This window comes from Nannobrachium achirus (assembly GCF_963921795.1).
Source record: "Nannobrachium achirus genome assembly, chromosome: 3".
NCBI classification, from domain to species: Eukaryota; Metazoa; Chordata; class Actinopteri; order Myctophiformes; family Myctophidae; genus Nannobrachium; species Nannobrachium achirus.
This window is the reverse complement of record NC_137812.1, coordinates 76,524,129-76,596,217: the sequence shown is the minus strand read 5'-3', so window position 1 is coordinate 76,596,217 and position 72,089 is coordinate 76,524,129. Positions and strand designations below refer to the sequence as shown.

The 72,089-nt window shown below is 41.5% G+C and overlaps 3 protein-coding genes across 5 annotated transcripts in view; 1 reads left to right on the top strand and 2 right to left on the bottom strand.

Annotated features, from left to right (window-relative positions):
- Positions 1–217, top strand: part of LOC308281804 (equilibrative nucleoside transporter 1-like) — a 57,736-nt gene extending 57,519 nt beyond the window's left edge. For both annotated transcript variants that reach the window (XM_080722116.1, XM_080722115.1), the window contains exon 13: positions 1–217. This exon is cut by the window's left edge and continues 433 nt beyond it. The gene's annotated coding sequence lies outside the window, so the exon portion shown is untranslated.
- Positions 218–13,957: 13,740 nt separating this feature from the next.
- LOC308282463 (chemerin-like receptor 1) lies at positions 13,958–24,865 on the bottom strand (the record flags this gene model as incomplete). The annotated part of the gene is made up of 5 exons (XM_080722809.1): positions 13,958–14,215; positions 15,060–15,284; positions 18,309–18,451; positions 20,155–20,390; positions 24,663–24,865. The coding sequence occupies 5 exons, from the start codon at positions 24,863–24,865 to the stop codon at positions 13,958–13,960; spliced, it is 1,065 nt and encodes a 354-aa protein (XP_080578935.1).
- Positions 24,866–41,649: 16,784 nt separating this feature from the next.
- LOC308280970 (N-acetylgalactosamine kinase-like) lies at positions 41,650–67,064 on the bottom strand. Of its 2 annotated transcripts, none has more exons than XM_080721007.1 (11): positions 66,844–67,064; positions 64,520–64,575; positions 61,031–61,119; positions 60,507–60,630; positions 56,706–56,796; positions 53,404–53,550; positions 52,958–53,056; positions 49,886–50,038; positions 47,952–48,162; positions 44,371–44,572; positions 41,650–42,777 (listed from the first exon to the last, which is right to left on the bottom strand). In XM_080721007.1, the coding sequence occupies exons 2-11, from the start codon at positions 64,570–64,572 to the stop codon at positions 42,573–42,575; spliced, it is 1,374 nt and encodes a 457-aa protein (XP_080577133.1). In that variant the 5' UTR covers positions 64,573–64,575; positions 66,844–67,064; the 3' UTR covers positions 41,650–42,572. The 2 variants fall into 2 exon arrangements, with proteins under 2 accessions (XP_080577133.1, XP_080577134.1); XM_080721008.1 differs by lacking the exon at positions 66,844–67,064 and adding an exon at positions 66,753–66,833.
- Between the last annotated feature and the right edge of the window lie 5,025 nt (positions 67,065–72,089).

The following is a 72,089-nucleotide window of genomic DNA, read 5'->3' as shown; positions in this document are numbered from 1 at the left end:
TCACATTGCACACATTTATCATCATATAAATAAAAATCATATAAGCATGTTTAGCTTGCTGCTTAGCAGAAATGACATTTTAAAATATATTTTCTTGAGCGGTAATGCCCGTTTCCATTACTCGCCGTTAGGGAGCTGCTGTTCCAGACTCTATATAGCATTCAGAGATTGTGGAATAGTTGTCTGGCTACGCGAGCCTAGAGGACTGGTCTGAAGAACTTCCTGTTCAGAGGACTGGTCTGAAGAACTTCCTGTTCAGATTGTCTCGCGTAGCCAGACAACTATTCCACAATCTCTGAATGCTATATAGAGTCTGGAACACCAGCTCCCGAACGGCGAGTATTGGAAACGGGCATTACCGTTCAAGAAAATATATTTTAAAATGTCATTTCTGCTAAGCAGCAAGCTAAACATGCTTATATGATTTTTATTTATATAATGATAAATATGTGTGATGTGAGACTGAAACGGAAGTGACGTGGGGGCTTCACTTCCGCTTCATCTCGCACTCATCATTTCTTCCCCGGTTTGCCAGACTGGATGCCGGGAGCATTTGACCAAATCGCGGAGGCAACCGTCTGGCCACGCGAGACTATGTTCAGAGGACTGGTCTGAAGAACTTCCTGTTTAGAGGACTGGTCTGAAGAACTTCCTGTTTAGAGGACTGGTCTGAAGAACTTCCTGTTCAGAGGACTGGTCTGAAGAACTTCCTGTTTAGAGGACTGGTCTGAAGAACTTCCTGTTTCCTGTTTAGAGGACTGGTCTGAAGAACTTCCTGTTTCCTGAAGAACTTCCTGTTTCCTGTTTAGAGGACTGGTCTGAAGAACTTCCTGTTTCCTGTTTAGAGGACTGGTCTGAAGAACTTCCTGTTCCTGTTTAGAGGACTGGTCTGAAGAATCAAAAAGGGAATCAAACCTGGGACCAGGCGGCCATTGTTTATGGGTATATTAGATATTCGTTTATATATAACAAATAAGGCCCAAAGCAAGAAGGAAACAAAGAAGACCATTCCTATGACTTTTAATTTACATTTTAATTATGATGTATTCAGTTGTTTTGAAATTACATGTTTGATATTAATGTGTTAATTGAGGTGAAACTGACAGATGTTGATCTGGTATTGACTGTGTGTTATTTATTATAAAACACACATGAACTGCATCAGTGTTATTCATCAATGTAATCAGTATTAATATCTTAATTAATCAGTATTAATACTTATAGCACTTACACATTTAAAGTATTATTTAGGGCACTATGGACTAACTTCACATAATTAGTTAAAGGAACACTTCACCCATTTTCAGCCTTTATCTTAAATGGTCTTCACTAATGCTCATTAATAATACGGCACTCGGTCTGTGGACAGTTCAGAAACCCGCCTACCAATGACATCATCGGTAGGCAGGGGCGGCCTTAAGAATTGGGAGGCCCGTTTCAAGATCTAATTTGGAGCGGGATGAAGGATGCATGTTTTTGTTTTTGTTATTTTAAACTGCCGGTCAGCGTGACATGGCACGATTAAAATCTACCAGACATCTAATAAAAAGACCTTTCATAGATATCTGTATGCATTAATGACAACCAGGTCCGTATAAAAGCAGCCTAACACAACCATAAGCATTATGTTTTGGATTGAACTGTTTGAACATAATGCATAGGCTATCCACAATTGTAGGGCCAACTTGCACAAATACTGTACATTAGTTACTGTACCCACATTACCATTTGCGCATTGGCGTGACATGTTAAGTAATAAATTAGGATACTCACAAGTTATATTGTGGATACAAGCAGTGGATGCTGTCCCAGCGTCTGGTTTAATAGGACAGGACAGCCTTTTGGGGAAGTTGACAACATAATTGCTCCTCAGATATATATTCCATTCAAGGTAACGTTTTAACGTGTCCAGCTGTCCACATGACATGATTAACACCGTGTTTCATCTGACTGGATACGACCATAGGATGCGACAGACAGACCAGTGTTACGTCCATGTTTGTTGTTGCCATCTTAAAATGAGCGTGCATTGTTGTTAATTAGTGGTTGAACAATCTTGCCAACTTTACTCACAAGTGCCCTCTCGTTTGAAAGGCTCTGTGATGTATTCTAACTAATAACAACTTGTTTTGATAGTCCATCCAACAACTAAACCGCGCGCCTAGCTCGTATTACAAAGTCAAGCCGATCGGTGTGCACTGCAGCGTCACAGGCACAGCGACAGCGTGATAGAAGGGGCCCATTGAGGGGGGCTTCCGATGGAGGGTCATTCGCATTGAGCGTCATTTATTTGGACTGAGATTTACCGGCAGTCGGAGTCCCCCCTGGCAACAGGACATAGGCAGAACTAGCACGTTAAAGGGGGCCCAAATGTGAGAGGGGGTTTTCGATGGACGATCATTTGCATTGACCATCATTTGGACTTAGACTGACGGGCAGTCGGAGGCCCCCCTGACGGCCGAGGCCTGTTTCAATTGAAACCAATGAAACATAGTTAAGGCCGCCAATGTCGGTAGGTAGGCGTGGTCATTTTCTCATTTAATAAAAACACATAAAAACTAAAATCAATACAAGAACAATGGCTTCCATTATAGCATTTCTAACTTCACAGGAATAGTTCCATATTATTGTTATCCATATATGGGAATATACCATCTTGTCAAGATGGGGAGAATACAAGTGTGGAGAATATAATTATAATAGCTTGTTAAAGTGACCATTTTATTACATTTTGCATTTGTAGTTATTTTAGCGTAATTTAACAACATAATACCCAGAACTGATAGACAAAGAGTCATTCATGGATTTATATTTAAAAGTAACTTTTATTTTACCCCCTGGACCCAAGGTATGGCAGCTGCATACCCCTGCCATACCCAATTGACCCCCTGTATAGGTAGACCAAGCACTTTTTTTTAATAAAAAATGTTATTAAAAGATCTAAAATCCATGTATGGTCAATACAACAAACATTAGTGAGGAGCAGTTATATGAAGATGAAAATGGGTGACATCATAGTTTTATCTTTCTTTCGGTGTCAGAATACATTTATAACAACCTTTTTTTATCAGCAATTAATTGAAAAAGCCAAAAAGTGTTTTATGGAGAACATGAATGTGTAGTTTACTGCCATGTACAACCTTGTTTTATTGTCATTATGAAGTTTTACACTAGACTTTTATAATCGTTTTATAATCATCGTAATTTTACATTCAATGTCATCTGTTTTTATTGTCCATTCTAAAGAGAGCAGACAGGGAAATACACAGTGGAAATCTAACTCTGTGAGGGTCCATTTGGTTCCATTTGTACACTCTCAGAGTCAGGGGCGTCACAAGGGGGGGGGGGGGGGGGGGGGGGGTGGGACTGAGTTACCAGGGCCCAAGGTGGAAGGGCCTTAATTATTTTATTGCTATTTAGCTATTGAAAACAGGGGCCCCACAGTGAATCCTTACCCAGGGCCCAGAATTTGGTGCGACACCCTTGCTCAGAGTTACAGAGCTTTAAGGGTCCATGTGGTGCTGAAGGAAAGCAACGCTACCTCTTCCATTAAACATGTCTTTGTACCGTAAACAGCTAGAGGGGTGGGACCTAAATCCTTATTATCATGTCTTTGTACCGTAAACGGCTAGAGGGGTGGGACCTAAATCCTCATTAAACATGTCTTTGTACCGTAAACGGCTAGAGGGGTGGGACCTAAATCCTTATTATCATGTCTTTGTACCGTAAACGGCTAGAGGGGTGGGACCTAAATCCTTATTATCATGTCTTTGTACCGTAAACGGCTAGAGGGGTGGGACCTAAATCCTTATTATCATGTCTTTGTAGCGTAAACGGCTAGAGGGGTGGGACCTAAATCCTTATTATCACCATAAAAATACACTCACACAATAATCGTATCGTGGAGATTTAATGAAATTAACCTCCGTCAGCTTTTATTAGCCGAGGTGCATCCGGTGACATTTAAACCCTGTTGGTAAAACAGACTTCATTTAAACCCTCTAGAATTGGTGAAACAGACCTGGAAATAAACTACTTGATATAGTCTTTTTTTTCCTTCACTCTACCGAATCTCTTTGCCAAAAAAATAGTTTGTGAGCTTGTAGATCTGCTATTTTTTTGGCAAACATTCCGCCCCAGGATATTTTGATTATTGTGATAATATTGTAAATGTAAATCCCAATGTCTGTTGGTCATAATAATGTTGGTTGATATGGTCCCAACCCTATAGGCTTACTGCCATGTTTACTTCACTGCTGGTCAATCCTTCCATTGAAAGCTCTGATCCTTTTGACTTGTTGTTTTAAAAGGTTTAAATGTTAAACTGCTGCGTGATCACTGATTCCACCAACCTCAGAGGATAGGCCCGCCTCCCCTGTGTCTTGATTGGCTCCTTGGCAGGCATAGTTTTACTGAGGTTAGGGTTAAGGTTAGGTTTAGGCATAGTTTTACTGAGGTTAGGGTTAAGGTTAGGTTTAGGCATAGTTTTACTGAGGTTAAGGTTAGGGTTAAGGTTAGGTTAGGTTTAGGCATAGTTTTACTGAGGTTAGGGTTAAGGTTAGGTTTAGGCATAGTTTTACTGAGGTGAAGGTTAGGGTTAAGGTTAGGTTTAGGCATAGTTTTATTGAGGTTAAGGTTAGGGTTAGGTTTAGGCATAGTTTTATTGAGGTTAAGGTTAGGGTTAGGTTTAGGCATAGTTTTATTGAGGTTAGGGTTAAGGTTAGGTTTAGCCATATTTACAACGAGAACTGTCAACCAAAGCAACTTCTGGCCAATCACAGCGGGTTTACCTAGAACTGCGGTGGGATCCATAATGACGCGTCATTACTGTATTCAACGAGTCAACTCACTTCTAATTAAAATGAAGAAACAAAACAGACAAAAAAGAATGTTGTATCTGTGTGACGTGTCATTTATGACAAGCCATTCGATGTGAGAGCGTGGGACTATTATAGTCCAGTGGTTCTCAGAGCGTGGACTATTATAGTCCAGTGGTTCTCAAAACTTCATATCCCATGATGCAAGTTGGCCGCCATCATCAGGAAGTGTGTAATCTCCATAGACTCCTCCCTATTCATCATCAGGAAGTGTGTAATCTCCATAGACTCCTCCCTATTCATTGCTGCTGCAAATAAACTGCTTTATCTCAGAATCTTCCAGAAGCGCTTCGATGGCAGCGACACTGGGCACGCAGCGACACTGGGCCACGCAGCGACACTGGGCCACGCAGCGACACTGGGCCACGACGGTCACTCGGCTGTTGTTAGAAATGTTCATATCCGTGTGAAAGTAAACATACTGATCGCCATTACAACATGGTGTATGTCCACAACACCATTACAACATGGTGTATGTCCACAACACCATTACAACATGGTGTATGTCCACAACACCATTACAACATGGTGTATGTCCACAACACCATTACAACATGGTGTATGTCCACAACACCATTACAACATGGTGTATGTCCACAACACCATTACAACATGGTGTATGTCCACAACACCATTACAACATGGTGTATGTCCACAACACCCATTACAACATGGTGTATGTCCACAACACCATTACAACATGGTGTATGTCCACAACACCATTACAACATGGTGTATGTCCACAACACCATTACAACATGGTGTATGTCCACAACACCATTACAACATGGTGTATGTCCACAACACCATTACAACATGGTGTATGTCCACAACACCATTACAACATGGTGTATGTCCACAACATGGACAGAAATTATTTTGGGGGTCCCCAGATGATTAGCTTAACTGTCCTACTGCCAGATTATTTATTTATTTATTGGGTCTGGTGCCATCAAAAAGCGGCTTACCTTTGCGACGTTATAGTAGATAGATAGAATTTTTTTTTTTTTTTTTATTGTGCAATAGTGCACTTTGGTCTGCCAGGCAGCAGAGGGCGGCGTCATGCGAGAATGAATGTGAATTTGCCTGTTATGTGTTGCCGTACATTCAGACCAGTCACTGGCTACAGAGCCTCCCGGCCAGAGGAAATCAACAAGGAAGTGAAATGGTCTCCGTTGATGTTAACGCATAATGGATTTTTTACACCATCACCGCGGAAAATGTGTTTACAGTACACGGCCGCGCGACCCCTCATCAGCTTACAGTCATCAGACGAACGAACGAACGAGCGCCGTATTGGCATCGAGGTTCTGTAAAAAATGGGGCGAACGTTAACGTTCAAAGCGTGGGGAGAGTTAATGTGAAACATTTTCTCACTCAACAGTAAACAAACCAACATACAGTATAAGTGTAGAGGGTATCTGCACATTTCTAAAGTGACAATTTAAGAACTTTTAATGCCTCTAAAATAAAAAATAAAAATGCCATATTGTCAAATATTAGAGGCAGAAATTGTGAAAATAGCAGGTGTTGTGAGCATGTAGATCTGCTATTTTCACAATAGAACCATGTTAAGTATGATAGAACAAAGAATCAATGTGGAGGATGTACGACATTAGTTAGAGATAATATAGCATATAAACGAGTTAATTAATCAGACAAATATGAATGCATAGTAATATAAGTCTGCAGTCATAGAGGTGATGTTAAAGTTAATCATTTCTACAACCCATGCAGTAATCTGTCTTTACAAATGTTTAATGAGATGGGAGGAAGTGTCTTCAACAGGGGTCCGGGACCCCTAGGGGGTCCTCAGAGTTACTACAGGGGGTCCTCCAAATCTTTGTGTGATAGAAACTTTTTTCCCCTGAGAACTTTAGCCAAAAATAGCAGAACCCCAAATGAAATGTGGGGCTCAAGCTCACAACAAGCTTAGTACAAGCTAAGTACAAGCTCACACACTAGTGTTACATTTTATAGATGATAAGTACAAGCTCACACACTAGTGTTACATTTTATAGATGATAAGTACAAGCTCACACACTAGTGTTACATTTTATAGATGATAAGTACAAGCTCACACACTAGTGTTACATTTTATAGATGATAAATACAAGCTCACACACTAGTGTTACATTTTATAGATGATAAATACAAGCTCACACACTAGTGTTACATTTTATAGATGATAAATACAAGCTCACACACTAGTGTTACATTTTATAGATGATAAGTACAAGCTCACACACTAGTGTTACATTTTATAGATGATAAGTACAAGCTCACACACTAGTGTTACATTTTATAGATGATAAGTACAAGCTCACACACTAGTGTTACATTTTATAGATGATAAATACAAGCTCACACACTAGTGTTACATTTTATAGATGATAAATACAAGCTCACACACTAGTGTTACATTTTATAGATGATAAGTACAAGCTCACACACTAGTGTTACATTTTATAGATGATAAGTACAAGCTCACACACTAGTGTTACATTTTATAGATGATAAGTACAAGCTCACACACTAGTGTTACATTTTATAGATGATAAATACAAGCTCACACACTAGTGTTACATTTTATAGATGATAAATACAAGCTCACACACTAGTGTTACATTTTATAGATGATAAATACAAGCTCACACACTAGTGTTACATTTTATAGATGATAAATACAAGCTCACACACTAGTGTTACATTTTATAGATGATAAATACAAGCTCACACACTAGTGTTACATTTTATAGATGATAAATACAAGCTCACACACACGTGTTACATTTTATAGATGATAAATACAAGCTCACACACTAGTGTTACATTTTATAGATGATAAATACAAGCTCACACACTAGTGTTACATTTTATAGATGATAAATACAAGCTCACACACACGTGTTACATTTTATAGATGATAAATACAAGCTCACACACACGTGTTACATTTTATAGATGATAAATACAAGCTCACACACTAGTGTTACATTTTATAGATGATAAATACAAGCTCACACACTAGTGTTACATTTTATAGATGATAAATACAAGCTCACACACTAGTGTTACATTTTTATAGATGATAAATACAAGCTCACACACTAGTGTTACATTTTATAGATGATAAATACAAGCTCACACACTAGTGTTACATTTTATAGATGATTAAATACAAGCTCACACACTAGTGTTACATTTTATAGATGATAAATACAAGCTCACACACGTGTTACATTTTATAGATGATAAATACAAGCTCACACACTAGTGTTACATTTTATAGATGATAAATACAAGCTCACACACGTGTTACATTTTATAGATGATAAATACAAGCTCACACACTAGTGTTACATTTTATAGATGATAAATACAAGCTCACACACGTGTTACATTTTATAGATGATAAATACAAGCTCACACACTAGTGTTACATTTTATAGATGATAAATACAAGCTCACACACGTGTTACATTTTATAGATGATAAATACAAAGCCAACGGTTTTGGACATACATGCGCTGCGAGGCGTTGACGCCCCTGTGAGTGAGATGTTATCCTTACATAACAAACAGCGAGGCGTTGACGCCCCTGTGAGTGAGATGTTATCCCTTACATAACAAACATACATGCGCTGCGAGGCGTTGACGCCCCTGTGAGTGAGATGTTATCCTTACATAACAAACAAGAGGCGTTGACGCCCCTGTGAGTGAGATGTTATCCTTACATAACAAACAAGAGGCGTTGACGCCCCTGTGAGTGAGATGTTATCCTTACATAACAAACAGGCGTTGACGCCCCTGTGAGTGAGATGTTATCCTTACATAACAAACAAGAGGCGTTGACGCCCCTGTGAGTGAGATGTTATCCTTACATAACAAACAAGGCGTTGACGCCCCTGTGAGTGAGATGTTATCCCTTACATAACAAACAAGAGGCGTTGACGCCCCTGTGAGTGAGATGTTATCCCTTACATAACAAACATACATGCGCTGCGAGGCGTTGACGCCCCTGTGAGTGAGATGTTATCCTTACATAACAAACAAGAGGCGTTGACGCCCCTGTGAGTGAGATGTTATCCTTACATAACAAACAAGAGGCGTTGACGCCCCTGTGAGTGAGATGTTATCCTTACATAACAAACAAGAGGCGTTGACGCCCCTGTGAGTGAGATGTTATCCTTACATAACAAACAGCGAGGCGTTGACGCCCCTGTGAGTGAGATGTTATCCTTACATAACAAACAAGAGGCGTTGACGCCCCTGTGAGTGAGATGTTATCCTTACATAACAAACAGCGAGGCGTTGACGCCCCTGTGAGTGAGATGTTATCCTTACATAACAAACAGCGAGGCGTTGACGCCCCTGTGAGTGAGATGTTATCCTTACATAACAAACAAGAGGCGTTGACGCCCCTGTGAGTGAGATGTTATCCCTTACATAACAAACAAGAGGCGTTGACGCCCCTGTGAGTGAGATGTTATCCTTACATAACAAACAAGAGGCGTTGACGCCCCTGTGAGTGAGATGTTATCCTTACATAACAAACAAGAGGCGTTGACGCCCCTGTGAGTGAGATGTTATCCTTACATAACAAACAAGAGGCGTTGACGCCCCTGTGAGTGAGATGTTATCCTTACATAACAAACAGCGAGGCGTTGACGCCCCTGTGAGTGAGATGTTATCCCTTACATAACAAACAAGAGGCGTTGACGCCCCTGTGAGTGAGATGTTATCCTTACATAACAAACAAGAGGCGTTGACGCCCCTGTGAGTGAGATGTTATCCTTACATAACAAACAGGTGTTGACGCCCCTGTGAGTGAGATGTTATCCTTACATAACAAACAGGCGTTGACGCCCCTGTGAGTGAGATGTTATCCTTACATAACAAACAGCGAGGCGTTGACGCCCCTGTGAGTGAGATGTTATCCCTTACATAACAAACAAGAGGCGTTGACGCCCCTGTGAGTGAGATGTTATCCTTACATAACAAACAAGAGGCGTTGACGCCCCTGTGAGTGAGATGTTATCCTTACATAACAAACAAGGAGAAAGCTGATCTTTTGGGCTGCACAGCAGGGATGTGCAGAGAATGTTAGAGAGGCAGGGGCTGACATTTATAAAAAGGCCTCATGGCGACAATATCGAAAATAGCAGACTTCCAAGCTCGCTGCGACGTGTTGTGAGCTTGGAGGTCTGCTATTTTCGGTGCTTGATACCACACTGAACTAAACATAATCAAGTGAATACTGGAGATGTGGCGTAACGGCATGGATTTCTACTAGAGGTGTAACGATACATTTAAACAGCGATACGATACGCATCACGATACATGGTTGACAATTTTGCTGCCATTTTAAACATAGCTGTAGTAAGCAGCTGCCAAATTGTCCTTACCTTTTAAGGTGGGCACGCGCACGCATCGTGCACAATCTGTGCGCGACTCATCTAGTAGACGTGTAGACTCGGTGACAGCTTTCGAATAAAAAAAACCCATTGAAAAAGACATATCCGTTGCCACGCTGTATCCCTGCTTATCCGCCAGTGTTTACATGAAAAAACATTGAAAAAAGCCAACTGTGCGCTATGGTAACACGTGGACCAGCTTGCGCACAAAACGCACGATATGTGCGGGGATCATAATCCAGGCGTGTAGAGACTGGATCAAAGTTTCCAAATGCAAAAATCGGATTGAAAAACGAGCTTTCCATCGCCGAGTAGCTTCCTCTTTTGTTACAATGTAAACCAATGGAGGCGGGACTATGGCCCAGGCTCAGACCGGATACGGAAAGCTAGATCCGGTCCATACCGGAAATACGACCGGATACAGTTAAGGGGCGGGCCTAAAGAGCCAGAATCAGCGAAAATCAGCGATAATACTTTTAATCCTTTCATAATGATTAAAGCTAATTAAACTTCCGAGATCTACGGGCATGGCAACGTGGTACAGCGGGAAATCTCCAGTTTCGACGGGGATCGCAGAGTATGAGTTAATGATACGATACATGGACGATATTGGTTCATTCATGGCGATACGATACGATTTGATTCAATGATTTAAAATCCATATAGTAACTATTTAGCAAAGAGATGAAATATGTGTAAAACATAAAAAATCTATTATTATGGAAGTCAACGCTGTGATTCTCTAGCAAATACATGGACATTATATTACAACATTATGGACAAACCTGCACCTTGACATGAACACAGAGATTACACACATTTATCCATAGACCAAGAGTAGCTTTATGGAATGGAAAGGTAATTAGACCCCTCTTTTTACATTTTAACTCTTAAAATTGGCAAAAGTACTATTATTAAAAATACTATTATTTGCATTGCAAAACGATTTTATACCGATTACTGCAGTTTACAACGATACGATACAAAGCCAAAACGGCACAATGTTTTGCTTTTTCAAATGATAGAGTAGATCATTGCAAATTAAAATCCATGTTTCGATTCAGTTACTATATCGTTACACCCCTCATTTCTACACAGAGAGGGCAATTCTTTCTACATAAGATGCTGTCTTCAGGTATGGCATGGAAAGAGGGGGCATTTGCATTTCTTTCACCATAAGAAAGACGGATAAAAGGGCAGGGGCTCAAGCCCCCCTTTGATATCTATGTGTGCATGTGGCTGACAGAGACCCAGTGGCCTCCAGGGCGGGTCAGTCAGTAAACAGGATGAGGAGGAGGAAGTGAGGATTCCTCTATAAGTTCTGCTTCTCATCCTTTCTCACACCAAGTTCCCTCATTTACTCAGTCTAGTCCATACATGGGCAACTGGCGGCCCGGGGGCCACATGCGGCCCCCACCTTCACTTAATGTGGCCCACAGGTTAATACCAGAATACTGATATATTATTGATTTCAGCTGTTACAATTCCAAACATGACCTGCTTTAATTCCGTCAGTTTATATTCGTAGCTTAATGACTAGTATAGTAGTGTTAAAAAAATAATTCCAATGTATGTGTATTTAGGTTCATAAAGTTAACCTGAGTATATAACTAAATGCCTTCCAATTCCAATTCAAAAGAAGCAAAATTAGCAGATCTACAAGCTCAAAACGCATCGCAGTTTGTATGAGATACTAAAATGACAAAGTAGGACATAGCAATATGCATTGTGGCCCTCTGGAGTGAAGGTGGAAATATAGTGGCCCTCGCCATCATCAAAGTTGCCCACCCCTGGTCTAGAGTTAAGAGGGCGCAACATGTCATGGACCATGACTTGACAACTGAATTTAAAAGGGTTTGTACATTTAGGGGTCTAATAACAGAAATGGTGAAGAATAGGCTGCACAGAATCACATAAGCACCGTTTAATGAGATCTAGAGCCTCCCAGACCCAAACCGTGAAGATTCCTCTAAGCCAGTGGTTCTGTGTTTCTTTGTACTTACTAGTAATACTTTGGTAAAAATAAAACCTTCTACGATCTTTATTCCATCTCCAACTCTGACCAGGCTGAACGGTGACACAGAGAAGAAAGATGCCAAACAATGTTAAAGATAAAGAGCTTTTATTTGGTTTACACAAGGCTGGGCTGACATACCAGAGACTGACTGGGACCCTCAAGGCTGGGCTGACAGACCAGAGACTGACTGGGACCCCCCCCCCCCCCCCCCCCCCCCCCCCCACCCCACCAACCAAGGTTCCAAGAAAGGAAGGTTCTTTGCTGGTGGAAAAGGTCCCTAATTGTACGTAACCTGTCTGAGCGCCTTAACTCTTTAAGAGCTGGAATGATTGCAACTACTTTAACCATTACTTTATGCATAAGCTATTACAAAGAAAAGGAGATATATCTGATATATTTTTTTTTTTATCATTTAGCATCAATTGGGTATGGCAGGGGTGCGCAGCTGCCTGCCATACCCTGGGTCCAGGGGGGAAAATAAAAGTTACCTTTAAATATAAATCCACGAATGTCTCTTTGTCTATCTGTATTGTGTTGTTAAATTACAGTGAAATAACTACAAAATGTAACAAAATGGTCACTTTAACAAGGTATTGTGGCACGTTTAACATGCCAAGTTTAGCTGCACTTGAACAACCATTCCAGGCTGCCATATCCAGCCCAAGAAACTGTAGAAACGGGGAGAAATAGAATGTACTTCTTAAGGTATGGCAACATGACTGGTGTCTTGCAGGCGCGCGTGCAAGACACCAGTCATGTTGCCATACCTTAGCTTTTTCTGAACTGACGCCACTGATTTGGAGGCTATATAGTTGTGAAAAAAGGCGATTCTCAGCGATCCCAGTGTTTTTTGGAGATAAAGCTGTTTTTTTTTGCAACACAATGAAAGGGATTCTATGGAGGATTTTCACTCCGCGATGACGTCATGGCCCAATAATAACAGATGGGTGAGTCTATTTTCACCAGCGGCTCCGTAATGTTATATAATATATAATATATAATATCAAGCGATATATGGTATAAATCCCAAACTTCTTCGGGACGAGCACACTACCGCCCGCTTCTGAAATCCCTAATTAGTTAGGCACTTAACGCAGGGGTCTTCAACAGGGGGTCCGGGACTCCTAGGGGGTCCTCAGAGTTACTACAGGGGGTCCTCCAAATCTTTGTGCGATAGAAACTTTTTTTCTCCGTTTTTATATTAACCACTTGAACCCTAACATCCATATTCTGAGAACTTTAGCCAAAATAGTGCGAGGCGTTGTGAGCTTGTAGATCTGCTATTTTTGGCAAAGAGGTTTGGTGTAGAGGGGGAAAAGAGCAGACTAAGTACAGAGTGAAAGGTCAAGTTTAGTATTGACGGTTCAAGTGGTTCAATATCTGAAAACACAAACTGACATGAATCCAAAATACACTGATGATTGTGCTGTCAAACAATGAAACTATATGGAATCTATGAACAGGTTGTGGGGGTCCCTGCTTCATCTCTCTCTCAACTAAGGGGTCCCTGCTTCATCTCTCTCTCAGCTAAGGGGTCCCTGCTTCATCTCTCTCTCAACTAAGGGGTCTCTGCTTCATCTCTCTCTCAGCTAAGGGGTCCTTGGCCTGAAAACGTTGAAGACCCCTGACTTAACGGGTATTAACGGGTCAAGCGGGGGAGGACATCTCGAGCTCGTCCCCCGTGGTGGCGGTACTGCCGTACCCTTCCTGGTCGACGTCGGCCTTCCCCTTCCAGAGGCAGAGCAGAGGACAGACCAGGCTGTCCAGGGCGGACAGCGCGGTGCAGGCTGGCAGGCCGTAGGCCAACACGCTGCTGCCTCGCAGGGCGTCTGTGACGGACAGGAGCCAGAGCGTCAGCAGAGGAGCCCACAGCACCAAGTGGCTGACGGTCGCCGGCCACAGGACCTGGGAGGAGGGGTGGGCCATATGGTGATGATTATCCTTGAGACGATACAATGTCTCCACCATATGCCTTTTCAGAGATATCCTATATATCGTGATACAACTGATGAGGGAGCCTTGTAAAAAAAAATCCTGTTGAATTGTTAATACAGAGATTCATTGCAGAATTCTATTTAAAACTGCATTTTGGTCTAAATCAGTCGTTCTCAAACTTTACAATGTCAAGGTCTCCGCTTGACTCTGACAGTGTACAAATGAAACCAAATGGATCCTTATGGGTCCATTTGGTTTCATTTGTATACTGTCAGAGTCACATGCTTGTAAAGTTCAATTTAGACCTCCCAAAAGGAACCCAGAGAGTCCCGTGATAGTGGAGTAGGGGGTGCAGGAAAAAATCGATTCGAATTCGAAACGTGTTTCTAACATGGTAAGATTCAGAATCGATTCTCATTTTCCAAAAATCTATTTTTGTATTATTTATTTATTAGATATTATAATTTTTATTTTATGATTTCTTATTATGATTTTTTTCATTAATATAATGTATTAGATATTATGTACAAGTTAAAAGAATGTGTGCAAGCATGGATAAATCAGACATGTTGTCTTGGATTTACCTTTGCTTGTTTAAATTATTGCAATAAGTTGATAAAACCTTTACAATGTACTCTGCTTTCATGACTGGAGTAGATCCTGATATATGAATTCGAGAATCGACAATCATTTTTAAATTGGAAAATAATAGTTTCTGAATTTGAATCGTTTGGATTTGACAGAATCGTGAATCGTGACCCCAAGAATCGATTCTGAAATGAATCGTGGGATACCCAAAGATTCGCAGCCCTACCTGGGAATCCGTCTCGCCGCCTCGCGGGGTCTGCGTCCTCCTCCCCCTCCTCCCCCGCACGCAGCGGCTCACCCCGATGACCACTAGGGGGAGTAGGAGGCCGAACAGGAAGCGGCAGACCATCACAGCTTTCTTCCTCTCCAGGGCCAACGCAGTCTGGCTCTTCTCCCCTCTGGAGAAGTTGAAGTTCTCAGTGCAGACGGGTCCCTGGGTCCACTCGCTCTCCTGGAGGTCAAGGTTAGGACACTTTTAGGATTTGTTTTAGTTTTGGTTGGTTTTGACATTTTCTGAGCGGTGGCACACTGTCTCCAATGCTTGACTGAGTGTGTAACTACCGTTGTTTTGGGTTGAGATTGGCACATTTCCTGGGGCAATCTGCCCAGATCATGCATGTCACACATGTCTTCTTCTTCTTTTTTAGTTTTTTACTCTCAAAAAAGCGCCTGCAATGCAGTGCATTTGAAACTACATTGCAGTGCACATCATGGGGTGATCACTGCTTGCCTCCTGTGAATTGTTTAATTTTAATTTTTGTTTATTTTATTTTTATTACGTTGCTGAGTGAGGTCAGCAGACAAAGTGACGTGAGTGAGATGAAAAACCCTGAGTGAAACATCGGTATGTACTACGGATGCACCGATATATCGGCTGCACATCGGTATCGGCCGATGTTTGCTGTTATCCGTCAATATCGGTATCGGCAAATAAAGCTGACATTAACCGATGGCAGTAGCCGATATGTATCTGTTGTTGATAATCATACATTTTGTGCTGGCTATGTTGGTGTGTTGGTCATTTGTAGCTTAACCAAGAGAGTAGATTCTGAACAGTTATTTCTTATAATGTTGATTTATTTGTTTCCCTGGCCCCAAAAGGGTAAATAATAACACCAAAAACAAAATAAACTAATATCGGTATCAGTATCGGCTAAATAGTTATTTTAAACATCGGTATCGGCGAAGAATTTCCATATTGGTGCATCCCTAGTATGTACTGTATGCCACACACACACACACACACACACACACACACACACACACACACACACACACACACACACACACACACACACACACACACACACACACACACACACACACACTAGGGCATTCACGAATAGTGATTTTTCGAATTCGAATTATTCGACCTCAAAGTATTCGAATATTCGGAATTCGACGGGTATTTTTGTAATCTAATAAATCATTAAAACGCTCCTTTGCGAGCCTTAAAAACAACCAGCAATTAACGGGTTAACCTCTGTTCGTGAAATAACAGCCATCGATTGGCTGTGAGAGGTTTTCACTGGTGGATGCAGAACTCAAGCAGCAGAGAGAGAACGGACCCTTTGGAACAGACCTACAATGCACAATGCGTCGCGGATAGACGCGTTGTGAGCTTGTACATCTGCTATTTTTGACACGCTGCACTGTCTTACGACTGAACATAGCATAAACATGCTGATGAAACTTGCGACGAAAAGCGAGTTCATTTTACTAGGAAAACTCCGAAAATAACTGTTCAAGCCTATCCTATCTATCTTCAACAACCACATTTATACTGTCCATCCTTGTTCGTTACAAGCAGTGTTGTAGGCTATTGTGAATTGTTTAGCCTCGGGATCCAGGCATTATAGTGATTGTTTGATGGGATGAACGCTATGTTAATGACTTCACACGCATGTCGTTGACACCTCCGCTACTTAGCAGGCCATTAATATGTACCGAGACTCATTCCAATGTTAATGAAGGCTGGTGTGACTCGAGTCTCGACCAGTACAACAGACAAGGCTAAGATGGGTTATGATTACATTACATCACATGCTATAGTATAGAAGTATACAGTATGTAACACAAGCTTTACAAGATCATCAATTCCACTCCAATCCGTGTCGCGAAACTCTCGACCCGTTATCATAAATAAAACGGCGGACGCTTGTACCTTTATGGTTTAAAGAGGAGATACATTTGAATATGAAGCATGACATCAACGTGGTTGCGGTGAAGCGCGGTCCGAAAGAGCTACTGTAAAGAGAAGGGTGTCCTCTAAACTGGATATGGCAAGAGGAACGTAACTCAGCAGCAATAAAGTAAAGTAGCCTAAAGAATTACACACTTTTGTCAGCAACGAGCAGAGCTTGCTTGTTCTGGAGAGCCCCTCGCCCCCTCCCCTCCCCTCCTACACTGAGTGACTGTCATCTATAGTGACGGGCCAGCAGTGTATGTCGGCAGTCGGCACATCAATCACATAAGCTAGCCACTACAGTGTGGTTGGATTTGACAACAATCAAACATGAATGGATTAGGAGAAATACTAACACCAGAGCTCACAGCTGCATGTCTACTGTAGAAATATTGTTTGTCACGAAAAAAAAAAAAACGAAAATAATATTAAAATTAATTTCGGCGATTTTTCGAATAGTGTTTATAGTAATCGAATAGTGTTTTGATATTCGAATATTCGAATATTCGGTGAATGCCCTAACACACACACACACACACAAACACACACACACACACACACACACACACACACACACACACACGCTTGATGAAACAAACTGCTCAAATGCACCGCTCACTTCAAACTGTGTTCTCAAAGTTTCTTCTTCTTCATACTTTGGCTTATTTGTCAGGAGCAGGACTCACAAAAGTAGAATGTAGAATGCAGAGAATGTTAGCGAGGCAGCGGCTGGCATTTCTAAAAGGGCCATTTTGGTGAAAATAGCCAACCTCCAAGCTCACAACGCGTTGTTCGCTCGCGTTGTGAGCTTGGAGGTCGGCTATTTTCAGTGCTTGATACCACACTGAACTAAGCATAATCAAGTGGAGATGTGGCGTAACAGCATGGATTTCTACACAGAGAGGGCAATTCTTTCAACATAAGACGCTGCATTCAAGTTCAGGAGAGTTTGGACAAGGCAATTCTCTTGAACGCTGCCTTCAGGTATGGCATGGAAAGAGGGGGCATTTGCATTTCTTTCACCATAGTGAAAACTGCTTTCATGGTCTGGAGAGGACACTTTTTTACATGACTATGTGGGAGGGGACGGCCATCTTACCTGTAGTTCCATGGACAGTAAGGAGGGGCGTCCATCTTACTTGTAGTTCCAAGGACAGTAAGGAGGGGGCGGCCATCTTACTTGTAGTTCCATGGACAGTAAGGAGGGGCGACCATCTTACTTGTAGTTCCATGGACAGTAGGGAGGCCATCTTACCTGTAGTTCCATGGACAGTAAGGCGGCCATCTTACCTGTAGTTCCATGGACAGTAAGGAGGGGATGGCCAGCACCGCCCCCAGGAACCAGCTGAGCAGGACCGTACTGCCGGGCACCGGGAGCAACCTCTTAGGCACCGGACAGAAAAACAGCTTCACTCTGGAAGAACCGTCGTCACCTTGTGGGGCAGTGGAGGGAGGGAGGACAAGTAGTCACATGTTTTACTTAAGTAAAAGTATCAATGCTGCAATGGATGTATGGCTGGCAGCCTTTTGTGCTCGTCAGATTGTTTTTTTGCAGCCAGCGGATTCTCCCAAAAACCACCGACACGCGTAGCTAAAAACCACCGACACGCGTAGCTAAAAACCACCGACACGCGTAGCTAAAAACCACCGACACGCGTAGCTAAAAACCACCGACACGCGTAGCTACAACCACTTCTTCACCACTGCTTCTTCTGATCTTAGGACGTTCCGCCTTCGACTCATCCGATTGGACAGTTGGGGAAAACAGTGCTTCAAGTATAAACACAAGGTCTGCGCGGCTGAAACCTGCACAAGACCATCAATCCAAACTAAAACCCCATTGAAATGCTTTGGCGGAATCCAGTCTCACTTCTAAATCTTCTAAATCCTTCTTCCCTCTGTGTCCACATCCATAATGAAGTAGCAGACTCATATCCACGCAGTGATGTGAGTCTGGCTACACAAGCCTAGGCCTTATGATCATAGTCCAGGGTGGGGTGATAAGCCATCACCGTGGTGTAGTCTTTCAAAGTCAGAAAACTACAACATTATGCCATTCACCGCGGTGAAGGGCTGTCACCACAGACCTAGACATCTCTCCTCTGTTTTTACCTTCAGACATCTCCCCATCACCCCGTTCACTGATTGGTCGATCTAGACCAATCAGTGTGCCCCCTGGTTTCAGAGGCAGAGAGGCATATTAGTCACAGTGATAGGACTTCACCATGGCATGACTATGATGGCCTCCACTTGTTATCACATTCTTAGGTGATAGCTTATCACTTAAGAATGTGAGGTGAAGCTCTTCACCTTGGACTATGATAAAGCTCTAAAGAGCTCTAAGCTCTAAAACTCTCCACAGCACTAACCTTGGACTATGATAAAGCTCTAAAGAGCTCTAAGCTCTAAAACTCTCCACACCACTGACCTTGGACTATGATAAAGCTCTAAAGAGCTCTAAGCTCTAAAACTCTCCACACCACTGACCTTGGACTATGATAAAGCTCTAAAGAGCTCTAAGCTCTAAAACTCTCCACAGCACTAACCTTGGACTATGATAAAGCTCTAAAGAGCTCTAAGCTCTAAAACTCTCCACACCACTGACCTTGGACTATGATAAAGCTCTAAAGAGCTCTAAGCTCTAAAACTCTCCACACCACTAACCTTGGACTATGATAAAGCTCTAAAGAGCTCTAAGCTCTAAAACTCTCCACACCACTGACCTTGGACTATGATAAAGCTCTAAAGAGCTCTAAGCTCTAAAACTCTCCACAGCACTGACCTTGGACTATGATAAAGCTCTAAAGAGCTCTAAGCTCTAAAACTCTCCACAGCACTGACCTTGGACTATGATAAAGCTCTAAAGAGCTCTAAGCTCTAAAACTCTCCACACCACTAACCTTGGACTATGATAAAGCTCTAAAGAGCTCTAAGCTCTAAAACTCTCCACACCACTGACCTTGGACTATGATAAAGCTCTAAAGAGCTCTAAGCTCTAAAACTCTCCACACCACTAACCTTGGACTATGATAAAGCTCTAAAGAGCTCTAAGCTCTAAAACTCTCCACACCACTAACCTTGGACTATGATAAAGCTCTAAAGAGCTCTAAGCTCTAAAACTCTCCACACCACTGACCTTGCCGGGTGACCTCGGGGACGCACCAGCGCAGGCTCCAGAAGGTGAGCACCAGGGTGGAGGAGAACATGCAGAGCAGGGTGGAGAAGGAGCCCAGCTTGCAGACGGAGCCTCCAAACTCCCAGGAGAAGGAGCGCCAGGCGCTGTGCAGGTACAGCGGCAGGAAGACGCATCGCAGCAGGTGAGCCAACGACAGACCCAGGATCTGAGTCCAGCGACGCAGCTGCTGCTTGTACCTGGAAGGAAGCATATGCACATGTTTACTTAGAAGAGGTGGTGCCATAGTTGCAGTTAACCTCCACCAGCTGTCAGTCTGTCCATCCGTCCATCCGTCACGTCACGTCACACTTTTCCCCCACTCATATCTCCGCCACCGTTGTCCCGATCCATGCCAAACTTTGCACACACACTCCTTGGCTGCCAAACCACAACCTCCACCCCTAATTTCTCACATGGCCCTCTTCTATCGCCACCATGAGGCAGATTCTTGCAAGACACATTTTTGGACACTACTACACATTTTGGCCTAAAATCACACAAAGCGGTAAACAGTATCTCCACAGTCACGTAATCAAAATGCATCTGTCCCATCTAGCACCACCATCTGGCCGACTTTTGAAATACAAATTTTTGGACACTGCTCCTACAGATTTTTGCCTAAAATCACACAAAGCGGTACACAGTATCTCTAAAGTCATGTCATCAACATGGATCTGTCCCATTTCCCATATTCCCTCCTGATTGGCTCCCGTTGCCTTCCAAAGTTTGTGTATGCGACCTGACGGTCGATTATCTCCTCATTTAGGGAGTCTTACTGGTGTTGTACTTTTTCTGTTTTGTATGTGTCTATGGAGTTAACAATACTCTAATAGACCACCAGGTGTGGTTATAATATGTTTTGTATGTGTCTATGGAGTTAACATTACTCTAACAGACCCCCAGGTGTGGTTATAATATGTTGTGTATGTGTCTATGGAGTTAACAATACTCTAATAGACCCCCAGTTGTGGTTATTGCGACCGTAGGTCGCATTTACTACCAAAACCTCCACGGGCTGTCTGTGCGTCAGTCAGTCAGTCACACTTTTTCCCTGCTCATATCTCCGCAACCGTTGACCCGATCCATGCCAGATTTTGCACACACACTCCTTGACTGCCAAACTACAACCTCCAAGGACCCCCGGAGCCCCAGGGACCCCAAGGTCCCTGGGGGACCCCCAGATGTAAAAAATGACCAAATGTGCTCACACGTCACACGTCACACTTTTGCCCTGCTCATATCTCCGCAACCGTTGCCCCGATCCATGCCAAATTTTGCACACACACTCCTTGCCTGCCAAACCACAACCTCCACCCATCAATTCTCACATGACCCTCTTCTAGCGCCACTATGTGGCCGATTCTTGCAAATCACATTTATGGACACAGCTCCTACAATTTTTGCCCTAAAATCACGCAAATCGGTACACAGTATGTCTACACTCATGTCATCAACATGGATCTGTCCCATATAGCGCCACCTTCAGGCCGATTTTTAAAAACACATTTTTGGACACTGCTCCGACAGATTTTGCCCTAAAATCACGCAAATCGCACAGTATCTCTACAGTCATGTAATCAAAACGCATCTGTCCCATCTAACGCCACCATCAGGAAGATTTTGGCAAAACAAATTTTTGCCCTATTTGTGGAGATAAGCGACCAACAGTCGCTTATCTCCCGATTAGAGAGTCTTACTGGTAATATGTTTTGTATGTGTCTATGGAGTTAACATTACTCTAACAGACCACCAGGTGTGGTTATAATATGTTTTGTATGTGTCTATGGAGTTAACATTACTCTAACAGACCACCAGGTGTGGTTATAATATGTTTTGTATGTGTCTATGGAGTTAACATTACTCTAACAGACCCCCAGGTGTGGTTATAATATGTTTTGTATGTGTCTATGGAGTTAACATTACTCTAACAGACCCCCAGGTGTGGTTATAATATGTTTTGTATGTGTCTATGGAGTTAACATTACTCTAACAGACCACCAGGTGTGGTTATAATATGTTTTGTATGTGTCTATGGAGTTAACATTACTCTAACAGACCACCAGGTGTGATTATAATATGTTTTGTATGTGTCTATGGAGTTAACATTACTCTAACAGACCACCAGGTGTGGTTATAATATGTTTTGTATGTGTCTATGGAGTTAACATTACTCTAACAGACCCCCAGGTGTGGTTATAATATGTTTTGTATGTGTCTATGGAGTTAACATTACTCTAACAGACCCCCAGGTGTGGTTATAATAGGTTTTGTATGTGTCTATGGAGTTAACATTACTCTAACAGACCCCCAGGTGTGGTTATAATAGGTTTTGTATGTGTCTATGGAGTTAACATTACTCTAACAGACCACCAGGTGTGGTTATAATATGTTTTGTATGTGTCTATGGAGTTAACATTACTCTAACAGACCACCAGGTGTGATTATAATATGTTTTGTATGTGTCTATGGAGTTAACATTACTCTAACAGACCCCCAGGTGTGGTTATAATATGTTTTGTATGTGTCTATGGAGTTAACATTACTCTAACAGACCCCCAGGTGTGGTTATAATATGTTTTGTATGTGTCTATGGAGTTAACATTACTCTAACAGACCCCCAGGTGTGGTTATAATATGTTTTGTATGTGTCTATGGAGTTAACATTACTCTAACAGACCACCAGGTGTGGTTATAATATGTTTTGTATGTGTCTATGGAGTTAACATTACTCTAACAGACCCCCAGGTGTGGTTATGATATGCAGATTTGCCTTCCCTGTGTATTTTTGGTTTCTTCCTGAAAGCTGAAAGCGTCCAAGTCAAAAGGCCCAACTGAAAAACACAGATTAAACTCAGCCCCTCCCCTTTTACTGTTCACCCAACACTGTGGGTGTGGCTAACTTCAGCTGGGTCACCACCCACCATACTTCATACCTAATGAACTGGGGGTGTGGCCACATAAAAAACACATTTTAACACTTCCTGTACACTTTTATTAACACATTCCAAGCCACGGGGAGCCCCTTAATATTAAAACCGTACTATATCGGACTTCCTAGGGGGGGGGGGGGGGGGGGGGGTCTCAGCCGCTCGTCTTTTCCCGTACTTTCCCGTTGATAAATAAGAAATTCAGACTAAATATAAATAAAAGATGTTTCCAGCAGCTTTATTCAGGCAGGCAACAGCATAGTCCAGGAATGGCAAGTATAGAGTCAGAGCACGCAGGCCTGACCTCACCTCAGCGGTGGAACCGCAGAATACTGTCCCTTCATGTCAATATACAGAGAGTTATATAGGCCTACAGTACCCTACAGTACATGTGACACCTTGACAGACAACAGCTGCCCATGCCACAACACAATACACATTGATCAATCAAAGCATCAAAGGACAGGAAGAATAGGCTACTCATCAACAGGTCGGATCCAATCAGACGATCTTTATGGCCTAAAGGACACCTCATAGCCGAAGCAGTGACAGCTAGCCTACCAGCTGTGTAAATGCAACCTCAGGAAACACAGAGGGTGATGCTGTGACGTGATCAGGCTATATGGAGATTAGACATTTGAGTTCATTATACATTTTAAGATTACCTTGATATTAAACTAAATATTACATGTTTGAACAAGACATCCTATTTATCACCCGTATTTACCGAAATAAATGATTTTCATCCGAAAATCGGCGATCGTCACCACTCGTGCATCGATAGCTCATGGCTGGTCTGACATGAAGCAGAAGTGATGTCATGGCCCTTTCCTTCTCCAAGGCACCTTCCCCCATTCGGTTACTGTCTGTACACGAGTGCTTCTACTGCAGCCGTGCTGGGGGCTATGCTAGCGAAACTTTTCAGTTCTACTCTTGAGTCACACGTGGATTATTTGAGAGGACATTTACGTGAACGGATCGCGCACGCGAAACGCACGGGGACATGATGCGTCAGCCGAATCTCCCACTCTAAGCCAATGCAGATTTAGTTTTTCACTGGGAACTGGGGTGAGTAAAACAACGGGGGATCGCGGTATGGTAATGGGGGATGAAGACCACGTGATATAGCGCTGGATGTCTGGTAAAATGAATGCGGTTCAGATCATAATATAATAATAGAAATTTCACGGCTAATCTACCAACAACCATTCTATTTCGGACGGCAAAGAGTTAAAAAAGATCTTCCTCCTGGTATCATCATAATATCTGATCATCATGTTTTAGGGGAGAAAAGAATCACAGCACTGCATCTTTAAAGGACAACTTTGTTTTTTTACAACAAGAATTCATAGATCGTAAAAGAAAAAAATGAGTGTTAACATGTTTGCATTTATTGCGTTCTATTGTTTTAGCCATTTTAATGATTTTGATTTCAGTGGGTGGGGGGGGGGCCGCTATAAAAGAAAATTAATTAGAAAAGAAAAAAACAAAGTCTAAAACTAAACTATAATGAAAATCCCAACCTATGGTAACCATGGTTACCTGAAGACGGCGGCGATGGCGGCCAGGTTGAGTGGCAGGCCGATCAGAGCGAGGGAGTAGGCCGTCACGTAGAGCAGTCTGAGCGCCGCGATGCGCTGCCTCTCCGCCGGGTCGATCCAGAACAACTCCTCAGCATCGACATTGTAGTCGTAATCTATGGGAGTGGAGGGGGAGGGGGAGGGGGGGTCCGTCGTGGTCGCCATCACCCTGGGGAAAGGAAGAACGTATCGTTATGTTTTACGTTGGTGCTAAAGATGGATATTCAACTCACTGGCTGCCAATGCCAAGAGGTGTGTCTATAGCACCAATGATTAGTTTGACATGTTATTGCGACCGTCAGGTCGCACTTTACTATCAAAACCACCACAAAGTGTAACTCCCTCCGTCTGTCTGTCACACCTCACACGTCACACTCTTGCCCTGCTCATATCTCCGCAACCGTTGCCCCGATCCATGCCAAATTTTGCACACACGTTCCTTGCCTGCCAAACTACAACCTCCAAGGACCCCCGGAGCTCCAGGGACCCCCATGTCCCTGGGGGACCCCCAGATGAAAAAAAAATCCAAAATGTGCAAAAATGACCAAATGACCACCCCAACCGGCCTGCTCACGGGGAATTCCCGGGGACCACCAACTCCTGCTGCTCCACAACGGATGCAAAAGTGGTGGCGCCCCCAGTGGAGGACCCCCTACACTGCAGCTCACATAAAATGCCGTAACTCCGGCTAGGAGCGACCGGGACAGCCGGGGCCCATACCTATTCGTCCGCCTTGCCGGCGCGGAGACCCCACCCCTCATTTCTCACATGGCCCTCTTCTAGCACCACCATGAGGCCGATTCTTGCAAAACACATTTTTGGACACTGCTCCTACAAGTTTTGCCCTAAAATCACGCAAATCGGTACACAGTATGTCTACACTCATCCCATCAACATGAATCTCTCCCATATAGCGCCACCTCCAGGCCGATTTTTAAAAACACCTTTTTGGACACTGCTCCAAAATCACTACACAGTATGTCTACACTCATGTCATCAACATGGATCAGGAAGATTTTGGCAAAACACATTTTTGCCCTATTTGTGGAGATAAGTGACCTACGGTCGCTTATCTCCCGATTAGGGAGCCTTACTGGTATAGGTGTGTCTATAGCACCAATGATTAGTTTGACATGTTATATAGGTGTGTCTATAGCACCAATGATTAGTTTGACATGTTATATAGGTGTGTCTATAGCACCAATGATTAGTTTGACATGTTATATAGGTGTGTCTATAGCACCAATGATTAGTTTGACATGTTATATAGGTGTGTCTATAGGACCAATGATTAGTTTGACGTGTTATATAGGTGTGTCTATAGCACCAATGATTAGTTTGACATGTTATATAGGTGTGTCTATAGGACCAATGATTAGTTTGACATGTTATATAGGTGTGTCTATAGCACCAATGATTAGTTTGACATGTTATATAGGTGTGTCTATAGCACCAATGATTAGTTTGACATGTTATATAGGTGTGTCTATAGCACCGATGATTAGTTTGATGTGTTATATAGGTGTGTCTATAGCACTAATGATTAGTTTGATGTGTTATATAGGTGTGTCTATAGCACCAATGATTAGTTTGACATGTTATATAGGTGTGTCTATAGCACTAATGATTAGTTTGACATGTTATATAGGTGTGTCTATAGCATCGATGATTAGTTTGATGTGTTATATAGGTGTGTCTATAGCACTAATGATTAGTTTGATGTGTTATATAGGTGTGTCTATAGCACCAATGATTAGTTTGACATGTTATATAGGTGTGTCTATAGCACCAATGATTAGTTTGACATGTTATATAGGTGTGTCTATAGCACCGATGATTAGTTTGATGTGTTATATAGGTGTGTCTATAGCACCAATGATTAGTTTGATGTGTTATATAGGTGTGTCTATAGCACCAATGATTAGTTTGACATGTTATATAGGTGTGTCTATAGCACCGATGATTAGTTTGATGTGTTATATAGGTGTGTCTATAGCACCGATGATTAGTTTGATGTGTTATATAGGTGTGTCTATAGCACTAATGATTAGTTTGATGTGTTATATAGGTGTGTCTGTGTCTATAGCACCAATGATTAGTTTGACATGTTATATAGGTGTGTCTATAGCACCAATGATTAGTTTGATGTGTTATATAGGTGTGTCTGTGTCTATAGCACCAATGATTAGTTTGACATGTTATATAGGTGTGTCTATAGCACCAATGATTAGTTTGACATGTTATATAGGTGTGTCTATAGCACCAATGATTAGTTTGACATGTTATATAGGTGTGTCTATAGCACCAATGATTAGTTTGACGTGTTATATAGGTGTCTATAGCACTAATGATTAGTTTGACATGTTATATAGGTGTGTCTATAGCACCAATGATTAGTTTGACATGTTATATAGGTGTCTATAGCACTAATGATTAGTTTGACATGTTATATAGGTGTGTCTATAGGACCAATGATTAGTTTGACATGTTATATAGGTGCTATCTCATGAATGCCTGAACGGAATTCCAAGCAGATTTTTTTTGTTTGAAAGCTTGCACACGTGTGGTGCATGATGATCCGTGCACCACTGTGCACGTTAAGAGGTAAGAAAATGGTGCCAGTGACCGCAGACATAGAAAGGTAGACGCCTCTACGTATCGGGGGACCAAGGGAATCCGTGTGCATCGCTTCCACGTGCGTCACACATACGGGCGCTTGCTAGGCCAATCAGAGGCAGGTGGGGGCGGGTCTTTGACTGGCAGCGTTCCCTCAGTTTGGACCAGGGATTCCCAAACCTTTTCGTCTCAGGGCAACCCAGGAATATTATGTTCATCCGAGGCACCCATTATATCGCTGTTGTCCAAAACCTTCTCTTTTTGTGTTATTATTTTAAAAATGATTTAAAATAATGAAAATAGCAGATCTACAAGCACACAACGTGTGCTTGTAGATCGGATTTGTCCCATATTAAATACCGGTATTCCATCCTGATTGCATGGCTAAGATTGGCCTCCAAACTTTGGAGGCCAAAACGGATTGATCCGTTTCGAACAAAATGCCTCAAATCTTGAACACAGCGTGCAATTGGAATGAAATTGCTAGTATCGCAACAGTCATGTGATCGTCACCGTTAAAGGCCAAAGAAGACATGGTACCCTTTTCACATGTAGCGCCACCAGGAGGCCACAATAATTAATACCTGACCTGGTGGAGACCTGTGCTCGGAAGAACACTGCTTTTAGTTGTCCTTGTGTTTGGGACACGTTCACAAACTTGTGTTCCGTGGCCTGCTATTGGTTAGGGTTAGGGTTAGGGTTAGGGTTAGGGTTAGGGTTAGTGTTAGGGTTAGGGTTAGTAATGTAATGGGCAGTCTGTCTGTCTGGAGAAGGGTTAGGGTTAGGGTTAGGGTTAGGGTTAGTAATGTAATGGGCAGTCTGTCTGTCTGGAGAAGGAGATGTTTTGTTTATCCTTGAGTGGCTAAAGGTTAAACTAGAAGCAGTGCTCTTCCGAGCACAGGTCTCCACCAGGCCAGGCGTCCTGGTGGTGCTATAATAGCACAGGTCACCACCAGGCCAGGCGTCCTGGTGGTGCTATAGAGCACAGGTCTCCACCAGGCCAGGCGTCCTGGTGGTGCTATAATAGCACAGGTCTCCACCAGGCCAGGCGTCCTGGTGGTGCTATAGAGCACAGGTCTCCACCAGGCCAGGCGTCCTGGTGGTGCTATAATAGCACAGGTCTCCACCAGGCCAGGCGTCCTGGTGGTGCTATAATAGCACAGGTCTCCACCAGGCCAGGCGTCCTGGTGGTGCTATAGAGCACAGGTCTCCACCAGGCCAGGCGTCCTGGTGGTGCTATAGAGCACAGGTCTCCACCAGGCCAGGCGTCCTGGTGGTGCTATAATAGCACAGGTCACCACCAGGCCAGGCGTCCTGGTGGTGCTATAGAGCACAGGTCTCCACCAGGCCAGGCGTCCTGGTGGTGCTATAATAGGCCAATGTAAAAAGGGTGGCATGTGTTCTTCACCAATCTTAGGCCTTTCATGGCGCCACCATGAGGCTGATTTGAACATTTTGTAGTGTAATTGCTTCCGTGGCCTTTTGCGAATGTGCGTGCACAATTTCATTACAATTGCACGCTGTGTTTGATTTGAGGCATTTTGTTCGAAACGGATCAATCCTGCAAAGTTTGGAGGCCAATCTTAGCCAATCAGGATGGAATATTTAATACAGGACAGATCTGTCTTGAACATATGACTGTAGAGATACTGTGTACTGATTTGTGTTAATTTTGGGTAAAATCTGAAGGAGTAATATCCAAAAATGTGTCTTACATAAGTCGGCCTCCTGGTGGCACTATAAAAGGCTGATGTGAAAAATGCAAGGGAAGGGTTTTTCCTTGGCCTATAGGGAGTGCGCTTACTAAGTTTGAAACTGATCGGTGGAGTTATAGGTAAAACCACGAATTGGCCTGTTATAGCGCCGCCATGAGACTGATTTCCAAAATTTGAAGTGGCATTTCCTCTGCTTAGTGGGAACGTGTGTGCGCGATTTCATGTTAATTGCACTCTGCGTTTGTGATTTAAGGCATCTCAGCCAATCAGGATGGAATATGGACAATCAGACAGATCCATGTCGATCACATGACTGTAGAAATACTGTCTACCGATTAGCGTGATTTTTGTACAAAATCTGTAGGAGTACTGGCCAAAAGGTAGTTTTGCACAAATTGGCCTCCTGGTGGCGCTAGAACAGGCCCATGTGAAAAATGTGGGGCAGAGGTTCTGAATTGGCATCCATGGAGTGCGCTTACAAAGTTTGAAACTGATCGGTGGAGTTATAGGTAAAACCACAAATTGGCCTGTTATAGCGCCACCATGAGGCTGATTTCAAAAAAATTGAAGTGGCATTTCTTCCTCTGCCTAGTGGGAACGTGTGTGCAAGATGTCATGTTAATTGCACTCTGCGTTTTTGATTTGAGGAAAAAAGGGCTCAAGTCATATAGGTCAAAGGTCAGGTGTAACTATTTGTCTTTATTATTTTTACTGTTTTGAAAAGCATTCTTTACATCATGTTCAATGGGAATGAAGACTTTGTTTATCCTCAAATGGCTCCATTCCTAATGCATTGTCATTATCGTACAGCGTGATTCAAAACAGCGGCGCAGTTCAGCCAGTGGAGACGCCCCTCTCGTTCCGCTTGCCTCTGATTGGCCTAAGCCTGTGGCGGCACCCGGGTGGGGACGCTGTCATCTCTGTCAGGCGCGTACTTTAACAATAACCCGACACGTTATAAGTTATCTTGAGAGTTGAGTATGACAGTAGTTCGGGTTAAATGTTAAAGTAAAGGCGAATTCGAATAAGCTTTAAGGAAATGCTGAGTATGAACGTTAATTCACATTTTATGGTTTCCTAAATTGTTTCCTACAGCCCATGTTTTACAAATGTATTACATTTTTGGCTGTTGTAAATAAACAGTTATGTCTGCATTTTCTAATTAAGTTATGTCTGCATTTTCTAGTAGTGAACAAAACAAGACAGTATATTTTTATCTTTTCAAAGTGTGTTGTGAGCCGTTTTCACTAATTCTAATTTATCTTTTGTACCATGCCAACCCACAAAAAAACACCCAGCACAGAAGATAAATAAAATGAGAGGCCTTTCCATTGGCCGAACTGTGCCGCTGTTTTGAATCACGTGTCATTATCCTCCTTCATGGGTACAGTGACCTGACATGCTCTAACAGTGAGCTGACATACCCTAACAGTGAGCTGACATGACCTGCCCTAACAGACTATTAATATGCTTGGTTCTGTTAAGGCAGCTGCACAGATTTTACTTTCACTTTCAACATGATTCAGCCCTGCACGCTCTGCGCTTTGCACTTTAAATCTCACCAAAGCTCTGTGTCTTTGCTCTGTCTTTTTCTTTAGTCTGTTAAGGATCAGCAAAACAAACAGCATTATAGATGTTGTTCTTACCTTTAGCTGTGTTTTCCAGCAGTAAATGACAGCTGTAAAGCAGTTCTGTAGAGGAGAGGAGAGGAGAAATGCACTACATGTGCAACACATTAGATTCTCACACAGAGCAGATCTGAGCTGTGAGGTTGGGAAACTTCTGGGTCAGGGGAAAAAACAAAAGGAAGAAGGGGATTGGATTTCCTCCAATAGAAAGACATGAACTCTTTATGACAGACAGCAGTGCTGGGGGAAAAAATACTCAAGTGTTTTACTTAAGTAAAAGTATCAATACTGCAATATAGAATGTGTAACGCCCTCTCACAAGCCTTAAAGGAGAGCAAATCCCCAGCCTCCTTCAAAATCTGTCAGAAAAGTCACCTTCAGGCGACTGCTACCCGTGACTTGTAAATAGACTAAGCCCCCATGCTCCCCCCACCCTTTTTTCTGCCTTTGTATTTGATGTTATGCTTTTTCTGCTTGTGAAATTGATATTATCCTAGATAAAGCCGTGTTCGTATCCGTCTGTCTTTCAATGTTATATGAGATACTTAAAGTGTGGTTCCTGTGGAAATAAGCCTCGGCTTTCTAGGATCTCCTTTTAGTTGACCTTGTACCAGTGATTTGTACTGTCATGAAGCTTTACTTTTTTCTATTGCAAACTGCTAATAAAATATTCAATCAATCAATCAAATCAAAAGAAAGACTCGGTTACAAGTCCGGAATTCAAAATGTACTTTGAGTAAAAGTACAAAAGTGTTGGCATCAAAATGCACTTAAAGTACCAAAGGTACAAAGTACAAAATGTTTGAAAATAGCAGATCAACAAGCTCACAGCGCGTCGCGATGTGACCTTGCCATAAAGTAGGGAGGGCTTAAGTGGCTTAATGTATGTTTTATAATATAGTCATTTATATATCTGCAAAGTAACTCCAGTTTTCAAATAAATGTAGTGGAGTAAAAGTACAATATGTGGATCCCAGATGTATAGAAGTAAAAGTATTGGAAAATGGGAAATACTCAAGTAAAGTACAAATAAGTAAATGTACTGAGTTACTTTACACCACTGCCAGTCAGTTCCATGTTGAGTCCAGAACGCATTGAACCACTTTAACCAATATATTAGCTTTAGCTATTAAAGAATAGCAGATATACAAGCTCGCAGTGGGGCACCAAGTCAAGTGTCACACTGCGAGCTTGTAGATCTGCTATTTTTGAAAAGTCTTTGGTCTTTGAATATCTTTGACCCAATTCTATAAATGTCTTGAAAATCCTTCTTCTAAATCAGTGGTTCTCAAACTTTTTCATATCAAGGACCCCCAAAATCACATGCATTTGGCCACGGACCCCCATCTCAAAATATGTTGTTCCAGGGACCAGCCAGAAGCAGAGATTTGAGCACTCTGTGAGATGGTATATCAGCCTATTTTTCAATAGTAAAAATGGTAAATGGTGCATTTATATAGCGCTTTTTATCCAAAGCGCTTTACATAGATTGTGCATTACATTCACCCATTCACGCACACATTCATACACCGGTGGCGGAGGAAACCATGCAAGGCACCAACCTGCTCACCAGGAGCAACTAGGGGTTCAGACTCTTGCTCAAGGACTCTTCGACATTAACTCAGGGGGTGCCCGGATTCGAACTGGGAACCCTTCGTGCTCTAATAACGGTTTCTCTACCCCTGAGCTATGCCGCCCCTACAATAGTAAAACCAGGGGTCTTCAACGTTTTCAGGCCAAGGACCCCTTGGTTGAGAGAGAGATGAAGCAGGGACCCCTTGGTTGAGAGAGAGATGAAGCAGGGACCCCTTGGTTGAGAGAGAGATGAAGCAGGGACCCCTTAGTGGAGAGAGAGATGAAGCAGGGACCCCTTAGTTGAGAGAGAGATGAAGCAGGGACCCCTTAGCTGAGAGAGAGATGAAGCAGGGACCCCCACAACCTGTTCATAGATTCCATATAGTTTCATTGTTTGACAGCACAATCATCAGTGTAAATTTGGATTCATGTCAATTTGTGTTTTCAGATATTTAACCACTTGAACCGTCAATACTTAACAAACTTTCTCTTTCTCTCTGTACTTAGTCTGCTCTTTTTCCCCTCTACACCAAAGCTCTTTGCTAAAAATAGCAGATCTACAAGTTGACAACGCCTCGCAGCGCCTCACAACGCCTCGCAGCGCCTCGCGCTGCGAGGCGTTGTGAACTTGTAGATCTGCTATTTTTGGCTAAAGTTCTCAGAATATGGACGCTAGGATTCAAGTGGTTAATATAATAATGGAGAAAAACATCTATCACTCAAAGATTTGGAGGACCCCCTGTAGTAACTCTGAGGACCCCCTAGGGGTCCCGGACCCCCTGTTGAAGACCCATGAGTTAAACCTAAATGGGTTAATCATTGTCACATTATTTCAACAATAACACGACAACAACACTTATGCTGTTTACTACAACAGAATGTCTGTTTACAGATTGCAGAGTCTGACCCGCGGTCTCACAGGAGCATCCCAGCGTAAACAATAGGGGTGTAACGATATAGTAACTGCATCAAAATATCCTTTTTAATTTTAAAAATCGTAATGAAAACAGCTAAAATCGAATCGTATCGTTTGATTTTGTATCGTATCGAATCGGTAGTGCAAATAATCGATTGTATCGATACTACCTACTTGTGCATTGTATTTAGCATTTTTAAGAAGAAAAAATTAAAAGGAGGGGTTTAATTACTTTTCCTTTCCATATAGCTACACTGGTCTATGGATAAATGTGTGTAATCTCTGGGTTCATGTCAAGGTGCAGGTTTGTCCATATGTGTACAATGGACAAATACAATGTCCATGCATTTGCCAGATAATCACTGTGTTTACTTATTTATATCCATAATAATGTTTCCCTTAAAAACCTGCACTATCCACACCTTTCAAACAGATTTAATTTCTTTGCTAAATAGTTACTATATTGATTTTAAATCATTGAATCGAATCGTATCGTATCGTCCATGAATGAATCAATATCGTCCATGTATCGTATTGTCAACCATGTATCGTGATATGTATGGTATCGTTACACCCCTAAACAATGGTCTGGTAACTCCCACCCAAGAGGATCTGGCAACACCCAACCCCACAACAAGGCTAAATCCTCCTCCTCCAACTCTGCCTCCCACGTGTGGAATGTCTTGAGCCTAAATGCTCTAAAGCCCCTTTTCCACAGCAGTTTTAGCACCACACCACACCACACCACACCACACCGCACCGCACCACATAAAAGATATCTACATTTTCCATTACACAAAAGTGCCCCTATCGGTAAGAAACAAATTGACCCTTTTAACTGTGATTATAATACAATATAAATTTGTATTACAACTATCCTAATTATAATGCACTATTATGAATTATAACTGTGATTATAATACATTATAAAGTATTAATGTATTACTATGATAATTATAATACACTATAATAGATCATAATAGTGGTTATAACACAATAGAATCTATTATCATGTATTACAACTATATCATGGTAGTCTAAATGAAAAGCCAGTGAGTGATCAGTCATTATGATGTGTTTGGCCCTGTGTGGCCTAGCTCAGACCTACTCTAGAGTGGATACTTTTTAGTACCCCGTTTAGTACCACTTTCACACCACTCTACCCAGGTCCTTGTAGTGGAAAACCTGGCACAAGTGGGCGGTGTGGTGTGGATTGGTGTGGAGTTGTTGGGCCAGTGGAAAAGGGGCTTATCAGAGTCCAGGGTAAAGAGCTATTCACCCTGGACTCTGATAGAGCCTTAACCCTCCCCTTAAAACACACAGCTCAGCTTAAACTCTGACCATGAATGAAGAGTGAACCTTTCAGGAGGTCAGAGGTGGAGGTAGGAGTGAGCCCCCCCCCCCCCCCCCCCCCCACCCTGACCAGCACTAAGAGTTGAGGCATTACATTCTGTATAACACGGTTCTATTGTGAAAATAGCAGATCTACACGAGGCGTTGTGAGCATGTAGATCTGCTATTTTCACACTTTCAGCCTATATTTGACAATTTGGCCAATGTTTAATTTGTCATGATTGTGTTGCCAGATTTTGTGACAGAAATAACTAACAGGTCTATTATCTCCTATCTCCTTACATCCTATCTCCTATCTCCTATCTCCTTACATCTAGCAGGAGGCAAGACCCACATTCAGAGTGAACATTAATAACTCAAATCTCTGTTTCTGGGGGGTCCCTGGAACAACATGTTTAGAGATGGGGGTCCCTGGAACAACATGTTTAGAGATGGGGGTCCCTGGAACAACATGTTTAGAGATGGGGGTCCCTGGAACAACATGTTTAGAGATGGGGGTCCCTGGAACAACATATTTTGAGATGGGGATCCCTGGAACAACATGTTTAGAGATGGGGGTCCCTGGAACAACATATTTTGAGATGGGGGTCCCTGGAGGGTCCCTGGAACAACATGTTTAGAGGTGGGGGTCCCTGATAGAACAACATGTTTTGAGATTGGGGGTCCCTGATAGAACAACATGTTTTGAGATTGGGGGTCCCTGATAGAACAACATGTTTGAGATTGGGGGTCCCTGATAGAACAACATGTTTGAGATTGGGGGTCCCTGATAGAACAACATGTTTGAGATTGGGGGTCCCTGATAGAACAACATGTTTAGAGACTGGGGTCCGTGGCCAGATACATGTGATTTTGGGGGTCCTTGACATGACAGAGTTTGAAAACCGCTGATAGGCAGATTCTACAAATGTCTTCTAATGCTAACAGTTCTGTTGCTATCAGTGGTGACATGTGACCTATCAGGGACCCCCATCTCTAAACATGTTGTTCTATCAGGGACCCCCATCTCTAAACATGTTGTTCTATCAGGGACCCCCATCTCTAAACATGTTGTTCTATCAGGGACCCCCATCTCTAAACGTGTTGTTCTATCAGGGACCCCATCTCAAAACGTGTTGTTCTTCCAGGGACCCCCATCTCAAAACGTGTTGTTCTTCCAGGGACCCCCATCTCAAAACGTGTTGTTCTTCCAGGGACCCCCATCTCAAAACGTGTTGTTCTTCCAGGGACCCCCAGAAGCAAGGATTTGAGTTCACCCCCTGAGTTCACCCCCCCCCCCCCCCCACACACACACACACACACACATGCAGAAACGTGCACACACGCATATGCACGCACATGCGTGTAAAAATGATTAAGTAGTTGTAGTTGTGGCTCTGTGGGCATGGTGCCAAGTGCTTCTGGCTAAAATAAATCATCCTCTCCATAAAGCTTGTTGATGTACAGAAGCACAAAGTGCTCTAAAATCAGATGGATGTGTTGACTCTGAACTTGACCAAACACAGTGGACCAACACCACCAATACAATGCAAAGCTGGTTTTGCTGCACATTGTTTTATCATGTTCAGAGTCAACACAGCCATCTAAACCTGGGGAGTAGTAGCCTAATGTAGTTAATCATTTACCAGGAGAAGTGACGGTGGATTGCAATCAGAATTGCTCTAAAAGCTCACAACACAGTGAATTCCCCTCCCCCACCTTGCATCCAACACCTTCTACTGTTCAACCTTTAACAAAGAGAACAGAACATTTCTCTTAACAATGGAACCAGTTTAGGTGGAAATCCAGGCTGTCAGTTGATCTGTCCTTTTAAAACTATGATCTGCAAGCTCACAAAGCCTTGCATTGTGAGCTTAGATTCTCACACAGATTTCAGCTTGTGAAGTTGTGCCACTTCTGGGGTGAGGAGAAAAACAAAAACAGGAAGAAGGGGCTTGGATTTCCTCCAATAGAAATACATTGATTGATTGATTGATTGAAGAATGTATTAGAAGTTTGCAATAGGAAAAAAAAGTTTCATGACAGCATAAATCACTGCTACAAGGTCTACTAAAAGGAGATCCTATACTTCATACTTCATACATACAATTCACGAAAGAAAGAAAGAAAGAAAGAAAGAAAGAAAGAAAGATAGATTGTCAGCTTCTATGTTGAGCCCCAATGTCATGTCAGTTTGTCACCAGCAGAGGTCAGTCATAGACAAGCAGGGTTCAGTGATGTGAATGTCTCTAGTGAGAGATTGACACAACTCTTTATTTGACTTTGGTCCAATTTCATACAAACTCTTTTTTAGGATCATCTAAGCAGTGTTTAATAACTGAATGTGTGTTTATTTCATGATACTGACATGATACTGACATGATACTGACCATGATACTGACATGATACTGACATGATACTGACATGATACTGACCATGATACTGACATGATACTGACATGATACTGACATGATACTGACATGATACTGACATGATACTGACATGATACTGACCATGATACTGACAATGATACTGACATGATACTGACCATGATACTGACATGATACTGACATGATACTGACCATGATACTGACATGATACTGACATGATACTGACATGATACTGACATGATACTGACATGATACTGACATGATACTGACATGATACTGACCATGATACTGACAATGATACTGACATGATACTGACATGATACTGACATGATACTGACATGATACTGTCCATGATACTGACATGATACTGACCATGATACTGACATGATACTGACATGATACTGACCATGATACTGACCATGATACTGACATGATACTGACATGATACTGACATGATACTGACATGATACTGTCATGATACTGACATGATACTGACATGATACTGACATGATACTGACCATGATACTGACCATGATACTGACATGATACTGACCATGATACTGACATGATACTGACATGATACTGACATGATACTGACCATGATACTGACCATGATACTGACATGATACTGACATGATACTGACCATGATACTGACCATGATACTGACATGATACTGACCATGACACTGACATGATACTGACATGATACTGACATGATACTGACATGATACTGACCATGATACTGTCATGATACTGACATGATACTGACATGATACTGACATGATACTGACCATGATACTGACCATGATACTGTCCATGATACTGACATGATACTGACATGATACTGACCATGATACTGACCATGATACTGACCATGACACTGACATGATACTGACCATGATACTGACCATGATACTGACATGATACTGACATGATACTGACATGATACTGACATGATACTGTCCATGATACTGTCATGATACTGACATGATACTGACATGATACTGACATGATACTGACATGATACTGTCCATGATACTGTCCATGATACTGACATGATACTGACATGATACTGACATGATACTGACATGATACTGTCCATGATACTGCCCATGATACTGACATGATACTGACATGATACTGACATGACACTGACATGATACTGACATGATACTGACATGATACTGTCCATGATACTGTCCATGATACTGACATGATACTGACATGATACTGACATGATACTGTCCATGATACTGACATGATACTGACATGATACTGACATGATACTGACCATGATACTGACCATGATACTGACATGATACTGACCATGATACTGACATGATACTGACATGATACTGACCATGATACTGACATGATACTGACATGATACTGACCATGATACTGGCCATGATACTGACCATGATACTGACCATGATACTGACATGATACTGACATGATACTGTCCATGATACTGACATGATACTGACATGATACTGACATGATACTGACCATGATACTGACATGATACTGACATGATACTGACATGATACTGACCATGATACTGACATGATACTGACATGATACTGACATGATACTGACCATGATACTGACATGATACTGACATGATACTGACCATGATACTGACCATGATACTGACATGATACTGACCATGATACTGACATGATACTGACATGACACTGACATGACACTGACATGACACTGACCATGATACTGACCATGATACTGACATGATACTGACATGATACTGACCATGATACTGACCATGATACTGACATGATACTGACATGATACTGACCATGATACTGACATGATACTGACATGATACTGACATGACACTGACATGATACTGACATGATACTGACCATGATACTGACATGATACTGACATGATACTGACATGACACTGACATGATACTGACATGATACTGACATGATACTGACATGATACTGACCATGATACTGACATGATACTGACATGATACTGACCATGATACTGACATGATACTGACATGATACTGACCATGATACTGACCATGCTACTGACATGATACTGACATGATACTGGCCATGATACTGACATGATACTGTCCATGATACTGTCATGATACTGACATGCTAATGACATGATACTGACCGTGATACTGACCGTGATACTGACATGATACTGACATGATACTGACATGCTAATGACATGATACTGACCGTGATACTGACCGTGATACTGACATGATACTGACATGATACTGACATGATACTGACATGATACTGACCATGATACTGACCGTGATACTGACATGATACTGACATATTACTGACCATGATACTGTCCATGATACTGACATGATACTGTCCATGATACTGTCCATGATACTGACATGATACTGACCATGATACTGACATGATACTGACCATGATACTGACATGTTACTGTCCATGATACTGTCCATGATACTGACATGATACTGACATGTTACTGTCCATGATACTTACATGATACTGTCCATGATACTGACATGATACTGACCATGATACTGACATGATACTGTCCATGATACTGACATGATACTGACCATGATACTGACATGATACTGGCCATGATACTGACATGATACTGGCCATGATACTGACCATGATACTGACATGATACTGACCATGATACAGACATGATACTGACCATGATACTGGCCATGATTGTTTGACATGACAGTGAGACACTGTCATGTCTTGATTGTTGCACTAACAAGCATTGACTGCTATGGTCACTTGATTTGGACACTGTACTATTTTGATAGTTGTGCTTAAGGACTCATTGAGTGCCAGCCTATCACCACTAGAGGGCGCCCAGTGACCAGAGAATAATAGAGATATGCTGGTAATGCATGCCCAAGCCCTGGAGCCATGACTTGCCTGAACACTTTCCTTTGTGCATGTACAGGAAGAGGATGAAGTTAGCTTGAAGTTAGCTATTGGCTACCAAGCATTTTAGAAGCCTTATTTTCGTCAACTTAGCCATGATTAAACCTTGCACACCTCATGCATGGGAAAAAAACAGAGAAGAATGAGCTCTAAAAAATCCAATGCAATCCTGGATTGCATTGGAGTGGATTTGTGCAGTTTGTTCACAGCTTTCAAACAAAAAAATCCGATTGGAAATCCGTTCCAGCATTCTTGAGATAATCGCCATTATGTTTTACATGTAATGTAAACAAAAATGGCTGCCCTGTATGTTAGATGGGGTTGTATGGGGGTGGAACATGCAAAATCGCGATTGAAATCATGTTCACCAGATTTGATGGGGTCCAAAAAAAAAAAAAAAAAAATCAAAAAAAAAAAATAAAAATTTTTTTTTTTTTTTTTTAAAGCCGAACTTGTTCGGGATCGGCACTCTACGATACGCTAATAAAGCCGAACTAGTTCGGGATTGGCACTCAAAGAGTTAAGGACATTTTATATTCATATATTATTGGTTCCCTCTCTTGATGTACCTTGCTCTTTACTGTACTCTATTCTTGTTTTCTTTTATCTTTTTCTTACTTCTCTGTAACTTTGTAAATAACCTTATACTGCTGTGCTGCCTTTGGGCAACTGATTTTCCCCCTTGGGATAATAAAGGTATCTATCTATCTATCTATCTGTCTGTCTATCTATCTAACAAGGCAAACAACAAACACAATAGCAAAGAAAATAGAAAAAGCATTAAAAAATGCCATCACACATGATCAAACAATATCCATGCAGCAGTAGACAGCTGAAGATGTACAAGTCAGCGAAGAAATGAAAGGAAAAAACAAATAGGATCAAATAAAACAATAGTGAGCAGGGTTATGTCATAAGAGTGAAGCTCAGAGATTGAAGGGGGTATCATAGTACACACCGCAGTGATAAGCCATCACCGTGGTGTAGTCTTTTAAAGTCAGAAAACTACAACATTATGTCATTAGCCGCGGTGAAGCGCCATCACCACAAACCCTGACACATCTCTCTGTTTTTACTATCAAACTGATCCCCATCACCCCGTTCACTGATTGGTCGATCTTGACCAATCAGTGTGCCCCCTGGTTTCAGCTCACGGTGATAGGACTTCACCGTGAGTCCATGACTATGATATCCATCACATTTATAGGTGATAGCTTATCACCTAAAAGTTGAGGTGATAGCTCTTCACCTTGGACTCTGATCAAGCCGTAAGGCAAAAGAGATCCGTTTTTAATCTAGATCGGCTGCTGCGTTTTGGACCAGCCTGAGGCCATTTGTTGTTGTTGATGGTACAGTTTACAGTTTAGGCATTTAGCAGACGCTTTTAATCCAAAGTGACTTACAATAAGCAGATAAAACATCACAATAATAAACAAGATAATATGCCAGTACATCAACAGCAATATAACAAATGCAAATGGATATCTATCTAGAAAAAACACAATATAATCAGTAAAGAAAGAAAAGTTCTAAAAAAACAAATGCTAACTAGCTTCATGTATGGTCATTGATTTTTCAGTAGTGCTAAGGGTTTAGGTGGAGTCTGAAAAGGTGAGTCTTCAGTCCACGGTGACTGTGTGTAGACCGTGTGAGCCTGCCTGGGCAGAAGGACCTTCATTATAGAATAGTGTTTTACCTGAAGTGGGAAAACCTAAAAGAATACAGTTAGTTTCATACATACTCTTTAAATCGTTATGACGTTTTTTCTTTTTTTTTTATATATAAATAAAAGCCAGAACAGTAGGTTGTGTTGAATCAATTTATTACAGAAAAAACCTCAGCATTGGTAAAAAAAAAAAAAAAAAAGGCAATTCAAGGAATGAACAATTTCAGTAAATATGGCAATAAGCTTTTTTGCACTTTCAATGAACTTGATCCCTTTTCAATGAAGTTAAGATTATTGATCACTATATAGAGTCAGCTTTATGTTCAGGATTATTATAATGATATTTATATGGACTCATCTCTGTGTGTAGGATTATTAAAAAGCATCCACAACAGAGTACAGAACTCGTTCGTCTCTGGGTCCTAGAAGTCATTTCTCTAAAGAGAATAACATCTTAGAATCGTCTCATACAAGAGTTCTGGTCCAAACATCAAACACAGCCCCGGCCCGGCGATACAGTCAGAGAGCTGTCTCTGTAGTGTAGCCTATCCTTTACAACAGTGGTTCTCAACCTATGGGTCGGGACCCCCAGGGGGGTCCCCAAATTATTTTGGGGGGTCCCCAGATGATTGACTTTTTAACAGTGTTTTCTCACTCAACAGTAAACAAACCAACATAAAGTTTAAGTTTATAGAGGTTATCTGCACATTTCTAAAGTGACAATTTAAGGACTTTTTAATACCACTAAAATGACAAATTAAACATTGGCCAAAATTGACAAATATTAGAGGGGGGGGGGCTTGAAATATGATTATTTTGGGGGTCGCGACCTGAAAAGGTTGAGAACCACTGCTTTACAACAATCACTCACTCATAATATTCATGCAATCTGTTTGCTTGATCCACTCCTCCCCCCCCACCCCCCCACACCAAACCTCATTGCTGAAAACAGCCGTTCTACAGTACAAGCGCGAGGCGTTGTGAGCTTGTAGATCTGCTATTTTCAGCAAATGTTCCCCTCAGAGAATACATTCTAGGCTTCAACATATAAAAAAGAAAAAAACAATGGGTGCCCTGAGCATGTAGGACGCAGGCAGGTCACTCCACAGAGATGCTGGCGCCCCCTCCTGGCTGGGAGACAAACAGACTGTGGTCTACCTGGGGGGTCCTCCGGGGGTCCCCCAGGTAGAAGGCCTCTCTCACCGCCTGCAGGAAGGACTCCGCCTTCTCCCTGGTCACCATAGAGACGGCACAGCCCCCCCACCCTGCCCCGGTCAGCCGGGAGCCCAGAGCGCCTGATTGGCTGGAACACAAGGAGTTAATGCAATTAACCAATCAGCTGTATGAAGTATCCAATTAACCAATCAGCTGTATGAAGTATCCAATTAACCAATCAGCTGAATGACGTATATTTTTAGTTTTGAGTCAAATTATAAATTGTATCGAGTAAGCAGGATAATGTCTGTCTGAGTGGTCGTTATGGAGAAAAACAAGTCCAGACAGCACCAGACGGTTACCTCCAGACGAAGGAAAACCCCCTAAAACACCCAAAATGCATAGAAAACTAAGCATTTTGGCACACTTATACCTATAACACGCAATGCAAACAACAGATCTTACACATATCTCTCTCTCTCTAATATCTTATCAGTTTATCTATCCATCTACCTAGTCGTAGCATAACATTTCAAATAGTCTAATATTTTTTAAATTTCAGATTTTTGCATGCATTATCCCCCCCCCTTGCCTATGCCTAGATCCGGCCCTGCCCGACAGACTGATAACGGGACTGACTTTTATTTCAGTTGGAGTCAGACATTGAACCACTTCATCTGTCAAGTCTGCTCTTCTTTTCCCTCTACAAACCCCTTTGTCAATAATAGCCGATCTACAAGCTCACAACGCCTCGCAGCACTAGGCCTTGTGAGCTTGTAGATCGGCTATTATTGGCTAATGTTCCACTCAGAATATAATAGGGATGCTAGGGTTCAAGTGGTTAGTGTAAAATGTATCACACAAAGATTTGTTGGCCCCCCCTGTAGTAACTCTGAGGACCCCCTAGGGGTCCCGGACCCCCTGTTGGAGACCTCTCCCTTACTGTCTCTACTTACAGACATTATGTCCACCAGAGTGTCCAGCTGTGGACAGTAGGGAAATATCGTTTTTAACTTAAAAAATCGAAGTAGCCTATATCGAAATGAAAACAGCTAAAATCGAATCGTATCGTTTGAATTTGTATCGTATCGAATCGGTAATGCAAAGAATCGATTGTATCGATACTACCTACTGCATTGTATTTAGCAGAAGAAATAATTAAAAGGGTTTAATTACTTTTCCTTTCCATATAGCTACACTGGTCTATCGATAAATGTGTGTAATCTCTGTGTTCATGTCAAGGTGAAGGTTTGTCAATATACAATGTCCATGTATTTGGCAGATAATCACTGTGTTTACTTATTTATATCCATAATAATACATGTTTCCCTTAAAAAAAACTGCACTATCCACACCTTTCACACAGATTTAATGTCTTTGCTAAATAGTTACTATATCGATCTTAAACCATTGAATCGAATCGTATCGTATCGCCATTAATGAACCAATATCGTCCATGTCTCGTATCGTCAACCATGTATCGTGATATGTATCGAATCACTATTAAAATGTATCGGTACACCCCTAGTGGACAGCTACACTCGTAGAGGTCTACTACAGTACTTACAGACAGATGTCCACCAGAGCGTGCTCTTGTAGAGGTCCCTACAGTACTTACAGACATACGTCCACCAGAGCGTGCTCTTGTAGAGGTCCCTACAGTACTTATAGACATATAGTTGTACTTACAGACAGATGTCCACCAGAGTGTGCTCTTGTAGAGGTCTACTACAGTACTTACAGACATATGTCCACCAGAGCGTCCAGCTCAGGGCAGCTACACTCGTAGAGGTCCCGGCAGGAGGCGTGGCTCTGGTTCATCAGGTGTCCCAGCTCCTCCAGGGCGTCGCTGCCTCCAGACTCACAGACCCTCTTAAAGCTCAGGACCCTCTGAGCCTCACCGTACACATGGTGGGCCCGCTGGTACAGCCTGAAGGAGGGGACTGGAGAGAGAAACATGTTTTACTGGTACAGCCTGAAGGAGGGGACTGGAGAGAGAAACATGTTTTACTGGTACAGCCTGAACAGAGGGACTGGAGAGAGAAACATGTTTTACTGGTACAGCCTGAAGGAGGGGACTGGAGAGAGAAACATGTTTTACTGGTACAGCCTGAAGGAGGGGACTGGAGAGAGAAACATGTTTTACTGGTACAGCCTGAAGGAGGGGACTGGAGAGAGAAACATGTTTTACTGGTACAGCATGAAGGAGGGGACTGGAGAGAGAAACATGTTTTACTGGTACAGCCTGAACAGGGGGACTGGAGAGAGAAACATGTTTTACTGGTACAGAACAGGGGGACTGGGGGGGCAAGGGGACCACAGAGGAACATGTTTTACTGGTACAGAACAGGGGGACTGGGGGGGCAAGGGGACCACAGAGGAACATGTTTTACTGGTACAGAACAGGGGGACTGGGGGGGCAAGGGGACCAGAGGGAAACATGTTTTACTGGTACAGGGGGACTGGGGGGGCAAGGGGACCAGAGAGAAAACATCAGTACTCATGTTTTACTTGAGTTTAATGTATAAATACTCTGTTAGAAGTAGAAGCTCAGAATTGTCTTAAAAGGACAAAATAAAGCATCCATCTATCTAATATATATAGCGACAGGACCCCCAAAAAGTGAGCTAAGGGCAAAAACTAATCCCAAGACTGACATTTATTTTGTCCCAATATGACTTCTGAAACGTTGTGAAAGCGGAATCCCCCCAACCTTGCATCAGTCTACACCTGTCCTAAACAGGAATACAAGTCGATGTAAGAGCTGTAAAACTGATAACATGGCATGCGCAGCACGCAACAATTTTTGGAAAGGTAAAATAGTGTTTCCCTGAAGTTATCAGCTGCCTTCACTGTGAATGTGAGCCAAATGCCAATCCATGCTTCATTTTATAGAAGCTTATTAAGTTCTGTTGTCCTGTTGCTAGTCTTGCCAATTCAAATACTCTGATCTTAAAATGATCACTTTACATCCACATGATGCTTAGCAGCAGGGTGTTAACCAGAGGAAGACACTGATACACATGTAGCTTACAATGAGCTTGTAGATCTGCTATTTTTTGGCAAAGATATTTGGTGTAGAGTGGAAAAAGAGCAGAACAAGAACAGAGCCAAAGGTCAGGTTTAGGCTACTAAGCATTGGTGGTTTAAATGTCCAAATTCAACATATGAATAGAAATTAATTCATTGACACAAAACTGTCACTGATGATAGATTCATAGCTGTGTTTAACACATATGGTGCCAACCCCGAGTTTCCCGAGTTTGTATTGGTACTACCGCTGTGCTAGTCTGGGATCACTTCACTTTTCGGGTTTGTAACCGGTCTGGAGCGGAAACCACAAAACGTCATGTTGTAGTACCCAAAGGACTACAATTTGGCCGGAACTATCCACCGGAAACAGTTTTAACCCAAAATAATTCCCCTGCGCTCAAGGACATACTTTTAAGGCCTACCTAATAAACTCCTCGATGCGGAGTACGGTAGTTTTGCTTTTGAAAAATTAGTTTGGTATATGCATGTTTTAGTCCAACTTTTAGCGACCGGCAAAACCACACTAGGCTACTCGAGCATTTTAATAGGGATTGGGGAAACAAACGGTGGGAACCAAATCAAAGCGACGCCGCTTCTTCTAGTGGTTTCCGCGCTTTAGGTGGTCTGTTGTGAACGAACACCAGGCTCTCTCCCGGGAGAAAGCCTGGTAGGCGAGGTTACCGCTGTGCCAACCCCGAGTTTGGGCCGTTTTTGAAACTTTTTTTTTTTTTTTTTTTTTTTTTCAAAAAAAATTTTTGGACCTCCAGAAATGTATTAGGCATGATCGCGATCGCGAAATTGCATGTTTAACCCCCATACCAACTCATTCTTTCAAACATGGCAGCCATGTTTGTTTACATCTGAAGAAAACATAATGGCTGATAAATCATGAATGCCTGAACGGATTTCCAAGCGGATTTTTTTGTTTGAAAGCTGTGAACAGCATCTACACACATGGTGCATCATCTAGGCATGGGCGTGCACTTTTTACACAATTGCACAATTACATGGAAGTCTATGGTAACCATGGCAACGCGAGACATTGAAGAGAAAAAATCATTGCAACATAAGTGTTAAGAGCTCATCTATGAAATCTATGAACATGATTAATCTGCATACACTATGGAGTGGGGGTCATCTCTCTAGACTCTCTCAGCTAAGGGGTCCCTGCTTCATCTCTCTAGACTCTCTCAGCTAAGGGGTCCCTGCTTCATCTCTCTAGACTCTCTCAGCTAAGGGGTCCCTGCTTCATCTCTCTATACTCTCTCTCAGCTAAGGGGTCCCTGCTTCATCTCTCTACTCTCTCTCAGCTAAGGGGTCCCTGCTTCATCTCTCTAGACTCTCTCAGCTAAGGGGTCCCTGCTTCATCTCTCTAGACTCTCTCAGCTAAGGGGTCCCTGCTTCATCTCTCTAGACTCTCTCTCTCAGCTAAGGGGTCCCTGCTTCATCTCTCTAGACTCTCTCTCAGCTAAGGGGTCCCTGCTTCATCTCTCTAGACTCTCTCTCAGCTAAGGGGTCCCTGCTTCATCTCTCTAGACTCTCTCTCAGCTAAGGGGTCCCTGCTTCATCTCTCTAGACTCTCTCTCAGCTAAGGGGTCCCTGCTTCATCTCTCTCTCAGCTAAGGGGTCCCTGCTTCAACTCTCTAGACTCTCTCTCAGCTAAGGGGTCCAATTGGCCTGAAAAACGATGAAGACGCCTGCTTAAATGATTACACACAGGCTGTCATTGATTGGCTGCATCGTATGCTGATGCACCGTCGCAAAACACGACCAGCAGCTTTGTGAGTGTGACCAGGTTCATTATTATAGAGGAAATACTACTTTTTACTGTTGTTGCACAAACAACAAATACATGCCATTGCTGATACATGACGCTTTCCATTGGCTTTTTAACTTTTTCATTGAGCCAAGTCCATCCATTAATGTTTAACTGTGCTCAGTCTCAACAGCAGTCACGTCCCAACTTCTTTAATCAACAAAGCCTCGATGATGATGACATATCACTAGACTCATGACTGGACTGCGACCACAGGTGGAACTAATTTAATGCATTTTCACATTTTTCGCCGAGATGAAGCATAGTGTTGGTTCATGCAGGACAAGAACTCACCGTGCTGGGTGTTGGGTGTGAGCAGCGTCTCTCTCAGCTCCTCACAGCTAACCCCCAGCAGCTCACTCAGCTCCTGCAGGCTGTAGGGTGTTGGGTGTTGGGTGCAGGGTGCAGGGTACAGGGTGTAGGGTGTCATATCTTACCATGCTGGGTGTTGGGTGCAGGGTGTCATATCTTACCGTGCTGGGTGTTGGGTGTGAGCAGCGTCTCTCTCAGCTCCTCACAGCTCAGGTCCAGCAGCTCACTCAGCTCCTGCAGGCTGTAGGGTTCAGGATGAAGCTTCTGCTCCACCAGGACCAGCATCTCCTCCAGGGAGACCTGGAGCTCCGTCTGGACCTCAGACAGCTTCACCAGCCTGGAGACGTCCAGACCCAGAGAGGCAGCCAGAACCTGAGAGGAGAGGAGAGGAGAGGAGAGGAGAGGAGAGGAGAGGAGAGGAGAGGAGAGGAGAGGAGAGGAGAGGAGAGGAACACATATCAATACAGGCCCAGAGAGGCAGCCAGAACCTGAGAGGAGAGGAGAGGAGAGGAGAGGAGAGGAGAGGAGAGGAGAGGAACACACATCAATACAGGCCCAGAGAGGCAGCCAGCACCTGAGGGGAGAGGAGAGGAGAGGAGAGGAGAGGAGAGGAGAGGAGAGGGGAGGAGAGGAGAGGAGAGGAACACATATCAATACAGGTCTAGGGAGGCAGCCAGCTCCTGAGACTGGTCTTCAACCAGCCAACATTCTCACGTCTCCCCCCTTCTCCGCTCCCTCCACTGTTTGGTATGGCTCCTCCATACCTCCAAAACCTGATCAACCCCTACACCCCCACCCGTTCACTCAGATCAGCCAACACAGGGATGCTGACAGAACCCTCACTAAAAACCCCAGGACAAAAATCCACTCGTCCGAGACTCTTCTCCCTCCTGGTGAACAGAACAAACGGATACGACAGCAACGTAACAAAAGCCAATAGGAAAGAGTTTACCACACGCCTCGCTCCCTTTCGTGTCCGCGTTAAGGTTTGCGTCCCACAGTGTACATACTGTATGCATGTCCATGATGGATGCTTTTAGAACATGTTATATTTCCACAGGGATTATTTATTAGTGTGTTAACTATACATTTTGGAGTGGATACATGTGTCAGATAGTTAGACAATGCTGCTCCGCATGTCTACAATGGAATAAGAGGTGGAAGATGATTCCTACACCACCTCAGAACCTGACGTGAGATTTGATCTTACCCTACGCCAACGTCAAAATCACGTTGAAACGATAAATGCAGAGACTTGCCTAAATTCTGGCATTTTTATCTGCACCACGTTGATAAATGAGAGCTAAACACCATACATGAAAGCTAGATAGAATTTTTGGGGGTTTTATTTAAAGCTTTTTTACTGATTAGATGCTTGGTCCTACGTTATTTTGTCTAGATTGATATTGCTGTGTATCTGATGTATTGATGTTGATGTACTGATGATGACCTTGTTTATTGTAAGTCTCTCTGGATTAAGAGCGTCTGCTAAATGCCTGAACTGTAAACTGTAAAATGGAGACAGCAGTGTGTAGTTGTGTGTAGATGTGTGTAGACAGCAGTGTGTATATGTGTGTAGTTGTGTGTAGACAACAGTGTGTACCTTGGTTGCTAGGCGACACTCCACCACTCTAACATTGAACAGGTTGTGTAGTGTGTGTAGGTGTGTGTAGGTGTGTGTAGGTAGGTGTGTACCTTGGTTGCTAGGTGACACTCCACCACTCTAACATTGAACAGGTTGTGTAGTGAACAGGTTGTGTAGTGTGTGTAGGTGTGTGTAGTGTGTGTAGGTGTGTGTAGGTGTGTACCTTGGTTGCTAGGTGACACTCCACCACTCTAACATTGAACAGGTTGTGTAGTGTGTGTAGGTGTGTGTAGTGTGTGTAGGTGTGTGTAGGTAGGTGTGTACCTTGGTTGCTAGGTGACACTCCACCACTCTAACATTGAACAGGTTGTGTAGTGTGTGTAGGTGTGTGTAGTGTGTGTAGGTGTGTGTAGGTGTAGGTGTGTACCTTGGTTGCTAGGTGACACTCCACCACTCTAACATTGAACAGGTTGTGTAGTGTGTGTAGTGTGTGTAGGTGTAGGTGTGTACCTTGGTAGCTAGACGACACTCCACCACTCTAACATTGAACAGGTTGGATGCAGCCTTGTTGTTTTCCACCAGGCTGTTAGAGATCACAAACACTGCATCGTCAGGGAGTCTGACGTCACTGGAGCGCAGAGGGTTAAACTGGATCAGCTTGGCCTGAGAACAAAATGCAGTTCAATTCAATTCAATTCAATTCAATTCAATTCAATTCAATTCAATTCAGTTCAGTTCAATTCAGACACTCAACGGTCCCTTGACATGGACTACCTTCCTAACCTAGGACAACTGTAGCTTTATTTAACTGAAACTATAGTTGTACTGACGCACAACACAGTGAACACACACGGCTATTTTGGTTATAGTAATGAAAACTTACAGAGGCTATTTGCTTGAGCTTGTAGCCTATAGTAGTCTAATTGTATCTTATTTATGAACAAAACAATTTGTTCATAAATAAATTAAGCACTTTGAAACTGAAGACGATGGCCAATATTGATGATAATGATAATAGAAAAGAAAAAAAAAAAATGTCCCCCTTTTTATTTTTTCCTCTTCTTTTTTGAGGTTTAGAGCAGTGGTTCTCAACCTTTTCAGGCCGCGACCCCCACAATAATATTTGAACTGCCCCCCCCCCCCCCTCCCCCCCGACGTGCACCAAGAGTTGAGGCTGATCTACGTGTTGCGAGGCGTTGTGAGCATGTAGATCTGCTATTTTCACAATTTCAGCCTAAATTGTCACTTAAGACATGTGCAGATACCCTCTATACACTTAAACTTTATGTTGGTTTGTTTACAGTTGAGTGAGAAAACAATGTTTCACATTAAGTTAATCATCTGGGGACCCCACAAAATAATGTTGGGACCGAGTCCCGACCCACAGGTTGAGAACCACTGGTTTAGAGTGTAAAAGCAGAAATGAGTGATTTTCAATATATGCCTTAATACATTATAATTGTAAAATTAAAAACACCTTAAATATTGTATTTCTTCTAGAAATGGCTAATCTTTCACTCAATATGGGAAATGCTTGTCGCAAGTTGATGATGTCATACAACCCTATCCCTATGGAATTTATGCAGACCTGCCAACCCTGGCAAATTTTTTTGAGTACTCATGCCCGCGCAGCGCCCGCGGTGCACATTTTGTGGTTTTCCCGCACAAAACAGTGTATATTTTGGGGGGTTCCACGCGCCTTTTTGGGTGGGACCTTTACAGTTATGTTAACAAAATTTCACACCAGAAATGTAGCACATTGCATGTCTTGACTTACACTAATAGGAGGAGGCAAGATCAACCTTTTAAATAAAAATGCCATTTGGTCTGGAGAAAAAGTAGGCTAGTATTACCAGGCAATACAGTAATGTTGCTTTGGCAATATTGTTGACAAATCCTTAATAAAATATATTAACTGCACTTGCTCAGAGTTAGTTAACAATAGACTAGCAAAACAGTCTCACCAGTGACTTAATGAATGAACATACATAAACATAATCATGTTATTCAAATAGCAAAATAGCTTTACATTGTCAGGTAGGCTATTTACCTTTAAATATTTACCTGTGTCTTTGTTAAACATTGTTAATTGAGCAGCCTAAATAAAACCACCTTTCTGTGCATGATTTGCATGAAGTTGAAAGTATTCAACTCATGTAGGTTTCTATTGCATTCATTAAAATAGGCCTACATTGTGTATAGATCAAATACCGTCTAGTCTGTATATTCATTCATAGAGGATACAGGCTACTCATTGTTAACAAACCATTAATGTCTTCATATATTCACAGGTGATAAATAACTTGTTCACCTTTAATGTTTTTGACAATACACATAGTCCCCCTAATTCCTTCATTCATACTCATTTAGAGATAGTGGAACAGGGAGCCCAGTATTTTATTTTCATTCGTTTGGATCTTTACTCTAAAGCCTAATCATGGTCAATGTATGCTACAGTTCATTGTACCTGGTCACAAGTTTTGACATTTCCCGACTTCGCTCACGTGCAACACCGTCGTATGACGAAGTATAACACAGGCTTCATACACAACAAGCTGTCGCGGGGGCGACCTCAGTTTAATAGTATAATATTATTGATTCACTTGATTAAAACCCTAACCGCGTCGCGGAGAGGAGCGACAACAACATAACAACCATTTCATTCTCACCATCGTGGCTGCTGACATGTGAATTCACCTTAGCTGAGTGTTATCTTAATATATTACCTGTTAGTCAGACTACTCTCGTTGCACGGCAGCATTGTAGGGGCGACACCGACGACTCGCACAACACGGCCATTCTCCGTTTATCTTCTTTATAAATTAATCGTATTAATATCGCCGTTGTACAAACCGGGCGGCGATAGCTATGAGATGAGATGAGTAGCTTCTTATTATAACTCTATGATGAGTAGCGTAAGTGTACATGCTGCACCGCGCTGAAAACCCAAAACAAACTCATGGCATCCGGTTCAATTCTTCTTCTGCCGAAAAAAACGAGCATATCTTCTGTTCTAGTGCTCCCCAGCGCCATGCGCCCCATTCACACACCATTCAAGTGGTGCCTGGGAGGAACTACACGACAGGTTGCAAAAATCTTCGCCTCGTTTGCTGCTGCAGAATGTGTTGTTATACCACGCCGCGCCCATCCCCCGAAGTTGCGTAGCAATGAGGGGAAATATCGTACCTGCGTACAGAGCCTTAAAATGCGTGCTTAGTACGCAAAATGCGTACGGGTTGGCAGGTCTGTTTATGGCATGCATGTGCAAATAACACACATTTGAAATATTGATTTGATGCTCATATTAACCATAGGAAGTATTACCACACATGACATTTATGACATCATCAACTTGCGACAGGCATTTCCCCTATTGAGTGAAAGATAAGCTATTTCTAGAAGAAATAGTGTTTTTAATTTTACATTTTATTTATAAAGGACAATTATAATGTATTAAGGCATATTTGTCGTATCAGCCAGGGATCCCTTTGAGGTTAGAGTGTAAAAGTAGTAAGGAGTAATTTTCACAGTACTTATGGTAGAGTGTAAAAGTAGTAATGAGAGATTTTTTCCAGTACTTACGGTTCCTTTCTCGGCCAGGAAAGAGATGGATTGGTCCATGCCGCCTCCCTCAGTACCGATATAACGCTCACATTTGGCACAAATCTCCGCTAACTCCACCTGTGAGGAATAACAAGAACTTTGATCAGTGGCAATATTCTCTGCACTTCATTATTTTCAAGGCAAAAAACAAACCATGTTTGTGATTGGCCCACATGGTAGCTTACCTTAGACAGCAGCTTGTGATTGGCCCACATGGTAGCTTACCTTAGACAGCAGCTTGTGATTGGCCCACATGGTAGCTTACCTTAGAGAGCAGCTTGTGATTGGCCCACGTGGTAGCTTACCTTAGAGAGCAGCTTGTGATTGGCCCACATGGTAGCTTACCTTAGAGAGCAGCTTGTGATTGGCCCACGTGGTAGCTTACCTTAGAGAGCAGCTTGTGATTGGCCCACATGGTAGCTTACCTTAGACAGCAGCTTGTGATTGGCCCACATGGTAGCCAATCCTGCGCAGCAGACGAGGGCACTGGAGCTGGACAGGCCAGAGCTGGCCGGGATGGAGCCGTCCACCATGCACCGCATGCCGGACACACTACTGAGACCACAGTGCTCCTAGTGGATGGAGGACAACATTACATTATTATTAATATACCACACTACTGAGACCACAGTGCTCCTAGTGGTAGAGGACAACATTACATTATTATTAATATACCACACTACTGAGACCACAGTGCTCCTAGTGGAGGGAGGACAACATTACAATGAGACCACAGTGCTCCTAGTGGTGGAGGACAACATTACAATGAGACCACAGTGCTCCTAGTGGTAGAGGACAACATTACAATGAGACCACAGTGCTCCTAGTGGAGGGAGGACAACATTACAATGAGACCACAGTGCTCCTAGTGGAGGGAGGACAACATTACAATGAGACCACAGTGCTCCTAGTGGTAGAGGACAACATTACAATGAGACCACAGTGCTCCTAGTGGAGGGAGGACAACATTACAATGACACCACAGTGCTCAGCATTGTTGTGACATTGATATATTCTGCAGTTCAATGACCTCAACTCACCTCCACTTTATTGTCATCACAAGTTTAACAGCAGGTATAAAACATTTATTTCATGTTTAGGGTGAGGTTCCATATGGGCTAAAGTTTATCTAGTGTATGAGACGTGTCTTTAGAATTCCACTGCACTCTCCATCCACTGCGTCCTGTGATATTATTAGCCATGTGATACCTGTGATATTATTAGCCATGTGATACCTGTGATATTATTAGCCATGTGATACCTGTGATATTATTAGCCATGTGATACCTGTGATATTATTAGCCATGTGATACCTGTGATATTATTAGCCATGTGATACCTGTGATATTATTAGCCATGTGATACCTGTGATATTATTAGCCATGTGATACCTGTGATATTATTAGCCATGTGATACCTGTGATATTATTAGCCATGTGATACCTGTGATATTATTAGCCATGTGATACCTGTGATATTATTAGCCATGTGATACCTGTGATATTATTAGCCATGTGATACCTGTGATATTATTAGCCATGTGATACCTGTGATATTATTAGTCATGTGATACCTGTGATATTATTAGCCATGTGATACCTGTGATATTATTAGCCATGTGATACCTGTGATATTATTAGCCATGTGATACCTGTGATATTATTAGCCATGTGATACCTGTGATATTATTAGCCATGTGATACCTGTGATATTATTAGCCATGTGATACCTGTGATATTATTAGCCATGTGATACCTGTGATATTATTAGCCATGCGATACCTGTGATATTATTAGCCATGCGATACCTGTGATATTATTAGCCATGCGATACCTGTGATATTATTAGCCATGCGATACCTGTGATATTATTAGCCATGCGATACCTGTGATATTATTAGCCATGCGATACCTGTGATATTATTAGCCATGCGATACCTGTGATATTATTAGCCATGCGATACCTGTGATATTATTAGCCATGCGATACCTGTGATATTATTAGCCATGCGATACCTGTGATATTATTAGCCATGCGATACCTGTGATATTATTAGCCATGCGATACCTGTGATATTATTAGCCATGCGATACCTGTGATATTATTAGCCATGCGATACCTGTGATATTATTAGCCATGCGATACCTGTGATATTATTAGCCATGCGATACCTGTGATATTATTAGCCATGCGATACCTGTGATATTATTAGCCATGCGATACCTGTGATATTATTAGCCATGCGATACCTGTGATATTATTAGCCATGCGATACCTGTGATATTATTAGCCATGCGATACCTGTGATATTATTAGCCATGCGATACCTGTGATATTATTAGCCATGCGATACCTGTGATATTATTAGCCATGCGATACCTGTGATATTATTAGCCATGCGATACCTGTGATATTATTAGCCATGCGATACCTGTGATATTATTAGCCATGCGATACCTGTGATATTATTAGCCATGCGATACCTGTGATATTATTAGCCATGCGATACCTGTGATATTATTAGCCATGCGATACCTGTGATATTATTAGCCATGTGATACCTGTGATATTATTAGCCATGCGATACCTGTGATATTATTAGCCATGCGATACCTGTGATATTATTAGCCATGTGATACCTGTGATATTATTAGCCATGTGATACCTGTGATATTATTAGCCATGTGATACCTGTGATATTATTAGCCATGTGATACCTGTGATATTATTAGCCATGTGATACCTGTGATATTATTAGCCATGTGATACCTGTGATATTATTAGCCATGTGATACCTGTGATAGTATTAGCCATGTGATACCTGTGGGCCAGAAGAGATGGGCTGAGCAGCAGAGAGGCAGTGCAAGACTGCTGGTCAGAGAGATTCATCTGGTGTTGGAGTCTAGTCTTTACACTTAGATTATTGTACTGCAGAGCCTTGTTGGACTTTAGCAGGACAGGGCTGGGCATTCTGATATGCATTTTTCCTCGTAAGGTCCGAAGCTTCGAACGTTGGGTTACAGCCCTATCATATTCAGGCTGTTCATTGCATAAAGATGTGAGTGGACTTAAAGCTATACTGTGTAAGTTGCTCAACTAGTGGTCTGTAGCAGTATAGCAAACCGCGGTCGCGTCTGCTTTTTTCGGCCGTTTTTCACCGCGGACCGGGCCGTCAGACCACCGCGTCCGCCTCGCCTCGCCGAGACGATTTCAATGAGGTCTCCCGTGTCCCTCTACGAGCAGCGGTTGGGGAGTTACATGCTAGACTCCTAGACCAGTGTAAACACTGCAGTGTACTTCCTGAAGGCATGTTTCCTAAACCCACCAGAGAGCCCGGCAGTGTATGATCTGCGCTGTGATTGGCCGGTAGTGTATCATGTGTGTATGATTTGCAATGTGATTGGCCAACGTATACACAACGTATACAGATGATACAGATTACGTCATTTTGCCGGGAAATTCTCCCCCCCTCACGGCTCATAGAAAACATATAAAGAGAAGGCTTCAGAAGCTGAAAATAACGGAGTGGGTGTTCTAAAACTTTAGCGATTTAACAGTTAGGACAATTTTAAGATTTGTTTTATAAAAAAAGTTACATGGTATAACTTTAATTTAACTTACTGAACATTTTTAATATTTCATTTTAAAAGAAACATCCTCTCTGTCACTCCTCTGCCTGTGTGCCAGTGATCACTCACCCCCATGACCAATGTGTCTAGCAGTTTACCTGAATGCCTTTCACTCCACAGAGGAAGTAGTAGAACCAGTGTGGGTTGTCTCTGTCTATGATGATGTCAGCACACGACACACTGAAATCCCTGCAAGGTAGGAAACACATCACATCAAAAAGGAGCATCATTATTGTGGGCTCGCCAGTACCTGGCGAGCACACTTTAGATATTGTCATTATTTATTTATTTATTTATCTAGTAAGTAGACGGGATTTTCGGTTCCTTTCTACTCCTACATACTTAGTGAGAAAATGAAAATAAAAACATCAATGTGTTCAGCTTACTGTGGCGAAGTGTGCTATTACTTTTTACAGCAATCGGCCAAATGGTGGCGCTGTAGGAAGCCTTCGAAAGTGCGAACTTTGAACAGGTATAGCTCATGCTGTGTTTGAGGTACAGCCATGAAACCTGTATACACTTATGCGTCTCCTCATGCCGAACAACTTTTACCCTCTAACTTTTGACCTCTGACCTTTAGGTCTCCCACAATTCGGAATTATATGAAAAACAGTAAAAATCTATCTCCTCCTGGGTTTTTTTTGTTACGCGCACGAAACTTTTTTCACATGAACTTTGGACCAATACGGTGAGATTGATCAACCAGATTTTTTTTAAAGTGAAATATAATTTTTTAATAATTCAATCAATATTGCGGTTTTATGCAAATTATTCTTCGGTCTCTAAATCATACATGCAAAGTTACACGTTCATGGCATTTGGCAAAGATGTAGAGGGTTAGTCAAAGTATCACTGAAACCAATTTTATTCCAATCGGCCAAAGGGGGGCGCTATACGAAGCGTTTGAAAATTCAAACTTCAAACGGGCATAAGTCATGACTCGTTTCATTTGAAGACATGCAACTTGTTACACGCGTGCTTTGACTCGAGCGGAAGACATCTGTGTCGTTTTTAAGTAAGCTCCGCCCTTCGATTTTCCGCCATTTTGAGCAGTTTGTAAAACGCGTAAACCCGCTTTTATTCTGGAATTTTCGCGTCACGTGCACAAAACTTTTTTTTACGTGAACTTTGGACCGATATCTAAAGATCTGTCAGATCGGATTTCTTTAACATTGAAACATGCTTTTTTAAATAATTCAAACAATATTGCATTTTTATGCAAATTATTCTTCTGCCTCTAAAACATACATGCAAAGTCACATTTTCATGACAAAATAGTGTAGAGGGTTAGTTCAAATATCACTGAAACCAATCTTACCCCAAATGGCCAAAGGGGGGCGCTATATAATTTTGAGCAGTTTGTAAAACGCTTAAACCTGTTTTTATTCTAGGATTTTTTTTGCAATTTGCATGAAACATTCTACACGCAATCTAAGGACCTTTATCTAACATGCCTATGAAGTGCACACAAAAAAATTATAAAATAATAATAATAAATATAGCTGCAAGCAGCGATAAAGTGTACAAAGCCAAAAACACCTCAAATCATGAACACAGCCTGGGATGTGCGTGAAATCTTGCAAGCACATTCCCGATAGGTCAAGGAACAGATACCAACCTTCTCACATTGGCCTGTTATAGCGCCACCAGCGGGTCAACTTTTGCATAACACATTTTTGGAACAAAATGGACCAATCTTTGATGTCAGTAACGTCAAAGAGAGCACTGCCTGCGATCTTGACATTTTGTGCTTTTATAGCCATTGTTTTCTGGCTTGAAGCGAGCCCACAATTGTTTCGAAGGAACAATATTTTTCTAGTTATTATTATTATTAGAAAATCTTGAAAATGTTCACAAATTATGAGTGTCGACTAGTCTTATTATACAATGGGATAGTGATCAGTCTTATTGTACAGTGGGTTAGTGATCAGTCTTATTGTACAGTGATCAGTCTTATTGTACAGTTGGATAGTGATCAGTCTTATTGTACAGTTGGATAGTGATCAGTCTTATTGTACAGTGGGTTAGTGATCAGTCGTATTGTACAGTGATCAGTCTTATTGTACAGTGGGTTAGTGGTCAGTCTTATTGTACAGTGGGTTAGTGATCAGTCGTATTGTACAGTGATCAGTCTTATTGTACAGTTGGATAGTGATCAGTCTTATTGTACAGTGATCAGTCTTATTGTACAGTTGGATAGTGATCAGTCTTATTGTACAGTTGGATAGTGATCAGTCTTATTGTACAGTTGGATAGTGATCAGTCTTATTGTACAGTGATCAGTCTTATTGTACAGTTGGATAGTGATCAGTCTTATTGTACAGTTGGATAGTGATCAGTCTTATTGTACAGTTGGATAGTGATCAGTCTTATTGTACAGTGATCAGTCTTATTGTACCAGTGATGTTAATAGGTTTTTAATGTAATGAGTCCCGGGACCCAAGGAGGGTCTTTCGGATGAGTCCCAGGGATATTTTACGCGTCATGTCTTTTTTGACAAAGTGCAGCATTTAACTTGAATTGGTTATTATATGGTTATGTTCATGTTACGTAGAAATGTGTCTGAAAGAAATGAACCACAATTCCAAATCTTACAATTTTAATACTTCCAAATAGTCATGTGACGGTTTGATTTTTTTTTTATACCGAACCGGTAATATCGGATGTTGACCACTTGGGGGCGCAGATAGAAGCTTTTACAGAGTCTTCATAATCAACAGCCACCTGTTATTTTATATACATCGATAATATATAGATCTTCTCAGTGAGATGTCTCCTGTTTGTACTGTTACTGCTTCTATGGAATGGGGGAAATGGTCTCTGCCGTGCTTGTGTTTGCTCTGCTGTACAGAGAACCAGTGGACTGGGTCAAAAGGGATTGCTTGTAGATCGGCTACTTTTGTTTTGAACGGTTGATCATAGAGGGACGTGCCGCCCCTCTATGGATGCGGGAGGGCAAGGCACAGGCGGCCGCGGTGGTCCGCTGCCCCGGCGGACTACCAAAGGGACGGCGCCGCCACAAAAACACTTTAATCAAACAGTTAGGCAGCCTAGGCTACATACATACTATCTCAGATAGCATACATGCTAGGCTAGCTTGCTTCCTCCGTGTTGTAGTTGAGCCAATAAAGGTTATTTGACCATGTTCACCACAACGTTAATCGTCGCTATTGTTGTAAAGACGCAATGAAGACCTGTGTGGCTTCTAACACGTTGTCCAATGTCCACCACATCTATAAACAATAGCGCGTGTAGTTGTTATTGAATGAAGAGGATGAAGAGGACAGGGGGAGAGGAGGCGGGGTCGCTGTCTGAGCAGTGAGCACGTCACGTTTCTGCGCCCCACGTTCTGTGGGGGAACACTTTTTGGTGTATCACCTAACACCCTGTGCCACTATGGTCAGAGAGCGGCCCGGTGCTACGCTAAAACTCAGGCACCCATTGAATTCTGTGACCATGCACGGACACAAAATGGTGTTCAAAACACACTGTCGTTAGTTCTATCGTCTGTTTTAAGACTTTCTACGCGGATTTCATTTGTGTTAACATAGCGTAAAGTAGCATGCCTTCACCCATGAACAATGGTGGCGTCTGTGGACTTTTTAAAATATATATTTTTTCGTGACGTGGTAAATTATTTTAACGTGGACTCCAATGGAGGCGATGCGTCCGTGGGACCCCAGAACACTGACGTGAATGCGTCTCTAGGCAACGTGAATGCGTCAGAGACGCGGGACGCGCACGTAATGACGTCACTGTTGTACAGTGGGATAGTGATCAGTCTTATTGTACAGTGGGTTGGTGATCAGTCTTATTGTACAGTGGGATAGTGATCAGTCTTATTGTACAGTGGGATAGTGATCAGTCTTATTGTACAGTGGGTTAGTGATCAGTCTTACTTGTACAGTGGGTTGGTGTTGGCTAGCTCGATGCTTCCTGATTGGTTGACTGAGACGGCTGCGAGGATACTCTGCTCAATGGCCATGGGAAGAACGGAGTATCCACAGTAGTCAATATGCTCTCCTACGGATCAATATGTAAACACACTGATCAATATGCTCTCCTACGGATCAATATGTAAACACACTGATCAATATGCTCTCCTACGGATCAATATGTAAACACACTGATCAATATGCTCTCCTACGGATCAATATGTAAACACACTGATCAATATGCTCTCCTATGGATCAATATGTAAACACACTGATCAATATGCTCTCCTACGGATCAATATGTAAACACACTGATCAATATGCTCTCCTATGGATCAATACATAAACACATTTTGCCCTAAAATCACGCTGCGTCTTATGATTAATACATAATTACCTATCAGATTGATTAGATTAATTATTACATAATTACCTATCAGATTGATTAGATTAATTATTACATAATTAGATTAATAATATATAATTACCAATCAGATTTACTCGTCCCGGAGCAGCAGCGTAGAACAGAGGACTTTCTCCATACTTCTTTTCAAACGCTTTCTTCACCTTCTGCAGCCTGTTGAATAAAACCATAAGAATAAACCTTTCTTCACCTTCTGCAGCCTGTTGAATAAAACCATAAGAATAAACCTTTCTTCACCTTCTGCAGCCTGTTGAATAAAACCATAAGAATAAACCTTTCTTCACCTTCTGCAGTCTGTTGAATAAAACCATAAGAATAAACCTTTCTTCACCTTCTGCAGCCTGTTGAATAAAACCATAAGAATAAACCTTTCTTCACCTTCTGCAGCCTGTTGAATAAAACCATAAGAATAAACCTTTCTTCACCTTCTGCAACCTGTTGAATAAAACCATAAGAATAAACCTTTCTTCACCTTCTGCAACCTGTTGAATAAAACCATAAGAATAAACCTTTCTTCACCTTCTGCAGCCTGTTGAATAAAACCATAAGAATAAACCTTTCTTCACCTTCTGCAACCTGTTGAATAAAACCATAAGAATAAACCTTTCTTCACCTTCTGCAACCTGTTGAATAAAACCATAAGAATAAACCTTTCTTCACCTTCTGCAGCCTGTTGAAACCATAAGAATAAACCTTTCTTCACCTTCTGCAACCTGTTGAATAAAACCATAAGAATAAACCTTTCTTCACCTTCTGCAGCCTGTTGAATAAAACCATAAGAATAAACCTTTCTTCACCTTCTGCAACCTGTTGAATAAAACCATAAGAATAAACCTTTCTTCACCTTCTGCAACCTGTTGAATAAAACCATGAGAATAAACCTTTCTTCACCTTCTGCAGTCTGTTGAATAAAACCATAAGAATAAACCTTTCTTCACCTTCTGCAACCTGTTGAATAAAACCATAAGAATAAACCTTTCTTCACCTTCTGCAGCCTGTTGAATAAAACCATAAGAATAAACCTTTCTTCACCTTCTGCAGTCTGTTGAATAAAACCATAAGAATAAACCTTTCTTCACCTTCTGCAACCTGTTGAATAAAACCATAAGAATAAACCTTTCTTCACCTTCTGCAGTCTGTTGAATAAAACCATGAGAATAAACCTTTCTTCACCTTCTGCAACCTGTTGAATAAAACCATAAGAATAAACCTTTCTTCACCTTCTGCAACCTGTTGAATAAAACCATAAGAATAAACCTTTCTTCACCTTCTGCAACCTGTTGAATAAAACCATAAGAATAAACCTTTCTTCACCTTCTGCAGTCTGTTGAATAAAACCATGAGAATAAACCTTTCTTCACCTTCTGCAACCTGTTGAATAAAACCATAAGAATAAACCTTTCTTCACCTTCTGCAACCTGTTGAATAAAACCATAAGAATAAACCTTTCTTCACCTTCTGCAGTCTGTTGAATAAAACCATAAGAATAAACCTTTCTTCACCTTCTGCAGTCTGTTAAATAAAACCATAAGAATAAACCACCTTGCTTCTGCAGCCTGTTGAATACAATGATAAGAATAAACCTTTCTTCACCTTCTGCAACCTGTTGAATACAATGATAAGAATAAACCTTTCTTCACCTTCTGCAGTCTGTTGAATAAAACCATAAGAATAAACCTTTCTTCACCTTCTGCAACCTGTTGAATACAATGATAAGAATAAACATTTCTTCACCTTCTGCAACCTGTTGAATAAAACCATAAGAATAAACCTTTTTTCACCTTCTGCAGTCTGTTGAATAAAACCATAAGAATAAACCTTTCTTCACCTTCTGCAACCTGTTGAATACAATGATAAGAATAAACCTTTCTTCACCTTCTGCAGCCTGTTGAATAAAACCATAAGAATAAACCTTTCTTCACCTTCTGCAGTCTGTTGAATAAAACCATAAGAATAAACCTTTCTTCACCTTCTGCAGCCTGTTGAATAAAACCATAAGAATAAACCTTTCTTCACCTTCTGCAACCTGTTGAATAAAACCATAAGAATAAACCTTTCTTCACCTTCTGCAGTCTGTTGAATAAAACCATAAGAATAAACCTTTCTTCACCTTCTGCAGCCTGTTGAATAAAACCATAAGAATAAACCTTTCTTCACCTTCTGCAGCCTGTTAAATAAAACCATAAGAATAAACCAACTTCTATTAAATAAAACCATAAGAATAAACCAACTTCTATTAAATAAAACCATAAGAATAAAACAACTTCTATTAAATAAAACCATAAGAATAAAACAACTTCTATTAAATAAAACCATAAGAATAAAACAACTTCTATTAAATAAAACCATAAGAATAAAACAACTTCTATTAAATAAAACCATAAGAATAAAACAACTTCTATTAAATACAACCATAAGAATAAACCAAATGATAGGTTCAAATTACTGTTCCAAAATATATATTTTATATTTGGTATTTTTCATGCATGCACGCACGCATATTTTAGCCAATTTGACATGGAGGTGCCATATGTCCTACTAGTGCCCACCTAATCCTGTACGTTCAGTCAAATATGACATTGTTTCTCAAATGGGGGTATGCCTAGGGGATCTACAAGCTCACAGCGCAGCACCGAGTGCAGCGCTGCGAGCTTATAGATCTGCAATTTTTGAAAAATCATGAAAATGTGTGCAAGTCTTTGAATATCTTTGACACGATCTTTGACCCGACTTCTAAATCATTCTTCTAAATCAGTGGTTCTCAAACTTTTTCATGTCAAGGTCAAGGACCTCCAAAATTACAGGTATCTGGCCGTGGACCCCCATCTCAAAATATGTTGTTCCAGGGACCACCCAGAAGCAGAGATTTGAGTTACAAAAGTCTGCTTTGAAAAACACATTGAAAAATATGCACACATTTTCACGATTTTTTTCAAAAATAGCAGATCTACAAGCTCACAGCGTGGCAGTCGGTGCCGCGCTGTGAGCTTGTATATCTGCTATTTCTCAATAGTTAAAGCATTCAATAATTCTAGGCCTAAATGGGTTAAACCAAATTAAGTATGAATTTTGACTAGCACACTGAATTAAAACATGCTATGTGCATTTATTTGGAACATTTTCAAAATTGACATAAAAACTGAACTTCAGTATTTCCTAATCAAAATGTTGTAGATTAAAGGGGGTACTTGAATACAGCGATCAGGAAGAGGGGGTACAGAAGCTCAAAAAGTGTGAGAACCAGTGAAATATGAGATGATTATACTGTGTATGTAAACAAGCCATAGTTCTCTTGTGGGTTTAAAATGTAGACATAATGTATATGAACTGTACTAACCCTACTATAATAACAATACTAATAATGCATTTTATTTGGAAACACCCGTCATACAGTACACCTACAAAAAACTTGACTATCTAAAAACACGCATATAAAAACACTGTAGGCTCTCTGAACTGTACTGTCCTGTCCTGTCCTATGAGAACTAATATAATACAGTATTCAACCAATCAATGTACGTGAAATAGTTGAGTTGATCTTATCATAACTCACCTTCCATCAGCAGTGATCACAGCCTTTAACTGGGGAGGGTTTGCTGCTGCCATGTTCTGGTTTTAGATCAGAAAGAGACATATTTATGAATATACAGTATCTTTATGTCAGTGTATAGTCTAGTGCAGTTCCACTCAGTTAGGCCTATACTGTCACAATTATTACACAACCGTCTAATCACAATCATTTGACATAATAATTATTTTGTCATAATCGTCATTCCATGTTGAACATATTTCATATATTTTAAAAAATAGTGCAAATAGTGGAAAGCGTTGTGAGCTTGTAGATCAGCTATTTCAATGTTCTTTTAGTAGTACAGTATAAAGTAATGTATTTGTATATCTAGGTTATGTGTCATATCTGCCATGTGCAGCTTCAAAGCCTACAAGCCAAACAGAAATATTTTACCTGACAATTAATCGTCATGTAAAATGTATGTCAGTTTATAGTCTAGAGCAGGGGGTCCGGGACCCCTAGGGGGTCCTCAGAGTTACTACAGGGGGTCCTCCAAATCTTTGTGTGATAGAAACTTTATTCTCCTTTTTTATATTAACCACTTGAACCCTAATGTCCTTATTCTGAGAACTTTTGCCAAAAATAGCAGATCTACAAGCTGCGAGGCGTTGTGAGCTATTTTCGGCAAAGAGGTTTGGTGTAGAGGGGGGAAAAAAACACACTAATTACAGTGAAAGGCCAAGTTTATTAAGTATTGACGGTGGTTAAAAAAAGTGGTTAAATATCTGAAAACACAAACTGACATGAATCCAAAATGCACTGATGATTGTGCTGTCAAACGATTAAACTATATGGAATCTATGAACACGTTTGCTTCGTCTCTCTCTCTACCAAGGGGTCCTTGGCCTGAATACGTTGAGGACCCCTGGTCTAGAGCAGTTCCACTAACAGTACTGTTGCTTTGATTAGAAAGATACATATTTATGAATATAATCTTACATTTTAGTCTAGCTCCACTCAAAATGGTATTATAATACAGATACATATAATGAACATATCTTACAGTTAGTCTAATGCAGTTCCACTCACAGTACTTGCTTTGCTTTGATCAGAAAGATAAATATTTATGAATATATCTTGCAGTTTAGTCTAGTTCCACTCATCACAGAGTTGCTTGATTAAAGATAATTATTTATGAATCTATCTTTATGTCAGTTTATAGTCTAGTGCAGTTCCACTCACAATGGTTAAGATGAACCGTCCCCTTTATCTTTAAAACTATACACATGAGTTGTCATTTGACCTTAAAATAAGAACACAAACACCTGGCTGTGGAGTTGACAGACACATGGGCAAAGTGGAAAGCATATTTCTACCCCAAAAAGTGTTTTTTTGCTGGTCGAAGTACATTTTTTGACTTTTATGGTATAATGATTATGTTAAAGAAAATGTACCCAGGTCTAACCTTATACATCATGCATGTTGGTGATATCCCAATGTATAAAACTATGTGAATCATTTAGCAAAAGACGAGCCTTAAGCCTTAAGCTAGCCAGGTTTTGTCAAAATGGTGGCCGTGGGGCAAGATGAACCAAATGCCTTGGGGTAAGTTGAACTATGTGAATCACCATTCATATTTTTTATTAGGTCTTTGCTACTCGAATTATGCTGAATGATCTTTCATTTTGATGAATACACTAATTTAAGAGAAGTTTTTAATATTATATTAATAATTGCAAATATTAAAAGGTTCTGAATAACAAACTTCATTTAATTGGTTGTAATATTTTTTCTTACAGTTTAAATAACCGTAAGAAAGGAAATAAGACTATTTGCAAAAGGGAAATATGTTATTAAAATATTTCTGATGAGTACATACAGTCTTTGTTCAAGTTTAAACTGTTTTAGAATATCACGTGGATCAACTTACCCCTCACCTGGGGCAAGTTGAACCACATGACCACTTTTTTTTTAATAAGTCATATTTTTATGGTCCTTTGTCATAGACACTTATGATTTCAAATGATAGCAGACATCCTGAAATATGTCCAGATGTTTTGAATTTACTGCCATCTCACTTTTTCTTGCTTCCAGGTCAACATAAGCACAAAGTGGTTCATCTTACCCCGTTCTCCCCTACTGTTGTTTTGATCAGAAAGATAAAAAATATATACCTTACAGTTTATAGACCAGTTCCACTCACACACATACATACAGACAGACAGACAGTATCCTACTGTTGTTTTGATCAGAAAGATAAAATAAATAAATATACCTTACAGTTTATAGACTGCAGTTCCACTCACACACACACACACACACACACACACACACACACACACACACACACACACACAGTAGCCTACTGTTGCTTTAGGGTTGATCAGCTGACTGGCTGTCACAACAGGATCCAGGAAACGGTTCTCCAGTCAGCTTGTAGATCTGTTCTCCAGGCAGCTTGTAGATTTGTTCTTCAGGCAGCTTGTAGATCTGTTCTCCAGTCAGCTTGTAGATCTGCAGATATGATGATGACAGACGTCTACATAACACAGTATTAGATCTGTAAGGTGTGTAGTGTAGATCTATAGATCATCTGTCCCCTCGGCAGCAGTGCTTCCTGATCGACGCGAGTGACGTGTCCTCCTGTGGAAGCCCCGCCCCCCGCCGTTCTGACCAATCAAAAGACAAGGAGTACATTGAACAAGGATGGGTCGCATACGTCACGTTCTAACTAGCGGCGAGTTCTTTGCACATCCGGGGAGAAAAATAGCATAAAGTAAAAATAAAACGTTGTCTTCTTGTGTTTGACATTTGGTCAATGTGATAAAACAAACACAGTTAAACGTTTATCAGCCTCCAGGTGCTCTGATCGTGACGTATGTGACTTATCCTTGATTCTGCAGAGCTTTGAATCAAATGCGAAAGTCTTTAATAATAATAATATATGATTGTTCATAAGAATCACAACAGACTGTAGGGCGGCTGCTTTAGGATAATTAAAATACACATTAAATTCACATTAAATGTAGCTACAAATAAACATAGTTTCACTTCTAAAAGAAACAAAGAAACGAAACTCTGTTGGTTTGAAGTTAAGAATGTTTCGTGGTCACTTTATGTATATATTCTTCTTCTCTTTTTGCAATAGCTTTCGACACTTTGTGTTTTATTTATCTTTTCTTTTTTTCTTTTTTTGTGCTTACTCTTTGGACTGTATACTACAGTACTCTTTTTCTTTTTCTTATTTCTCTGTAACTTGTAACCTTAACTGCTGTGCTGCCTTTGGGCAACTGAATTTCCCCTGTGGGATAATAAAGGTATCTATCTATCTATCGAAGTTAAAACCAACAAGCTGCTGTTATGGGGAAATTCTGGTTTCTATTAGCAATCAAACATTGTCATCCGGTTTAGAGCCCGCCTACTGTTTCCGGTCATTTTCCAGCCTCAAACACATACAAAAAGACGTTTCCGTATCCGGTTTGGAGCCAGACCGGATCATCAATGTGCCAGAACGACTTGATCCAAGTCTACCGACTCACAGGAGGACCAAGACCAGGGAAAGGGAGACCCCTGGTGGACAGACCAGGAGAGACCATTTACTGAACACACACTAGTTCACTGGTTCTCAACCTTTGGGTCGGGACCCCCAGGCGGGTCCCCACATTGTTTTGGGGGGTCCCCAGATGATTAACTTAATGTGCAACATTGTTTTCTCACTCAACAGTAAACAAACCAACATAAAGTTTAAGTGTAGGCTATTGAGGCCAGGGTATCTGCACATTTCTAAAGTGACAATTTAAGGACTTTTTAATATTCGTCTAAATACCTCTAAAATTACATTGTCCAAATTGTCAAATATTAGAGGCAGAAATTGTGAAAATAGCCGATCTACATGCTGCGAGCAGCGAGGCGTTGTGAGCGTGTAGATCTGCTATTTTCACAATAGAAAAAAAATATCAGCCAGGGGCCCTCGCAGGGGTTAATCCGTCCCTGACACACACACACACACGCACGCACGCACACCACACACACACACACACACACACACACACACACACACACACACACACACACACACACACCACACACACACACACGCACACACACACACACACACACACACACACACACACACACACACACACCACACACACACACACACACACACACACACACACACACACACACGCACGCACGCACACACACACACACACACACACACACACACACACACACACACCACACACACACACGCACGCACGCACACACACACACACCGTCCATGTTCAAATCACGTACACTGGTCACTTTAAATGATATCCAACCATTTTCAAAGCATAACTTTATTCTTAATTGTTTAACATTTGGGGGGAAACAAAATTAAATAAAATATAATAAAAACGGCTGCAGTTCCCAGAAATACCCAGAAATACCCCTGCTGCCAACTGGACCTGTTGTTGTAAATGTTCTCTACCTTTTGTTCTCCTTTAAATCCTTGGGCTGGACTCACACATATGGGTGAAACATCTTCTCCGTATCGTCTGAGAATGGCCACTGGGAGCGCCGTACTAATGCATTGTCAATGGAAGGTTGTTTGGTTTCTTGTCATTGCCGTGTCTCTTGCTCAACCACAGCCTGTCTTTTGGCCAAGAGACACGGCAACGACAAAACACCAAACAACCTTCCATTGACAATGCATTAGTACGGCGCCCCCAGTGGCCATTCTCAGACGATACGGTCGTGATAGCTGTCGCAAATGTCTGTACGGCGCCTTGGAAAATGATCTGTTTATGAGTTGAGATTGAAAAGTGTGCTTTTTTTTTTTTTCTTTCTTTTTTTTTTTTGTGTAAAAAAGTCTATAGGCAACAACAACAACATAAAGACAACATCATAAACATGTTACAGAGGCTTGTAAAACTATCAAATGATAAATGTTCATGCAGAAAAGTCAATTGTATGTTTTTCTTATCTTCTTATTTACAAAATCGTTTAATCAGATTTTATGTGTTGATTGTCGCGGGTTTGGACCTTGATTAAGCTTGATTTGTCGTCATCTCCAATTTATTGTAAAAAAAAAACTCACAGTTTTTGTCCTGAAAAAACAAACACATATGAAGTAATGTTGAATGAGGCTCATACAGTAGATTCATACAGTAGCTCTATGACTTGTACTTTAATAATAAATAAAACATTATTCTAACCGATCTGAGAGCAGTTGTTCTCAATATGCTGTGCTGTGGAGACCAGGTTTGTGCTGTTACTATGTTCTATGTATGTTCTGTGTGTGTTCTATGTGTGTTCTATGTATGTTCTATGTATGTTCTATGTATGTTCTGTGTGTGTTCTATGTATGTTCTATGTATGTTCTATGTATGTTCTATGTATGTTCTGTGTATGTTCTGTGTATGTTCTATGTATGTTCTATGTATGTTCTATGTATGTTCTGTGTGTGTTCTATGTATGTTCTATGTATGTTCTATGTATGTTCTGTGTATGTTCTATGTATGTTCTGTGTGTGTTCTATGTGTGTTCTATGTATGTTCTATGTATGTTCTATTTGTGTTCTATGTGTGTTCTATGTATGTTCTATGTATGTTCTATGTATGTTCTGTGTGTGTTCTATGTATGTTCTATGTATGTTCTATGTATGTTCTATGTATGTTCTATGTATGTTCTGTGTATGTTCTGTGTGTGTTCTATGTATGTTCTATGTATGTTCTATGTATGTTATATGTATGTTCTATGTATGTTCTATGTATGTTCTGTGTGTGTTCTATGTATGTTATATGTATGTTCTATGTATGTTCTGTGTGTGTTCTATGTATGTTCTATGTATGTTCTATGTATGTTCTATGTATGTTCTATGTATGTTCTGTGTGTGTTCTGTGTGTGTTCTATGTATGTTCTATGTATGTTCTATGTATGTTCTATGTATGTTCTGTGTGTGTTCTATGTATGTTCTATGTATGTTCTATGTATGTTCTGTGTATGTTCTGTGTATGTTCTGTGTATGTTCTATGTATGTTCTGTGTATGTTCTATGTATGTTCTATGTATGTTCTATGTATGTTCTGTGTATGTTCTGTGTATGTTCTGTGTATGTTCTATGTATGTTCTATGTATGTTCTGTGTATGTTCTGTGTATGTTCTATGTATGTTCTATGTATGTTCTGTGTATGTTCTATGTATGTTCTATGTATGTTTTATGTATGTTCTGTGTATGTTCTGTGTATGTTCTATGTATGTTCTATGTATGTTCTTTATTATTTTAGTGTGTTTATTTAAGATCTACAAGCTCACAACATGTAGCATGGCCATCGGCTGCAGATCAGATATGTTCAAATAGCAGATGTTTTATTTTTATTTATTTTTTGTGAGGAAAGCTTTTGCCAAAAATATCTATTTTCCTCCAAAGCTTTCCTCACAACGTGGATGCTGGGGTGTGAAGGGTTAAAATAACATCGTTTTTGTTGTTTTTTATTCCCTGTTTGTGTCAGAGAATCAAATAAATCTTCATTATAAAATAAAATAAAACACATTGATGAACCCAACAACACAAACATCGTCCACAGCCATCGCTGATGAATGTCAACGTCTTTGTCCATCATGATGATAGCAGTATGAGTTTACAACCAGGCAAATCCGATATCGACATACGAGCGACGTGTCGTTGAACAGAGCATGATGGTGTTCTGCTCCATCCTCTCCTCCACCTTCCTGTTGAACAGAGCATGATGGTGTTCTGCTCCATCCTCTCCTCCACCTTCCTGTTGAACAGAGCATGATGGTGTTCTGCTCCATCCTCTCCTCCACCTTCCTGTTGAACAGAGCATGATGGTGTTCTGCTCCATCCTCTCCTCCACCTTCCTGCTCAAACCTCCTCTTTCTTCAGGCGGCAGGGGCTCAGGGGTAGAGTGGCTGTCTTAGAACACGGAGGGTTCCTAGTTTGATCCCGGGCTCCCCCAGAGTTAGTGTTGAAGAGTCCTTGAGCAAGACTCTGAACCCCTAGTTGCTCCTGATGAGCAGGTTGGTGTTAATTATCAAGACTCTGAACCCCTAGTTGCTCCTGATGAGCAGGTTGGTGTTAATTATCAAGACTCTGAACCCCTAGTTGCTCCTGATGAGCAGGTTGGTGTTAATTATCAAGACTCTGAACCCCTAACTGCTCCTGATGAGCAGGTTGGTGTTAATTATCAAGACTCTGAACCCCTAACTGCTCCTGATGAGCAGGTTGGTGTTAATTATCAAGACTCTGAACCCCTAACTGCTCCTGATGAGCAGGTTGGTGTTAATTATCAAGACTCTGAACCCCTAGTTGCTCCTGATGAGCAGGTTGGTGTTAATTATCAAGACTCTGAACCCCTAACTGCTCCTGATGAGCAGGTTGGTGCCAAGCATGGTTTCCTCTGACATCACTGTATGAATGTGTGTGTGAATGGGTGAATGTAATGAATGTGTGTGTGAATGGGTGAATGGGTGAATGTAATGTGTGTGTGTGTGTGTGTGTGTGTGTGTGTGTGTGTGTGTGTGTGTGTGTGTATGTGCGTGCGTGCGTGCGTGCGTGTGTGTGTGAGTATGAATGGGAGAATGTAATGAATGTGTGTGTGAATGGG

What these genes read in the sequence shown, in the direction of transcription:
- LOC308280970 (XM_080721007.1), bottom strand. Translation starts at nt 64,572, where the DNA reads ATGGCAGCAGCAAACCCTCCCCAGTTAAAGGCTGTGATCACTGCTGAT. An exon ending in AACACCAACCCACTGTACAA is followed by an intron (nt 56,797 to 60,506) that starts GTAAGACTGATC and finishes CCTACCTTGCAG; the next exon opens with GGATTTCAGTGTGTCGTGTG. An exon ending in CACACCCAACACCCAGCACG is followed by an intron (nt 44,573 to 47,951) that starts GTAAGATATGAC and finishes TTCTCTCTCCAG; the next exon opens with TCCCCTCCTTCAGGCTGTAC.